The sequence below is a fragment of the Nycticebus coucang genome, chromosome 7 (assembly GCF_027406575.1).
Source record: "Nycticebus coucang isolate mNycCou1 chromosome 7, mNycCou1.pri, whole genome shotgun sequence".
Taxonomy (NCBI): domain Eukaryota; kingdom Metazoa; phylum Chordata; class Mammalia; order Primates; family Lorisidae; genus Nycticebus; species Nycticebus coucang.
The window spans coordinates 52,934,720-52,995,667 of record NC_069786.1 but is presented as its reverse complement, the minus strand read 5'-3'; the positions used below and the strand labels follow the sequence as shown (position 1 = coordinate 52,995,667).

The window sequence follows — 60,948 nt, the reverse complement described above, 5'->3', positions numbered from 1 at the left end:
AAATTTAAAGATAAGTGATGACTCTAGCTCTCAACTAAACAAGGAGAAATTAGATATCAGCAGAGGACTAGACTTGTAGACACTTAACTATAATTAAGTTAAATTTCAAAGAAAAGATGTGAAAAAAGTATGACATTTTTAAGAATGAATTCAGATAATAACATGGAATTCTTTTATTTTATTTTGCGGGCAGTGAGACACTCTTGAAACGTTTTGAGTATGTATGTAACGTGATCTGATTCATTTTCAGAATCACTTCTCTAAAATAAAGGGGAGGCTGAAGGGGAAGAAAGTCTAGCCTTTTATTATTAGAATAGTAGAATATCTTTGTAAGTCAAGAGTTTGATGTTTGAAAGTAATGTTTCCATTAAAAGTTAAGTTTCTTAAAAGCAATCACAAAAGCTTAGCAATGCTTAACACATGCATTCTCCAGGTGCCGGGAGACACATATGTGGTGAAGCGTCATCTCTGCCCTCAAGAAACTCATGAACTTGGCAGGGAGACAGAGAAAATTGCTCTAATACAGAGAGGTGGGGAACCTTTTCATATTAGAAGGCTGCATTAGTTTAGCTAAAATCAAATAAGACCACATTCAAGAAACTTTAATTAGATATTCTAAAAAATACACATTGTTTTGTAAAAATCTAACCACTATATGCTTAATAATTTCAAAAAATGAAAACTACTTGTTATTTTAAAGCTAACTAGCCTTTTAATGACTTTGTTGTGTCTTCCTTTTGTTGGAGAGCATTTGAATATTTGGTTGCATCACAGAGGTGTGTGGTTTCAGCTGATCCTACAGATCAGTGTTTTTCAATCTCACGGGACATTGGAACCTACAGTTAAACTTCTGTGGCACACTTTTGGTTAAAATAAAGAGTAAATATAAACAAAGTTATGTTCCTTGCATTTTATCACAAGGGACACTTTTGAGGATATTAAAAATATTTAATAACTGGTATGACACAGGTCCAGACAATCAGAACATAGAAAGCGTAAAACTGACCAATAAAAACAGACTAAGCCATAAATACATAATTAACAGCGTGATCACAAAGATGTGTGTTGACCGAATGTCAGACCTGCCTTTGACTCTGATTTTATAACACTGGGTTGCATGCTGAGAAAGAGCTTACACATTAAAGACATGTTATAAATTAAAAAATGAATATTTGTTTTCCAATTTCTTAATTTAATGATAGAGTTCTGTAATTTATATCACTTTAAAATCCGTGTAACAATGAATTGATATTATTTTCATACTCATCTATAAAGTAGGCATGTTAGCTGGCCTAGGGGGCTTTATATTAGGCAAATGTATAATTTCCATCTAGTACTTTATAATATTAAAAACATTTACCTAATTTTATTAGCTTTCTAGGGGACAGTGGACTGTTATCTCCATTAATAGTGTTAATTTAAGTTACATTCTTCATACCCTAGAAAGGTATAAAAAAAAAAATCTATCTCTCTCGGCTATAATATACCGCATATATATATAAAACAGAATATATAGATGTATATATATATATATATATATATATTCTGCTTGAGTTGAATTCACCTTGACTTGTAGTATACACACATTCCACTTAAGTTCAAAGATTTTCTGACTCTTAAATTCTAGTATTGACCTTCAAATTTTAAAGATTTTAAAAAGCACACTTAACTTTGTTTGGGGCCATAGGAAACTTCTCTTTTTGACTTTTGTTTTGATTCTTTCTTTTACTTTCCTTTCTTATTCCTCCCCTGAAACCAGTGCCCTTGAAACTACAGGTTCTCAACTCTGTTCCCACCCCACAAAAAGTGCATCAGTGATGTTGAGTGCTTTGCGGTGGGGTCCTCTGATCCACACGCACACGCAAGCACCCACTGGCAACATTCCTGTGCCACCTTGGTTTGCCGGCTATGTCCCCGCCCACTCCATTCCTCTCCAGGCACCTTTTCTTGGTGGCTGGAGCAAATGTTCTGTCTATGGCCAACATCACATCCTAAACGTGCCGGCTGTTCCTTCTCATTACCTTGTAACGATGATGGGTAATTTCAGCAAGGACAAAGTAGTATAAAGGCGAGCAGAGGAATGCTGGATGGTTACAACCCAAGTGGCAGCTGTAATGTCTTTTTGATGAACATTAATGAGGTAGGGCCTACTTCGGGGAAAGTACGTTACAAGGACTTCGTGAAAGAATGTTATGACCGCACCTGTAATTCTCGGTTATATTCACAAGAACTGGATGTCCTCATATCCTGACTTTCGCATTGCACTGCCAGTATTCAGCAAGAGAATGAATGGGAAACAAATGACAGAACTTGTGGAAATTTTTCTTTCTTCTTAAAAAAAAAATGGCAGATGGTGTTTTGAACACAACTTACCATAGAGCATGAAAGCGTAAAGTTTTGGCTGTGTGAGGGGAAAAGTTGATTTCTTAAACTGCAAAAATGAGCTTGAGGTTCTCCCAAGAACATACAGAAAAAAAAGGCACCGAGAAATGGGAGTGAACTGTAAGATAGGGTTTGTGTAACAAGTACCTCAAACCACAGAAGTCACATGGGCTCTTTCTCCTTTGCTACTTTTGATTACTTGTCAGAAGGTTGTACTTTTAGCTTCTCTCAGCCTTGCAAGGGCACTCAACCATGTGCTAACGGAAGTAATCTTTGTTCACAATGTCTTTGCAAAGGCTACTGCAGCAGAGCAGCAATGGCAATTTGCTGGACTATGGTCCCGGTCCAGTGTATAGCTCCTACTCCACCACACTCCCCGGCAGCCTGACAATGGACGATAACAGAAGAATTCAAATGCTGGCAGACACAGTGGCCACTCTGCCTCGGGGGAGGAAGCAGGTATGATTGCGGTTCTGTAACTCTTAGCGTGTTCATGTTCTCTCCAGAGTAGAGTGACAGGTTTTTCTGATCATACTAAAAACATTATTTTAAAGGCTTTGGAATTAGTGACAAAGTGTAGGTAAAGGATGCAAGATGCCGGGGGAGCTAGTGGACCAGTCCAAAGGTGTGCACTCAAAAGCAAACATCTTTTTTTTTTTTTTGTAAGGGAAAAATTAAATTGTTTTTGTCATTTGGAGAGGTGCTCAGATAAAATGAGAATCATTAATCATAACAAACTCAGAGATGGTTTATATAGACACCATTGGTGTGAGAATTATTGATTTCTCTTTTTCTTCTCCATTGATTTTGACCCTTCCATCCACATTCCCAGCCCTTGATAGTCATTTCAGTTCATAATCAAATGAGAAATACTTTTTCTTGAGGACAAATTTTGTTGATGAAGTTAATTATCTTCAGCTCTGGTACATTGGCATGTACCTCGCGCAATTGGGAAATAAGGTATTTTTGCATAGGTTGGTCCTGTCAGCTCAGCATTTAGGGGCTGTGGGATCTTGAGCAAGTCACTTGCCTCTCTCAGCTTCAGTTTTCTTTTTACGGAGATGAATATATTAATAAAACTAGCCTCTATGCTGCTTAAGTAAGGAAATGTGCAATTCCCAACACAGTGACTTGTCACATAGTATGTGTTCATTTAAGGCTGGATTACGCTATTTAAAATTATTTTTTTTAAATATTTCTTTAGGGATAAAATCTCATTTGGAAAACTCCATGTCCAACTGAATTTATTTTATCATTTTTGGTTTTTCAATTTCTAGTATGTCGAAAAAATTAACAATAACAACATTTCAGGTTTTGCTTATATAACTAGCTATAAAACCCCAAGTACATATTTGAATTAAGATTTAGCACTTGTCCAGAAAATATTTAGAATTGCTTTTGAGTATGAAATTTTGCCCTTAAAGTTTGCGCACACATCAGGTGCTCCCTGTCAGCCTTCTGTTTTCAGGATTAGCGAGTTACAGCATAGTGGAAGAATCATCATCTTTTTTCAGTGATATGTTATATATGCTCTGGTTCCTTGGTATTTTTCACAATGAACATAAGTGCTTAAATCTACACAACCTGTCTGAAAATAAGGCAACATGAGAAATACCAACTTGTTTAGCTTTTAGATTTACAGCAGTTTTTCTATTTACAGTGAAGCTATGGCACTAATGATGGTTCACTTTTATTGGGCTGTGATTTCGTTCTTTTGGAAGAGTACTTCCTGCTAAAGAGAATTGGTAAAATTTTGAATCAAAGTGGGAAATTCCATTCTTGTGCCCTCCATACCTGCACCCTTGCTCATTTCATCTATTCTTCAGCCCAGGCATTTCAATACATCAGATAGAAGCTTCAAGCCAAGTGTAGGAGGCACAAAAACTACAAGAGCGCGTTTCCTGCCTGTCTAGGGTCTGTATTTCAGTAGGTGGAATGAATGGGTGTTATGCAAAGTAAAACGTCATGAGTACGCTTATCCAAGTGGAATGAACGTCTTTGAATATGACCTTGAAGAATACACATATTCCACATACTGAAGAGTATTCCAGAGCAAGGGAACAATAAATGCTGAGGCAGGTCTCGGTGTCTTGGGAACACGTTTGTGTAATAGCACAGTGTTAAGCGTGTCAGGAGGACGCGGTGAGTAGGTGGGAACTGAGAAGAGACCTCAGAGGTGGGCTGCTTTGCAGAACACTTGAACAACTTCCCCTGAAAAGCAGTAATTTGAGCAGCACAGAGAGCCGCTGAAAGGTTTGACTAGTAGAGGATTTCAGGAACCTTATTGCAGAAATCTGGTGCAGTGGGAAGTCAACTGACCCTAGTGGGAAGGAAGGAACTTTTGCAGGAGTGGGAGAAAGGGAAGATAGGGGAACAGACAGGGGACTGAAAGATATTCATATGAAAGGTGTATATTCGCGGGAGTCACATCTGGTTTTAAGCCAGAGTGAAGGCTGCATGAACTGGAAGGAGGTAGTCAGTTGGGGAGGCTGATTAGTGGAGGAAAACAATGAAAGGGATTTGAGCATATGAAATGGACGTGTGTGTGCGCCTGTGTGCACATACACACATACCTGCCCTGCCCATTAATTCGTGCAGATGTTCATATCGTTTCTCCATCTTCTCTTATTTCCTCCCTTCTCTCACGCTCTTTCCCATGGCGGACTCCTCCTATTCAAATAGCTTTTTTGTACTGTTTTGAGAACTGCTTAAGAAAAAAAGAGCAAAACAAAACTTCTTGTGCATGATACTTCTGATTCTGTACAATTATCGTCAATGAGACTTGATGCAAGTTTATCCCAACATTTCAGAATCTTCCAAATGGATGTTCATTTCCTTTAACTGTTTTTTAGAGAATAACCGCCCATTTGGTACTGAGTGAATTGCAGGCAACAAGATCCCAGAGAGGCAATCACATGAGCAGGTGTTTCCCTGCCTACTGTTATTTTCAACACTTGCAGGCCTGACGTCCACAATTCATGCTTCTCGTTATTGTTGGCCTTGGTTTCTGCGAAGCTGTATCTGGTTAGCCTGCAGTTTCAAATTAATCTTCAGAGTCAATTGGGTCTTCGTACTTACAAGTTTTAAAAATAGATTTCTGTGTGTACATATATGTATTATCACAATACCTGCATTTGTAGGACGTGTGGTTTCTATTTTTGAACGTAGTTTTAGGGAAAAAAAGAATCCCTGTATTGGAACTCTCCATAGGAAGGAGACAGGAGGAATTAAGAGCAGTCTTTGTAAATGACGCCCAAGGAGTAGTGACTGTGCCTGGCCACCTCTGTAACAAGGGTACCACATTGCCTTTGGAAAGCAGATTTACTGGATGCCACAGTGAAGACCTGGGACCAGAACTGGGGAAAAAGCTTGATCGTGTGTTAGTGGTGCCATAAACTATCATTGCCCAAGTTTGTTTTAGTTTTCAAACTATTACTACATAGGCAACTACTGGAAGGATGTTTTTACTTACAAGTTTGGTAGAGAATTTGTGAATTCTGTGATGTGTGCATTGGGGGGATGGGCTCTGCCCTAAAGGGGCTTTTGTAGGGTTTTTTCAGGTGCACTTGTCAGGAGCCTTAGCTTTCAAGTGCTCCTGACAACAGCACCAGGAAATTTTAATCATCTAATGATAATTTTAGGTTAAGAAACCCCCCCAAAAACTGTGTTCGTATCACAACATAAGCATGTGAGAAGTATTCTGTAATCCATTTTGTGGCATGCTTAAAGTCAATATCCAAAAAAAAAAAAAAAAATGGTCCCTGAGTCCACAATTCCTCCAAAATCGCCAGATTCTATTTAGATTCTTTAGGGGGGCACTTAACGATCAGGAAGTCGAGTTGAGCTCCATTATTCTGGTGTATCTTTGGACAATATATGGAACTTTCCTATCCTCATTTCTTTACTTCAAGGGTAGGGGCTGAGGAGTGAGGCAGGGGACTGGAAAGCAAGGGCGTAATTTGGGGACTTTTGACACAAACAACAAAAACAAACCCTTTACTTGTGAATCAGTCCCCTCCCTTCCCCCTGCCCCCCAGCACTTTCAGGAAATGAGTTCTCAGAGTGGGGACCAGGAAGTAACCGTCTATAATTTAGCAGAAGTGGCTGCAGTGTTGAGCTCTGAGCTTCTCTGAGGAAGGCTGGCTATCTAGCTTGCTGCCCATGATGCCTATCCCAGATTTTGCCTATCCCACAAATGAATGGCTAAGGGATTTGGTCTTGATTTTCCACTAACAAGGGATATGAAGAAATTTCTCCTGAATAGCAGGAGAAATTACATTTTGAATATTAATGCTTGAACTTTTGAGTCATCTGACTCAAAACGGAATAAGAGCAATTGTAAATCTAACCCAGATGTCATCATCTTATGGCTAGCGAGGAGTTAAGGAGCTGTGTCTATTCAGCAGTCATAATTGAATGTGTAGTTTGCAAGCCTGCCAAATTGCTAAACCTAGATTTCTCATATTAGATAATGTGTAATAAAAGACAGCTGTTGCCAGCATATGCTGTGCATTGCACACCAGTTCTCCATTCACGATTCTTGGTGCTGTCACAGCAACCCTGAGCAAAGGGTCTGGCAGGGAGGGCAGTGTGGGAAACTCTACTGGTCAGATCCTCAAACAGGCCAATTTATCCTAGAGAAAGGGGTGCAGAGAAAACTTTTTCCAAAATGTAAAACCCTTGATAAGACTTTAGACACACTTCATTTCACTTAGGCAGATAGTTTGGTGTGCAAGCCGGGTTGAACGCTGAGAATATTCCTTTGCATATCACCTGAGTGTGACAGCCCAGGTCAAAAACAAGTAGGCTTTGTGTCAAGATTGGGCATGTGTCAGAAAATTCGATGCTGCCTAATTTGTTGAAATTGTTTTTTATTAAAATGTTAGGTGCCTAAAACAGCCTCTTTGCTAATTCACAATGGAAACGAATTTATAATTTGACTTACTCTGATTTTTTGTGTGTGTCACTGATAACCCAAATCAGTCCACAAGGAATTGAAAGTCTGCTGTGCTTTCCGTGTTGTGCTAGGCAAATATTTTCATTTTTAACTAGTCAATTAGCTAGACAGAAAGGTCAGAAAAAAAGAAGTGAGGATATTTCCTCCTCTACAGAAACCTCAAATCTGTCTTATGGACCTAAAACACTTTAGATTTGAATCTATCCCAAATGATTTTTGATTTAGATGGCAGATTGAATGGAATCTCGAGATTCCTATCAATGCTATGTTTATTGGCCTCAAGAAAGAGCATTTAAAATTTCCAAGGCTCAGAATTTTTTTTTTGTAGAGACAGAGTCTCACTTTATGGCCCTCGGTAGAGTGCCGTGGCCTCACACAGCTCACAGCAATCTCCAACTCCTGGGCTTAAGCCATTCTCTTGCCTCAGCCTCCCGAGTAGCTGGGACTACAGGCGCCCGCCACAACGCCCGGCTATTTTTTGGTTGCAGTTTGGCCAGGGCCGGGCCTGAACCCGCCACCCTCGGTATATGGGGCCGGTGCCCCACTCACTGAGCCACAGGCGCCGCCCCAAGGCTCAGAATTTTAATAATGAATTCTTGCCACCATTCATTCGTTTAGCAGTTATGGATAAAGTGCATGTCTTCACTGTCTGGTAGTTCCTTTTCTATGTTTCTTAATGTTTTTGGATTGAGATTTTTTTCATTCTTGTCTGTTTGCTTTCACTTTTAAATCTTGCTATGTATTTGGGATTTTAAATTTACTTTTATATTTTTTAGTGATTATCCTTGAGCTTTTCCTATACATATTTAATTTAACGAAGTACAAGGTTCAAGAATATCTTAACGTATTCCCCCTGAACATGAGCACTCGAACTTCAATCTCCTACCACTCCTCTGTTGTTTTTATTGTCACCTAGTAGTTTATTTCTGTTTGTCTGTTCCTCTGTTTTCAAGCTTCCGTGCTATCTCAGGCTCTGTGGTAGGCACTGAGGCAGAAAGTCAAGAAGCTCAAAGCACACAGATGGCTACATATAGAAGTGAGGTGTTTGATCACAAAGCACACAGATGACTACAGATAGAAGTGAGGTGTCTGATCCCAATGCCTGTCACATCCGTATGTTCGTCTATAGCTCCACATATAGGAATATCTGAGCAATATAATCAATACCAATAGCAGGACTAATACTTTAAAAATGTAAGCCCTAGTTGTGATTGTAGATGCCCTACTCACATCCCTTACAATCTGAATTAAGAGAGGAATAACGAAGCTTAAGAAAATGTGAGTACAATGTTAGAGAGAGATCGAGAATGCTTGGAAATGTTAAATTGATTGCTCTCTTCTGCAAGAAGGAAGCCTGCTAACTTAGCTGAATGGTCTCCATCTTTGTTAATGGCACATAGGAGGTAGACAACCAGGCTACAACAAACCATACAGATTGTTGTAGGCCTTCCACAGTCAGTCCTCCTAAATTTAAAAGCGATACTTTTTGGTAAGTCTAGGGGATCTTTTTGAGTTTGACCTATTCTATTTCAGTCTTCAGGGTGTCCAGAACTGACAAAAAGTGAAATGTAATTAATTTACATCAAATCAGTGGGAAGAGATCACGTCTCCATTATATTAACTTTACTGACTGGTGACTCAATTTTTAACACTGGGCCATTCCAGAAATTTGTGAAAATTCTGGCACTGGTAATTCAAATTTCCTATAGAAGTGTAGACTTCTCCCATAATGAATGCCTTAATGAGTATTTAATTTGTGTAACTTACCAATACAGATGATTTTCTTCTATGTATTTTTCTTTATTTGATTTTTATTTGTCTATGCTGACTTTGCACTGATCTACTAATATTTTATGTATTCACTCATATATGATGATCATTGGGGGTTGACAATTAAACACCATGGGTTAGCTAGAAGAGTAAAGCTTGTATTTTGGGCCCTTGGACTAACATTTGAGAATAGGACTAATTAACATTACCTAAACAAACAAAACAAGACAAAACAAAGCAAAAATCAGGTAAAATCCTACGGGCAGTCCCCTAAAAAATAAGGTGGCACCTTTTGTTGACTCTTCCTATGGCAGAATGTATCCTGCAAGTGTATGTTTGTATGATCTTTTCTAAAATGTACAGAGGAGTGAAAGTGATATCACTTATACCATTTATACCATTCTGAGGTTCCTTTCCTTTCTTGGATAGACATTTCATTGCATCTTCCAAAACTATTGCAAAAATAAATTATAAGCAGAATTGAGGTTTTGAGTCCATAATCTTACCTGAATTGTGTTTCCATATATGAGTTGGTTCTTTTAAAGATGATTTTATTCTGCTTAAAACAGTAACATATTGATGATCTTTTGTTTGAGATGCTGATGAAATGATGTGTGACTGTGTACAGCCACTTCATCAGCACCCCCCAAAACTACCTCGTATTTGGGTTTTTATGTCATTCTATAGGTGTTATTTTTCTTTGGGTTTCAGTGTGATTACAAATTGTTATAGTTACTCTTTCAGAGATTATTTTAAGTACAGATCAGAGCTGAAGTTCTCTTTGAAAGCTTTGGAGTTTTTCCCCATAACACAGTATTAACTCTTTTGCTACACGGTATTACTATTCAAACCCTTTTTGATCTTCTGAAAGGAATGCCTCACTGGAGAATGGAAATTACTGTTTTTCAGTAACAATTTATCAGTAGCTGGGCCGAGAAAGATGATAAAGAACACAGTCCTTTGCTATGTAGAACATTTTGTAGATGTATCTTAAAGACCTTGAGGTAACTGTGTGCTTTTTGTATTTTCTAGCTTGCTTTGACCAGATCAAGTTCTTTAGGTGACTTTTCCTGGTCTCAAAGGTAAGATAATTTCATTATTTTGGGGTCTGTCACCAAGATATTTAGGAACATAGCTCTCTAGACTGTTGATAACACATCCTCCCAACACCCATATGCCCCCCCATACAGAGTCATACATATTATAATTTACATAAATGTCTGTGATTTTTAATTGTGACAGTTATTTTGAATGATAACTATGTGCCAAATGTGTTACTTTCATTTTCACACAGTGCTTTTTCAAAAATTTTTTATTGCAGAAAGCTTGTTACTGTGGAAAAGCAGGACAACGGAACCTTTGGATTTGAAATTCAGGTGGGCAATTTTCAAATTTTCTAGATTTCCAAGGAAGAAAGTGGTACTGGTAATGGGGTCATGATATGTATTTAAAAAAAAAAAAAAAGAATAAAGAAGAATGAAGCTGGGATTAGAGAATGATGGAGACTGTGACTCTGATCCCCAGTGTTGTTGTTTTGGGTAGTTTTTCAGTGTGTTGAGTATTCTCAAAGAAAGAAAACAGCGAAGCTGATAAAATAAAGTTCCTGAGATACACTCAGTATTTTAGGCGTAGATGCTTCAGCCTTCCCTTAAGTCTGAGACTGATTAGAAATGCTTGATATCAGCCAGGTCTTAGAGAAGAGAGTGAAATGCTTTTTACAGATGTGCATTTTATGCATTTGCATTTTGGATGTGTTTTCCATAAACATTGTGATACTGTAGATCAGATTTTAAATATTTACTTTGGTATTCAAGAAACCCTTGAAAGACTATACATCTGTATATATGGAATGCATATATTCATATATAGTTCCTGTTATATTTTGATACTAAATATTTCATATTGGATAAATGAGAAATTTTAGTGCCTCTTCCCCCACCCGTGTGGGCAACACTTTATAATTATCATTTGAAACACTAAGAACATTTGGCTCTACTTGGAGATTGCCTCATGCTGTAAGAAATTTTTTAACAATCTTTATAGGTTTTAATGTAACTACCTGGGAATTTCATTGCTTATTTGCTGTCTGCTTTATCACAACCATATTTGTTAAGAGGTTGGGTTAGGTCAAATGAAGTCTCATCCAATTAAGTGCAACAGTAGTCGCTTAAATATTCTTGTTTTATTTCCATAGTACTTTTGCATTTCTTGTGGATATGTTTTACATAATCATATTCTTACACTATACATCAGATTTTAGATCTTAGCTTTAGTGCTACTTTCAGAAAACTTTGGTGTGATATCAGCCTCACAAATGGAAAGTCAGTGTGTATTTTAAGATTAGGAACAGGAAGCTGCTATGTAAAACATGTCTTATGAGTAAAGAAACAAAATGGAACTCTAGCTGCAATGAAGAGAGAGACAGCTTTTAAAAGAAAAAAGATACCTTCTACTTTCTGAACTCTTTAATTTTAAATTTGGTGGAATCTATAATTCACCACAATTGGTGAAATCCATCAAGTTTTAGAAGCATGATATTCTCTCTTCTTCCGCGTTTATGTGAAACACTTTCTATCACTCCCTTTTCTGTTGTGGAGATGCCATTTTTTGTGACTGCTTCTTTTTAAAGGAAAATTATTCTCAAGGATATGCAGCAGTTGATACAGAAAACAGGATACATGATTACTCATTTATCTTAATTTATCTCACTCTGCATGATATACGTTACTGCTTCCTTACATTTTTCTCCTACACATACTGTAGACACTTATTCCACATGGATCAAGAATTAAAATTATCATCAGTAGACTACATGTCCCAGCACCACTGAACCTTTGTAGATCAACATGAACTCATGGCTACATCTCTAATTGGCAGCGTGCTTGCGGTGCAGAAACCCACACCCCTGTAAATTCCCTCTGGTATATTCTTCTCACTACCAGCTCCAGGCCATGATCTAGTCTCTTGTACTAACAAGATTTGCAGCAATCAATAAATAGGGGAAATGCTTCTGGAAACTTTTTGAAGACCAAACAGAACCGCCTGTACCCATATTGAACACCCAGGGTGACTACATATTTAGAGTCAGAAGACTGACACTTTGAAAGAGACCAGATCTGCCCGCCTTTCTGGTTCTTTGTGGATGTAAATTTGATGCTGTTCCTGGGAATCGTGCAGCATGATAAAAACACAGACTTTATCCTCATGCACACCTGAGGTCATGGTCTCTCAATTCCTGCCTTATAGAGAGTCCCCAGGAGTTGTAAACAAAATGCCGTGCTTGGTAATGTGACTGGTACCAACAAGAAGCGCAGTAGACGGCAGGTGATAGAATGTGGTCATCAGGGATGATAAAGGGCAACGCAATCTTTGTATCTCTAAGAAATCATTCTATCACTGATCATTCTGTCACTGGTCCCTGTAAGGGAAGCTAAAAGACTAAGTAACAGAAAGCTATTAATTATTTATTTCTGTAATCTTGTCTTTTTCTCTGACCCTCAAACTTGACACCTACTGCAACAAACACATAACGCAGGCGCCAGCTACCTAAATCAACACTTTTCCATTGCCCTGTCCTCCCTTTGATCTTTGGGGATGCAGGGTGGGGTCTCAGTGGTGATGAGAATTGCTACAACAAAGGTTTCCGAAAGGAGAGTCAGTTATATCTTTTGTTCATGTACTACATGAACTAGACCAGACTTCCATCTCTAGAAAGGTCTAGGCCAGGCGTCCACGAACTGCGGCCCGCGGGCCACATGAAATGGTGTGTATTTGTTCCCGTTTTGTTATTTTACTTCAAAATAAGATCTGTGCAGTGTGCATAGGAATTTGTTCATAGTTTTTTTTTTTAAACTATAGTCCGGCCCTCCAACGGTCTGAGGGACAGTGAATTGGCCCCCTGTTTGAAAAGTTTGAGGATGCCTGGTTCTAGGCTGTAGTGAGAAAATTCCTGACAGGAAAACTATTAAAGATGTTTGTGGCATAGGTAGGACATATATTGCATGAACCTTTAAAGGCCTTTCTACGTTTAGATGTGGGAGTTCTAGATGCCTTATAGATAGGATAGAAATTTCTCAGTGGGTTAACAGACCCTAGATTCTAGAAGTTGCTCGCACACGACTGACTTGTGGTTTCTCAGGGATTATCGAATAAGAAGGAATGAACATCAGACATTAATTTATTCACAAGGAAACAGTACAGTAATGTGGCTTAATTTTAGGAATGAGATGTTTAAAAGACTCAACTTAGAATTCTAAATGGAACTAGACTTCATAACTTAAATGTGTAAAAGAAAAATATATTTGTTATAGATCATTGGGATACTATATCTAGTAAACATTTATTCAGTGTTTTGCTACAATTAAAAAAAAAAAACTCCCCACCACCAAACTACTTGTGCCAAATTGAGGCAAGAGGCAAAGATTAACTTTTTCTAATTTAGTTGTGTGACTAATGAACTGGTGAGAATTCAGGACAGGCATACCAGAGTGTGCTCAGAAATGAAGGTAATTGAGTCAATTATAGTGCTTTTGAATAAATGCAGGGCAGATTGTCATTATGTGCAGAACTCTGATTTAAAATAATCTCAGTTGGCATGACTCCCTTGCTGGATGTGAACTGTTTCATACTCTTCTGTAATGCGCGTTTTCGCTTAGAAGAACCACTTAGGGAGTTTTCTCTTTGCTCGTGGCCACCATAGATTTTTCCCACTGGGAAAGGAGAACCTACATTTTTAAAAGTAAATATGTAATGATAGCATCAGGTGATCTCTTAGGCTTGGAAATAGAAAATCTTGAGCTACTCTCATCTCCCTTTCTTTCTCATGGCAGATGTTCTTTATGAATGGAGCTGGCTAGAAATTGGTAGAATTGCAAAATTGGTACCTTCGAGTCACTTTAGAGTCAGAAAAGCCTTTCTAAATTGTCCTTTGCACTTACTATTATACTTTTAATGGTAATTGACATAATTTTCTTCTTCAACAAATAGATGTTGAGTTTTCTGTATAGTAACTATGAATCACTTTAATGCTTTACAGACATACAGGCTCCCAAATCAGACCGCCTGCTCCTTGGACATGTGCACTTTGATATGCAAAATACAGGAGGACAGCCCCGCTCACTGTGCAGGCTTGCAAGCTGGTAACTTACAAGTTTACTTTGCTCATGTTAGGAACCATTTAAATGGCAAGAACAGAAAACTCTTTGATAGTGAAGGTCAGGACATGATCGTTGCTTTGATTTTCGGAGCTCCTTTATGTTTCTCAAATTTGAGGATTGCTTGTTTTGCTTCATTTGCAAATCAGGAGGAATTATTTCATGAATTGATATGACATCCACTTTTCTTGGCATCTCCCAGGTGATGTCCTTGCAAATATCAATGGCGTGAGCACAGAAGGCTTTACTCACAAACAAGTGGTTGACCTGATCAGATCGTCGGGAAACCTGCTAACGTAACTATTTGTCTTGTTCCCATGGGGCTTCAACAATGTTATGCTTTCTCATAATACGTGCTGAGTGAATGAATAGGCTTTTTTGTTCAGGGATCACAAGAAAGGGGAAGGCAGGGTGCCACAGACTTTGGGACTGAGTACAAACGTTATCAGTTTTGTTTGTTTCTCAAGGTTCCTCAGACTTGAACATACTGTCCACAAAGTCTGAGGGTATCAAAAGCTCAAACGTCTGTGTGGGAGGGATAGCTTTTAAAAAATGTATCTTTTATGTCAAATTCAATTAAACTGGCACACATTCTTTTTAAACCGAGAGGAACTGATCCAATTTCCATAGTTGATATAGTGCTGTAGCTGAAACAAATAAAAGGTCCTAAGGGCTGAGTTTTTCCCTTCTTTGACATAAGCCACTTTTTTTCTCTTCTAGAGTTCCACAGGGAAGAAAGAATAAAGTCTGTTCAACATTCTTACCCAGAAATACAAATGCTTCCATTACACATTCCAAATATTCCTAATTTATTAATAAGATAGCAGTCTTCTCAAGTAGAGATTTGACTGACTTTTCTACCATAACCTTCTGAGCACCTAATAAGACCTTAATAAGTAGTAAAAGTAGTAATTAAGTTTAAGACCTTAATAAGTAGTTAAAAGATAAAATCCTCTCATTCATTAAAATTTATTGAGCAAATACTATGTTTCCATCTCTGTGAGGGGCTTGGGAAAGACAAAGGTAAAGAAAGACTCTCTTAATACTTTAATAACTATGGAAAGAAATGGCTCAGAAAATCCTCGAACATAAGTAATTTTTATGTTTCAGTTTTGATAACTGCTATTAGGAAGGTAAGTAGGATGATGAAATAGAACACTGGGAGATGGCCAGAGTAGATGCTTAAAGTGCTCCTCTTTGGCTGGGTGGTTGGATCATGCCTATATAATCTTAGCACCCTGGGAGGCCCAGATGGGTGGATTCCTTGAGTTCAGGCATTTGAAATTAGCCTGAGCAAGAGTGAGACTGTCTGTACTAAGAATAGCAAAATTAGCTGGGCATTGTGGCAGGCACCTATAATCCTAGGGAGGTACCTATTATCCTACTTGGGAGGCTGAGACAAGAGGATCACTTGAGCTCAAGAGTTTGAGGCTGCTATATACCATGATGCCATGGCTCTCTACCAGGGTGACAGAATGGGACTCTGTCTCAAAAAAAAAAGTGCTCCTCTTCGAGGAGGTGAAATTTGAGTTGAGAAATGAAAAGAAGGGATGATCATATAAACTCCTGGTAGGAGCATCTGAGAGGATAAAAGGTCTCGGGGTTCTCAAAATGGTATTGGCACATCCAGGCAGCCGAGAGAGAGGGAGCCAGTGCAATTGGTAGTTGCGGATTAGGGAGCGTATACTAACAGATGAGGGCAGAGAATCTGGTGGGGGCAGAGTAGGGCTGCATCTATCGTGCCAGCGAGCTCGGGTTTTATTCTGATTGTGGTGGGTCCTGAAGTATCCCATTCCTTCTTCAGAGCCATGTGTGGTGTTAATTGTATTTCCATTTATAGATGAAGTGTCTGAGGTTTAAAGAGGGCTAAGTTAAGGTCACACAACTAGTACGTGACAGGGCTGGGCTCTGACCACCTGCTTGGGATGCCAGGATCAGTTCTCTTCAGATGCAGCTGCTCATTGTAAGCTGCCAATAGAAAATCTGCTGGATGCTTTTCCATGATTCTAGTCTAAGACGTCAAAGGATGCTCTGGGTGTGCGTGTTAGTAGCTTTGAAAGATGGTGGTGGTAAAGGATTGAGTCCAGATCTATGGGTCCTTTGAATTCAGGGTAAAAGAAGGGTACACTCTTACTCCAGAGAAAACTGGATTCAGAAGGTAGGAACCATATAAAGTCCAACAGGAAATGCTGATCTTTTAGAATCAGAAAGTAGGTTCTGCACAACATGAATTGTTAGAAATTCAGAGATCACAAAAATGGGAGACAGTCTGTACAAATTCTGAAGAGAATGACCAATCCGTGCTTGCAGTTTTGCCCATACACATCTACTGCTTGGGTAGGTCAACTGACATTAAGAGTGCCAATGAAACAGATTCACACCAATACCACTATTGCCCAGAGAGTCGAGACGGCCTTAATGAGAAAGCAGATAGGGTTTGTGTGCTAGCTTCTCCTTATCTCAGGCACGATGCTGTTAGAAATAGAGAAAGATTGGTGTCCACATTTAATGCTTTTACCAGGCCTTGAAACATTTCTTACATTCTTTATGAACAGAGGGATAGCTCAGTTACAAGAAAGAATTTGAACCAATGCTTTAAAAGTTGATGTGTGATTCACAAATGAATTTTTTCCATAATTTTCAGACTGATAGTTTAGTAGTCAAAATATAGGCCATTAACTTGAACACACAAAACACATCAAATCATTCAGGGTAGAGCAAATCTTTTATTTTTAGAAAGGTGTTTGGTGAAGGAAGAAAAGAACACTGTTAATTTGCTAATTGTAGGATTAAAATTTGCAAACTAAAGATTCTGAGATGCAAGAGAATTTTGAAGGGTACTATCTAATAGTAGTTCTGATTCTTTTGGGTCTAGTTCCAAAATTGTAAGACAATTGAAAGAGGTGAAAGCTTCCAGAACTCTAGAGAGGAAAGTATTTCTCTTTGTTTCAGGAGTCTTGTTCTATGGGTTTTTGAGAATATTGATTCCACTATTGTGAAAATCCCTAGTACCTATTGTTTTTGTTATTTTACCCCTCATGTTTACCCTGGTGCCTGGAATCTGGAACATAGTAGATGCCCAATAAATACTTAACAAATGAATGAGGTGATTCATCCTGCCCCCCACCCCCACCCCCGAGATTCTACTAGAGAGTGAGCATCATTTTCATACAGTAGCTTCTATAAGCTGCAGTTTACAAATTGACCAGGGTCTTTTCCTTCAGCCATCCTTTCAAGAGGAGTTTTTCATTTACCCATTTTCTTCTCTGGATGTTATCAGAGGATTTGGCCTAGGTCCAGATACTTGAATTGCCACAAGGACTGTAACATTTATTTTGCATTTTTTAGGATAGCCTGTGCTCAAAGTGTAGTACTCTTTAAGTATGGTTCTTGTTTAAATGAATCATTCATGTTATCCTCTCTCCCCACTTTCTTTTTTAATTTAAACAGGATAGAGACTCTTAATGGAACAATGATTCTCAAAAGAACAGAACTTGAAGCAAAACTGCAGGTTTTAAAGGTAATTTAATTTAATGCAATGAGACACACTTTTCATTCTTGAATATGTGAGTGGTAGAATAAAGATCTATTTGAAGAATTGAGATAACCCTCGAAGATGAAATATCATGATGAATCTAAATGCTGACTTGCCAAGAGCCATACAATTACCTTTGGAGGAAAATCAAATGACTGCTTCCTTCCTCCTCCCGTGTGTCTAGGAGGCTTAGAAAGGCAACAGGAAGGCATGCCACTTGAAGAACTCTTCATTAGTGCACCTGTGATCTCTCTTGATTAAATTTTGTTTTGGAAAAAAAAAAAAAGAAATCAAATGGTAATCATTTCCCCAAGTGTTGCTTAAGGATGCTGGAGGGCTTGGGATTTTTGCTTTTTCATTGTCCTCTTTTTGTGCTTTCTCTGCATCCTCATTCTTAAAACAAAGACCACCCCCTCCTCCTGTGGCTGTCCTTGAATCTGCTTTTATAGGCAAACAGTCAACTTTAAAGGGGAAAAAAATTAGTTTCCAGGAGACAGTGGATAATGAAGAATGTTTAGTGAAAATTCTCTAGATAGCTCTTTGAGGCTTTAAGAAGTCTCTGTTTTCTGGGGTGGTGAGCCACGCGGTCCAGACCCTTCCTCATGTGCATCTGAGTCATAGCTCTGTAGACCCTTCTCCTTGTCCCAGGTGAGCTCTTCATCCCAATGCTCCCCTCTGCACGGCAATGAAGTAGCAGCGATTATAGCAGAGATGAAATAATTTGCATAGGCAGGTTACTTACTTGGATTTTGTGTAGAAATAGCTGCCATTTATTAGTTTTCATCATGAATATGTACTTATTAATTATTGAGCCCAAGAGGGTAGATTTTTATCTTGTGTTCTTCTCCTATATATTTACATTTTATCTTGATCCTTTTCTTCTGCCACATCCAATTCATCAACAAAGTACTCCTTTCTTCCTCATCAACATTGGTTTTGATACTCTTGCCACTTTGGTTATCCTGGTAATTTTTTTTGAATCAATTCATTAAATTCCTTTGAAAAAAACCTCTGCTCAAATTTTGATAGGAATTGAATTGTATTTATAAAATAAATGAGAGTAATTGAAGTCTTTATGTCTTTCATTTTTCTCACTTTGAACACAGGATCTCAATCTTTTTATTCAAGTCTTTTACGTACGTCAAAAATATTTTTTTAGTTTTCTTCCTACATTTTTACATATCTTTTATTATACATATGTTTAAGTATTTCCTAGTTCTTTTACTGTAATAGACATAATCTTTTATATTTTCATATGGTTATTGCTATTGATCATGTATAAATATTTCAGTCTAGTGTTGCTGAGCTCCCTTTTTTCTAATAATAATTTTACAGATTCCCTTAGACTTTGTATATAGTCATGTCATCTGCAGACAATAACATTTTGTCCCTTTAATCCAATTATTCAGCCAATTTATTTTTCTTCTCTTATAGCATTGGCTAGGATTGTCAGTATATTACAAATAGTGATAGTCTTATTTTTGACTTTAAAGGGAACATTTCTAAGATTTTTGTCATTACTTATTTTCATAAGGAATATATAATGATTCATATCAGATTTTTTAAATGGTCAAATTAATTTGTATTTCCAAAGTGAGATACTTTTGATGAACATCTTTTTAAAAAGTTATAATAATGTTTTAAGTGTTCCATAGAAAAAACAAATATTGACAATAACCTAGTCATGTCACTTAAAATGAGTGAAAAATAGTCTTATATTTCATGGAATAAAGTACTGACACAAAGTATTATTGTGTGCTTCTACGCAATTTTTATCTTTATGTATTTTCTCTGTCTTTGAATGTTTTCTCAAGTTTCAATTTATATACTTAACTATATTACTAGCAATCACTGCATTCATTTTTCAATATCTCTGTCTTTTTTCCAGAATCTCATCAGTACCATAACCTGCTTTAAATGTCCTCTTAAGACATATTCCTTATTATCACCTACTTTAGAGAATTTAATCAATTTAAAAAGTTATATAATATAGGTGTTCATTCTAAATACCTGGTAGTGCTCTAATAAAACAACTTGTTAAGGTGGTTTGCTTGCTGTTGTTTCTTGCACTCTACTCCTTACCCCTGGGTTTACTTTCTCTTTTGCTATAGTACTTCCTTCAGGTAGAGTAAGTAGGTCTTTGTTGAAAAATATCTTTTGATGAGAGTGTTTTCTTGCTCTCTTCTTTTTTTTTATTTTTGTAATTTTTGGTGGCCAGGGCTGGGTTTGAACCTGCTGCTTCCAGCATATGGGGCCAGTGCCCTACTCCTTTGAGCCACAGGTGCCACCCCTTGATGAGAGTATTCTGATGGGTAATTGAATTATTCTAAGTTGACTTTTTCCCCCTTAGCAGGTTGAATATATTATTCCTTTAATATATTTGTTTATGAGAGAACTCTTAACTGTTTATATTGGTTAGGTTATCTATACTTTCCGGTAAAAGTTTTAAAGTTTTTCTTTTTCACATTTAGGTTCTTAACTCATCCAAAATTAATTTTTATACATAGTATGAGTATGGGAAAAATTCCAGTTTTATTTTTTCCATATGTATCCCTAATTCTCCCACTACCATTTATTTTGTATCTCCTTTTTCCCCTTAACTGACCTTCATTGAAATCTCTATTTTTAAAGACGTTCCACATGGATTTGATGACAGGCTACTTGTTATGATCCATTGGTCCATTTGCTTATCTCAAACTCATATTATAATAAATCTTAATATCTGATTGGGAAAGGTTACTCTTGGTCCTCTTGATCCTTTGATCATCTATATACATTTTAAATTCAGATTATCAAGTTCCATATATAAATTTTGGAGTTTTGATTGATGCCTCATTTTATATATAATGATCAATTGGAGAAGACTTGACATCCATATGGTGTTGAGGTTTCTTTAATGGTAGATGATCATGCAATTTTTACTTGTTTTCTTTAAAGTCTTTCAATAAAGTCTTATAATTTTATGTACATAGGCCATATTTGTCTTTTGTTAGACTTGGTCTTTATACCTTATCTTATTGTTCTTATAGTTTCTTTAGGAAAATAAAGGTTTTGAATGATGTTAACAGATATGTGAAATTAATATTTCTTTGCTGTTACTATATTGAAACACCTTGCTAAACTACTCATATATAATTTCTAATAAATTATCTATAGATTATTCCAAGTTTTCTGTAGAGATAATGACTATCTGTTAAAAATGACTTTTGCTTCTTTTCCTTACATTACTACACTGGTCAAGACCTACCATACAGTGATGGACATAAAGTATAACTGCAGGCATCCTTGTATTTTTGTTTTTGTTTTTAGAGACAGAGTCTCATTTTGTCGACCTCGGTAGAGTGCTATGGCATCACAGCTCACAGCAAACTCCAGCTCTTGGGCTTAGGTGATTCTTTTGCCTCAGCCTCCCGAGCAGCTGGGACCACAGACACCCGCCATGACACCCAGCTATTTTTTTTTTTTTTTGGTTGTTGTTGTTGCAGTTTGGCCAGGGTGGGTTTGAACCACCACTCCCGGTACATGGGGCCAGTGTCCTACTCATTGAGCCACAGGCACCACCCCAGGCATCCCTATTTTATTCTTGAGTTTAAAGGGAATTCTTCTTAATCTCTTTCCCATTAGAAATGAGCTGTCTTTCAGCTCATTTCTGAAAGACAATAAGACTCCTGTTGATACTGAGTTTCTTGGTAGTTTTTATAGTGCTTGTGTGTTAAATTTTATCCAGTACTTTTTCCTGTACCTGTCAATATTGTCTTTTCATTTATTTAATTAAAATTTTTTCAATATGGTGAATGACATGTAAAGATTTTATAACGTAAAGCCACCCTTTCATTTTTGGGAAAAACCCAACCTTATTTATCCTTGAAATTTATAGTTATTTTTATATACTTAAAAGTTTAATTTGGTAATTTTTAAAATGATTTTTGAAGATAGTTTTATTTTATATGTAGACTAATCTATACTTTTCTTAGATTATCTTCTTAAGTTTTGGTATCAGGTATACTAGATTCAACAAGAACTGGAAATTGTCTTCCTCTTTTTGTTCTCTGGTAGAATTCTTATAATACCAACTGAATCATATGGACTTGGGGTTCTTTTTCAGTGGGAAAACATCTAAACTAGTTTCAATTTCTTTATTTGTTGTAATACTACTTAAGATCTTGTTTTTTTTTTTTCCTTTTGGGCCACTTTTATTTATAATTTAGAGCTACATTTTTGTTAATAAAGTTTTCAAATTTGTTGAATAAAGTTGATAATAAAAATTTTAGTCTTGGGTGGCATCTGTGACTCAGTGAGTAGGGCACTGGCCCCATATACCAAGGGTGGCAGGTTCAAACCTGGCTCTGGCCATACTGCAACAAAAAAATAGCTGGGTGTTGTGGCAGGTGCCTCTAGTCCCAGCTATTGGGGAGGTTGAGGCAAGAGAATCACCTAAGTCCAAGAGCTGGAGGTTGCTGTGAGCTGTGACACCACAGCACTCTACCTACCCAGGGTGACAAAGTGAGATTCCGTCTCTGAAACAAATAAATAAAAGTTTTATTCTGTTTTAAATCTTTATCATAACTATTATTATGCCCCATTACACCCACAGAAAGCTTTTTAAGTCTTCTTTCTTTTTTTCCTGACCATTTTTTAATAGGATTTTCTATTATATTTTTGAATCTTTAAAAAAAAACAGTATTTAGATTTGTGGCAATTTTCTGCCATTTTTGCTGATTGCTTTTGTGATGATGATTTTTCTTCATTGATCTCAGTTTCACCATGGTGTAATTAGTTCTGGATTCATTTCTATGTTTAGAACTTGTATCTAAAGACCCTTTCTTCAGTTTTGGAAAACTATCAGCTTGATCTCTTCCAATGTACCTTCCTCATCATTATCTTCTAGAATTCATTTAGAAATATTTTAGAGTTTCTTGATTTATCTTCTGTGGCTCCTAATCAGTCTTTCATATTTTATATTTCTTTTTTGTATTATTTACTCTTTGGGTTATTTAGTAATATCTTTAGCAATGCCCATATTACCTGTGTGCTGTATAGAATGTGTTCTTTTTATTTAGTTTTTTAAAATTAGCTTCCTTATTGCCTAGTAGTATTTTTTGTGTCTGTCTATTCTTATTTCTTCGGTTCAAATTTATTGTTCTTATAAATATTGATCTCATTCATCTCGTTCTTATAAATATTGATCTCATTCATCTCTGAGGATTATAAACATATTTATTTAAAAGTCTTCTTTGGACTTTTTAATTTCAATTTTGTTTGGGGAGGAGCCAAGTGCCAACAATCAATTTTATTGTCTTGCTTACTATTAAACATTTGTGGGTGTTTTTGTGTTTAGTTTGCTTACTTCCCTGGCATGACCTGTTAGCCTCTCCCTGTAGCTCAATGTGACCATTGCTTCCACTCACCACTTCAAGCTTCCCAATTCAGAGCCAGGTCTGGAGGCTTAGATGCCTTCCCTGGAGTGTCAGTGTGCTACTTGGCTCAGGTTGAGGGTCTGCATTAGGCACTCCTGCTCCCCCCGCCCCCCAGCTCCACCTGAGCTATGGCCAGCAGCAGCTTCTCTCAGGCTCCTTCCCCCAGGAGTGGAGCTTCACCCAAGGTTCTTTTCTCAAGTAGAAACCTTAGCTCCGTCCCATGCTGTAAATAGGTTCTTTTAAACTACCGCTATCAGAGCCGGAATCTGTCCCATTTCTACTCTCAGAATTATGAAATTTCCAGTTTATCTTTTGAGCCAAAAATGTCTGGGTCTGACATATAACCAAGGTCAGGCTGACTTCCCTTCTACACAGTGACATTTACATTGTGAGTGAGCATTGCATCAAAGACTTCACGGGGCCAAAAGCTTTTCTTAGAAACAGTTGTTCTTTTTGAGCCACATTTTCAGAGATTCCCTTTTCTTGACCTGTGATTCAAACGTTTAACATAAAAACAATACATCCAGTGGGCCAGCTGGGAGAGCTAGTTTTTAATCTAGTTCTGTTACTTACTGGATTTATAGCCCTTGGGAAATGATTTTCCACATTGAATCTTTATTTTCTAATCTGTAACTTTTTAGAGAAATTATGAAAATGAAATAGCATATCATCTGTGAAAGCATAATAGAAGTACTAATGTGCCATGGAAATGTTTCACTGTGTGTTTCATAGTGATTGAAAGCTTTGGAAATCTATTTAGAACAGACTCAATGCAAAATGGTTGCGGGTTGTCAGGAAGCCATCTTTCACGTATTCATTCATCCACCATTTATTGAGCAGGTGTGCACCAGACACAGAGCTAGGCACAGTGAGGTGACACAGCCCAGCATGGTGAGATGTCACATATGCTTTAATTTTCACCTGATGGTAAGAGCTTTTACATTTGTCCAAATAGATGATTGAAATGTCAGTAACAGAAATAGAAACAGAAGCTGAAGAAAATAGGGAAGTTTAGTTACAGACTAAAAATCACTAGTCATTAGGACACCTCTGCTCTTTACACTGGTGTTTTCTTGGTTTGAATGACGACATCCTTAAATGACTGGTCCATGTCTACAAATTAGATAATTTAAACTTTAATTTTTATAAAAATTAACTACTCAGAAAGCTCTGACTTTATATTTTTGAATGCAAATGCAGAAGTACAATGTCCTCTTCTTTCTATATTTATTTTTGATGGTCAACCTACCCTTAAGCTCTTTCATCTCACTCTGTTCTCTTGTTGGAGATAAATACCTGTAACAAAGATGAAGTGGGTTGGTGTATATGCCCGATCCTTGCCAGTCTATACTCTGTGGGCCCCTAATTTTGACTTTCACGGAGCCACAAGTTTACACAGATAACACGAGCTGCGAATAAGGAAGCAATGCAGTCTTATACCCACTCTAGACCATTACAGTACCAAAAGAGCAAGAGATTGATTGAGCCATGCATGGCATTGCTTTGATTTATTGCGTGTAACATTGGCAACCATAGGACTGCTATTAAATGTGACTATTATCAAGGTTTGGAAAATGCTGTCCAGTTGTTATTCAGTCTTTGAAGACTAAAGAATGAGCCATGTTTTCCTTAAACATCGAATGATGTTCTTATAATTTTATTATTTTCTTTCCCCAGGCCTTCCCCTCCCAAACATGTTTTCTTCCCCATTTGCTTTTTATCCATAATCTACTCCTTCCAGACTGATTTCTACAAAAGACTGCTTAGTTCCAGCTAGACTGTCTTTTCTTGAGCATGCATGGCAAACCTGAGCTGTGCCCGCTCACTAGGCTTGTTGTAGGGACCTGGGATGGCAAAGGAAAGGGTGGAGACGAGGACAAGAAGCAAGAGGGAGAATAAGCTAGTGATGGCTTCTTGCCAGATGTCTTCTGCCTGGTTTGCTTTCAGTTTCCATCGCCTCAGCCTCCTTTGAGGTTAGGCCAGGCTTTGCATGCTGTCTTTAACCAATACGGCCTCCACTCCTTTCCCACAGCAGGCCACAGCTCTCATGTGCCGTGAAGAAGCAGTTGCAACATCACTGTGCTTAACAGTATTCTAAATTCAGCCCTCTGAGGAAGCGCTTCAGATCAGATCTGTTCTTCTTTCTGGTTTGGTAAATAAATAGGTGTCCAGCAGCGGAAAAGGCCATCTTAGTGCTCCAGGCTTATATGTGCAGGTTGATAATATTTATAAAGCATTTACCAATTTCTAGTCACATTAACATTTAAAATATTAGCTGAAAACCATAAAAAGATAAGAAACTTATATATATGTTTCAAATACTTTTATTTAAAAAAAAATCAAAATAAAAACCATCTGCAACTCAAACCCTGAAGAGGCACCTTCACCTCTCCATCTAGAGCATCCTGAATGGCTCGGCGAGTGGAGCAAGTCCCAGGCTGCTGAACATTTTCCATCTATTAACTCATGTAATCCTCAGTACGTTTCCAGGGTTAGGTTCTATTATTGTCTTCATCCTGCAGATGGGAAATCCTAGAATGTAAATCCTTGCCTAAACAGCAAGTAAGTTTTTACGAACACAATCTGGTTGCAAACTGTTCTTTTAAAATACAAAATACATTTCATTGTTTCTCTTTACTTTTAAAAGAAACTTGGTGGTGGTGCTGCTAGATTATTTCTTCAGAAACTGGTATTCCCAATATATCCTTTTATACAGCAAAAGTCTTTTACATGAATGGGAGGAAGGGGTAGTGCTGGAAGGAAAGGGAAAAAAATGTAATGACAAATCTCAACACATAGAATTAAATTACCAGTTTTACTAGGGTTTCCTAATAATTAGTACTTTTCTTCTATCTCACAGCAAAGCTTGAAGAAAAAATGGGTGGAGTTCAGATCGCTGCAGTTACAGGAGCAGCGCCTACTTCATGGTAAGTGCAGTTTCCTGTTCAGAAACCGCACTAATGTTTCAGCCTTTCAGTATTTTTGGCTCTAAGTTACTTAAAATTGTCATCATTGCAAGAAACATTTTTCTATCACCAATCAGGGTTCCCATCTTATGTTTCCTTGCTGTGCATGTTGGAGTGACTGTGTATTTGGAGGAGGAGTAAGTCAAGTCAGATCCCCTTATTCATTCACACACATGTGTATGTGAAAATAAGCACACACACACACACACACACAGGCTTGCACATGCTCCTGAGAGGCTCCTGGAGACTTTAGAAGAGCATGAGAAAGACTGCCTGACTTTCCTACCCTATTCAGCAAATGAATTAAATTCCTGGAAATGAGAACAGCTCAGAGGTTCATTTCTAGAAGCTACTAGAAGATATTGAAGCTGGAATAGGTTGCAGGCTTCGAGGGTAGAGCTCTTATCATTTGTTCAAATTTTGTAAGTTACATTAAAGCAGAGAAATCCTTTTTAAGGGCCCTTCACAGCAAGATAGAGACGTGTAAGATTATGATAATAGTAAACGCGTAGTTTGAAAGAAAGGTTTGAGTTTAGATTTGTTGATTTGCTGTTGGCTGTGTGACCCCGGTGTAACCTGAGGAATAAACTTTCCTAGACAAATAATTCACTGTAACCTATATTGTGTGGGTGTGAAATATGGGTTGTATCTTCTTTAGATAACATTAAGCTTACGTCTCTATATATAACCTAGAATATCTGTTAAAAGTGATGCTCCATTTGTTTACAGAAAAAAATGCAATTTAATTCCTAATTAGGCATTAATTTATGGCTCAGAGGTTTGAACTGGTTTAGTTTTTTTAATAGAAATGTTTGAAACTTACGTACAAGTTGTCTTTGTCATGTTGTCTTTAGTTAATTTAAAAAAACGAATAATAGATTTTTGTTTTGAGGACTCGAGTTTGTTTGAGCCAGAGATACAAAAACTTTGTGGCTTTGTTAATTTGACCACCTCCTAGATTTCTGTAGATGGGGAGGGTTTCTGAGAAATCTTTGCCTCCGTTTTTGGAGCATGCTGAAAGGCTCAGTGAATGCAGTAAGTCTGAGGTTCTGTAAGAAAGGATTTTGTGCGGAGAGGATCCTTTGGGCAGGATCCTCATAAGTCCGTGTTATACACATTTTTGAGAGATTGTGGGAATTCTTCAGTCTCCTCTTTCCCGATTGAGAGCAAACATTCAATGCCTGAGATTATACAAAATGATTGCTCTCCAATCAAAAGAAATTCATCAGCTTTTTGCAAGATGAAATAAAGTAGGCTGTATTAGCAAAAAGGAAAGCATTAGAACTGGTCATTGCAGTGCTGGTCATACTAAACCTTGCAAATAAAATAGAAAAAAAACCAAACAAAGTCTCTTTTAATGTTTTTAACCAAGGACAAAGGGGAGCAACAGTAAAAGATAATCACCACAGAATAAAAGCATTTTCGAGTATGAAGTACTCTGCTATTTTTTCTGAAGTATAGTCACCTTCTAATTACGTTTTTCTCATGCTGAAATCATAAGTACTCTATTTTATTTAGCAACATACTAACCAACTCAAATAGTGAGTAATCAGGTGGAGAATGGGCAGGATATTAATGTGGCATTAACATTTGAGTTTGGAGAGCCAGGTGGAGGTTATGAAAATTTGATGAAAAAATTCAGTCAAGCGGATACCATTCAATTTCGTCAAATAAATTATTTCTCATTTGAGGATAGGAATGCTTTCTGGATACAATATCATTCTAAAACATTTAAGTATTACAAATTGAAACTTGGAAGAGTGAGACTGGAAGACATACTTGCCTTACTCAACACCTGCCATGAACCCCTTTAAATGATCTGTTTTATAAATATGTTTCCCACATACTTCAATTAACTTTATAATAATTTTACGATTATTGTAAAGACAGTAACCAAGAATCAGAGGAACTAAATGGAAAAATCCATCAGACAGTATTTCCACAGACGTGTATTCCTTGGCACCCCATCAGTGAGAATTTTAATGAAAGATTTCAAGGTCATTTAAGTTTCAGAAATGACTGTCTTGTAGATTTAGAAGTCACATGGGCATACTGTCAGTTGGTTTGAATGTACTCCTACAAAGTATCTTGTTTAAATTTAGTCAAACATCATAGTTTTCGTGACTGTGGAAACTTTCCCAAGAAAGCTAGTCCATGAACAAAAGTTTGGGAAGCCCTGCTATGAGGTTTACCAGATGGCCTCATAAATAGTCACTAATTCACACAAGTAAAAGCTCAGTGGAAAGTATTTTCCACCCCCATTCTTTCTTGTGCTTTTCAAAGAGCAATTTTGGTGCACTGCATTTATGCATAGAGGGCGATGCACGGGTTGACCTCACAGTAGACCTTGTGCTCTGTCCTCCAGGCGACACCGCCAACTGCCCGAGTCTGGACAGCGTGGACCTGGAGGACCTATCTCTGTTTGGAACTCTCCCTGGGCCGGGCCCGGTACTGGTGGACCGGAATCGGTTGTCCAGTGCGAGCAGCTGCAAGAGCTGGCTGAGCTCGGTGACAATGGACAGCGAGGACGGCTACCAGACGTGCGTGTCGGAGGACTCCAGCAGGGGCGCCTTCAGCAGGCAGACCAGCACGGACGACGAGTGCTTTGTCCTCAAGGACGGTGACGATTTTCCGAGGAGGTCTTCAGCAAGGAGAGACCGGAGCACCAGCACCGCCAGCAGCGGGTCCATGTCGCCCTTGTGGGAAGGCAACTTCGCCAGCCCGTTTGGGACCCTGCCTCGGAAGAACAGAAAAGGCAGCGTCCGGAAGCAGCTCTTGAAATTCATCCCTGGTCTTCACCGCGCTGTGGAAGAGGAAGAGAGTCGCTTTTGACCCTGTCGTGGTGCCCTTTTCAAATGAGCTTATTGCACAAGTATCTCAAGACTCCTCTAGATCAACTTCCACCCAGCTTGGTGGGAAAGTGCAGATGGATTGCTAAACTGGCATCCCATTTCACAGCAACGGTGAACTTTATTTAAATTGGTGTATCTTTTTTTTTTTTTTGCATCTTAAGTCGTCTTGTTTTAACTAGAATAGCTGTTCTAAGCAAACGTTAGAGAAATTAAGTAAGATAATGCAACAAATCAATGCATTTGGCTGTTCATTCTACTGCCTGTAAAAGAAGAGTGATATTTATTTTCTAGGTTATTCATGTAAAAAGTTGAGAACTTTTTGGAGTTAATTGTAAATAAAAGAGTGGCAAAATAAAATATCTGAACTACATTCCACAGGATAATTGGTAGGGCACAAATTCTAATGTTTGCTTAAGCTTAGTAGCTCCTGGGAAGGTGTAATAATAGGCAATTCGGAATGTTTCTGTTCAAATCTAAGAATGGGTTAGAAACAAAGGTGACCATCAGCCGTTTCTCATGTTCAGAGTAACAACAAAGCAGGAAGTAAAAAATTTACTATAAGGGGTTAAGCTTCATGAGAACCACAGAAAGATGTCTGAGATGGGTGCTGAGGAAGATTATGATAAGCTCTCTTTAATTGGCAGTCTAAACAAAACGTGTGGGAAGCTCAGTTTTCTTGCCTAATTTGACTTTTGTTCTATCTGACCGTTGATGATGCGTCTAGAGCTCTTAGGATCTTATAGCTTTGTGATGATGATGATGATGATGATGATTTTGCTACAAATGGCTAAAATCCAACAAGAAAATTAGGAAAGCATTCACCCCTCCCGTAGATTTTTTCACATTACTTCTCACTTTATGTTACATATTCGAAATATTTACTGCCTCAGCAGTATTTTGTATGTTGGTTATGAATATCACATTACTTCTGGGCTTTAAATCCCTCTATATTTTGTTCAATATCTATTAAAGTCCATGATCTCTCTGTTCTAGTGACACAGATGTTCATTAACTATATACCAGAATAGGCAATTTGGACTATGTTATGGTCTTTACTTATTTTAAGCTATGTGTGTATGTGTGTGTGTTTGGGAGAAATAGAAACAGTTGACTTTGAGTAGAAGTGCTACACTTCAGTACATTTTCGATTAATCTAAATAATGAGTTATTTTGAGAAAAAAAGAGGGTAGGATAAAGAAGCTTTTAAGATAAGAAATAATAAAGTATCAAAATATTTCTAGTTGAGACCTGATGTCAAGTTCTTTGAACTCAGAAACATCTGATAGACTCCACATATGGGTCATTGAGATGAAAGGCAGAGAGAGTATACCACTTTTCATAGATACAATAGAAATCCCCTATACCATTTACTGAATGCCTAACAAGCTAAAACATTTTACATGTGATTCCCACATTAACCCTATAGGAGTTGTTTGGTATACAGATGAGAAAGCAGGAATTTGTTTACATAGTGACAACACAGAAATTAAAAGCCAGGTCTTCCAAGCTCCAGCCTATTCTAGTCTCTCTGGATAATCATTTACTCTTTTGCTAGTTCTGTTTTATGACCACCACAGTACTTTTTATTCTGCCCAGTGGAATACTTAAAATGTACGATTGTAGATACTGTACTGTCTTTGATAAATAGGAAAATAAACATTTAGGATGACTCTCTTGGCCTCTACAAGCAAATTTTCAGATATGGGTACATTAATATCTGCCTGGCTAGCAACACACTTAGTTTCAAAAAGAGCTTGCAAAAAAGTTATGATTCAACTGGTATTGCGTGTTTCTCGTCATAGTCTAGAATTGTCATATTAAAGACCTGCTTGTGTGAATGCAGCGTTTCCTATTAATTCTATTTCACAAATCTCATAGGAAAGACATATTATATTTGACAAAAGATGACTTTTAAGTCTTTTACAAAGTGACCAAATGCTTTAAGAACTAGTACAGGTTCTATGGAAAAGCTGACCACAGATCATTTGCTTTTCTTGTGGCTTCAGTACAGAAGCGTGATACTTTTCGTATGATAGTAGATATCAAATGTAAAAAAGAAGCAGGGAAGGGACAGGGTAAGTATTACTTTAATTTGTGATGAGAATTAGTGTCAAGATTTAGATACGTTCTGAGAAAAAAGAAAAGCACTGGTTAACCAAGGTACAGGAAGGGAGGGTATGTCATATTTATATATTTACAAGCTGTAAGAAAGCCAGCATTTGTTTAGTGGCAATGTGGGTAAGTTTCTCACGGCATAGCTTTTCAGACTAAGCCTGAACCCACTGGGACGTCTGAAGAACATTATGATGTGTAGTGACTCATTTTGGTATAATTAACTGGGAAAAAATTGAAAAGTTTTTTTTTTTTACCCAAAGTGGCCAAGTATGTAATATTGGTGAATTATATTAATTGGCAAATTGTTATGAAAATTATTTTTATACAATGGCACTTGATAAACCAAATTTATATAAAACATATTGGGAATTAGTTTATTATGTGGCTGAAGGGATGACACCATGTGAAGCTTATTGGTAATATACTTTTTGAAATGAACTTTTATTCATTACTTTATACTTTGCAATTCTTCTATATTTTAGGTGCATGCAACAAACAGTATTTAAAATTTTAGTTTGGCTCGGTGCCTGTAGCATAGTGGTTATGGCGCCGGCCACATACACTGAGGCTGGGAGGTTTGAACCCAGCCCAGACCAGCTAAGCAACAATGACAACTGCAACAGAAAAATAGCCGGGCATTGTGCCGGGTGCCTATAGTCCCAGCTACTTGGGAGGCTGAAGCAAGAGAATTGCTTAAGCCCAAGAGTTTGAGGTTGCTGTGAGTTGTGATGCCACGGCACTCTACCTAGGGTGATATAGTGAGATTCTGTCTCAAAAAAAAAAAAAAAAGAAAGAAAGAAAGAAAGAATTAAAACAAAATTTTAGTTTGAACTGAAGAAATAAAACTTGAACACCATTTGCACATATTGAACATAAAATATAACTATTTATGAATGTATAGAGACTATATTAAATAATACATAACTATTGAGCCATTCACCTCATAAAAGTATTGTTACTTTATATCTGTCTCCTTACAGAACTATAGGCTATAAAAAAACCCTGATATCTTTCTGAAATAAAGAGTGCTATTCTTTAAGTTTCAAACTTTCTCTCTCTTTCTCTTTCTCCCTCTCTACCTTAAAAGAAAAGATTGTTTTAAAAGCAGACTTTTTAAATCCTGAGTGACCTCTTGACACTTACTTCTTTGAGGCCCTTAGAAGGCATTATCTGCTGAATTGAGGGTTTGCACTAGTATTAGTTTTCTATTGCTGTTTAAGAAATTCCTATAAAAATAGAAGCTTAAAACATATATATAATCTCAAAGTTTCTGTTGGCCAGGAGTCTTGGCACAGGTTAGTAGGGTCTGTTCAGGATCTCACAAAGTTGCAATCAAGATGTTTCCCAGGGTTGCATTTTTACCTAGAGGCTTGATTGGAAAAGGATCCACTTTTAAGCTCCCTTAAGTAGTTGTCATTTCTTTGTGGCCATACGATTCAGGGCAGCTTGCTTCTTCAAGGAAGAGAAAATTGGAGTGAAGCCACAAGGAAGACAGAGTCTTAAATAATGCAATGTACTCACTCGAATGACTCCATTGCCTTTCCATTGAAGTGACTTCCCTTTACATTTACCACATTCTGTTTGCTAGAAACAAGTCACACGTCCCACCCATAGTAAAGATGCAGGAAGTACATGAAGGCCTGGGCAATAGGAGGTGAGGGTCAGGAGACTGTCTTAGAGTCTGTTTGTAAGATCTTTCAAGGATTTCACAAACTGGATAATACATAAAAATACTGAATTTTTTCCTAAACCCCTTTGAGTAAACGTAAATGATGAATTTTATCTCCTTAATTTTTGTATAAAGACATGGTAGCATTAAAGAACTTTGGAGTTAGAGAACCTGACAAAGCTTGAATATCTAGCCAAAAAGCTGACTGATAAATTGAATCCAAGTCTATTATTGACCTCTCCATTTTGTCTTCTAGGTGCCTGGAATGATCAAGGGAGATTTTAAATGAAAATACTAGAGAATGAGCTAGTTATTTTCTTTTAAATTCTACTCAGGGAATCTGACAAGTATTCAAGTGAATTGGGTGATTGTTACATTGGACTTTTCCATTTCTAGGCACTTGCATTTTTAAGAGAGGAGAGCAGAAGGAATTCCACAGAAGAATAAGCAAAACATTGATTCTCAAATCTTAAAAAGCACAAAAGTAAATGATCAACCATGACCAAAAGGCAGGAAATATCACAACACACAAAATTATCAGACGTTTAAGAGAAAAAATATAAAACATATATCTCTTAGGAATAGAGGATAACTTCCTCAACTTCATAAAGATCATCTACCAAAAACCTACAGCTAGTATCATAACAGTGGGAAACTAGATGCTTTCCCCCTAATATCAGGCACAAAGCAAAGAGGTTTCCTCTCATTACTCCTATTCAACATTGTACTAAACAAGAGAATCTAAACCAGTGCAAGAAGACAAGGGGAAAAAAGTACACATACACAAATTGAGAAGGAAGAAATGAAACTGTGGATGATATATTTTTTATATGGAAAATCCTAAAGAATCAGTAACACAACAAAAATTTCTGGGATTCATAAGTGAGTACAGCAAGTCCACAACATGCAACATAAATATACAAAAATCAATTGCCTCCCTATTTATCAGCAAAAGAAAACTGGATTTTGAGGTTAAAAAATATGATAGCAAAAACATGAAATACCTAGGCATAAATATAATATATTGTAGGACCTCAATGTAGGAAACTATAAAACCCTAGGGGTGAGAAAAATCAAGGAAAATACATATAGAGAGATATTCTGTGTTCATGAATTGAAAGACTCAATAATTTTAAGATGTCAGTTCTTTCCAGCTTAAGCTATAGATTCAGGGCAATCCCAATTAAAATTCTGGCAAGGGCTATTTTATAGAAATTCACAATTGCTTCTGAAATTTATATGGAAATGCATAAGACTTAAAATAGTCAATATAGTACTGAAGAAGAACAAAGTAGGAGGAATCACAATACCTTATTTCCGTATTTACTATAAAGCTATAAATATGACATGGTATTGGCAAAAGAATAGATGTATAAATCAGTGGAACAGAATAAAGTACCTAGAAATAGACATATACAAATATAGTCAATTGATTTTTGACAAAGGAATAAATTCAATTAAATGGAAAAAGATTATTTTTTTCTGGAACATATGGAAGATCTTATATGTTTTGCAAAAATTAATTCAAAGTAGACAAAGATGTAAAAGACAAAATAATAAAACTTCTCTACAATTCGGGAGAATGCTTAGATTTCCTAGGGCTTGGTGATGAGTTATTAGATACACTACAGGGATGATCTATGAAGGAAAAAGTTTATAAAGTGGATTTTATTAGTATTAAAAGCATCTGCTTTTCAAAAGATGCTGTTAAGAGAATCAAAAGGTAAGACATAGGCTAAGAAAATAAAAATATTTTCTTCCAGACAAGCAAGAAAGGATGCATGCAATAATGGGTTGGCATTGGAGACATATGTATGCACTCAATATTTAAAAGTATCTATGATTACATATGTAAATCTACATGTGTACATACACGTGAGTTGGCTTATATGCATACATTTCCATGCTCTTTCAGCTGAAAGGTATGAGAAGTAATGACACCCTGGCAGCAGTGAGTGCACCTACAAGATCTTGATTTCTACTCCCAGTCTTTTTTTTTTTTTTTTTTTAATGTTTACCTGGATGGAGCTGGAACATATTCCTCTTAGTAAAATACCTCAGGAATGGAAAAAAAAAGTATCCAGTATACTCAATACTATTATGAAACCAATATATAAACACTTACACATTCTACCCCCATTCTTAATAACAGAAAGCATTGTTCTTTAGAGAAATGACTTGTTCTAAGACCAGGAAAGGAACTGTACATGAACAGTCTCCAGAAGCTCATAGTGCCAGAATGTAAGAAAACACTAAAAAGAGAAACCTCATAAAGATGGGAATATGTTAAAGGGACACAGAAATCAAACTGAAAGAGCTTACAATGGCCAAAGATGGAACACTGAACAATAAATAAATAGTATTAGGATATAAGTTCACATATAAAGTAAATATACACACATGAGTTCACACTGATACAAATGAGTGGGTAAGTAATAAATGGGAGTGAATTGGCAAATTTCCTGTGCAGGAAAGTTCCAAGTTATCTGTGTAAATACTGAACTCTCAAGGAGTTGGAACACAGCTCTCATGCCATACATGTGGGCTGGGCATGGTGACCTCTTTCCAAAGAGTACAATGCAATCTCTTTCAGAAGTTAGAAGCAGAGGAAATATTTCCTAACTTATTCTATGAGGTAAGTATTACTCTAATTCAAGAATCGGACAAAAATACCATAAGAAAACCACAGACTTATATTTCTCTTTAACATAATGAAAAAAGTGCTTAAAAAATTAGAAAATTGAATTGAACAATGTGTAAAAAAAATCACACACTACAATCAAGTGGGACGTATTCCAGGTATGCAAAGCAGGTTCAACATTTGAAAATAAAGTAATGTAATTTAGAAGAAAATGTGTGCAAAACTCTGAATCTTATCAGCCTAGAGAAAGAATTTATGAAGAAGAGCCTATTAGCAGTTGCAGAAACAACAAAAATAAATAAATGGCATCTGATCAAGTTAAAATGTTTCTGCACATTTAAGGACATAATCAACAAAACAAAAAGACAACCTTCAGAATGGGAAAAGATATTTGCAAGCTTTGAGTCTGAAAAAGGGCTAATTACAAGAATCTACACAGAACTCAAGTAATCAACAAAAAAAGAACAAACAACTTCATTAAAAACTGGGCATGAGCCATGAAGAGAATCTTTTCTCATGAGGACAGATGATTGGCCAACAAACACATGAAAAAATACACATCATCCCTAATCATCAGAGAAATGCCAATCAAAACCACTTTAGGGGGGACTGGGCAAGATGGCCAACTGCAAGCAGCTTCTGAAAGAGGCTTCGCTCCAAAAGGGAAGATAACATCCAAAAACGGCCCAATTAAGCTGAAGACTGGGAGCCCAGCCGAGAGAGAAATGATAACTGCAGGTCACCTCTGCTGAGGCAAGCTGCGACTTCAAGAAACCAAGCTTCAAGTACAAAATTCATCTGAAAGGAAAAGGGTCCATCCCCTCCCCCAAGAAAGCTGTGGTCTTTTTGTTCTTCTGTCTCCTTTCTTTTTTCTCTTCGTTTGCTCCTGTGGGTTTTCTATAGACAAATGGTGAACTGTGGACTTCTTGTCTCACCCCACAGGTGAGTGCTGTGGGAAGTGGGGACTACTTCCTCAGAAGGACCCTGCTGTAACTCTGAACACCCTCTCACTAGGCAGAAAAACTGAACTAAAGTCTTCCTTGCCATTCTGAACTTCTAGTACACACTTCCCTCCTTACCCGATGAACCAGAAGCCTAACCTCAGCTGAGACTGAAGGAAGAGGTTCTTGAGCAGTGCTCCCCTTCCTGTCTGCTGGACCAAGTGCTCCCCTAGCAAGAAACTCCAGGGGCCACACAGAGCCCCCCTTACCCACCTCCTCCCCAGACCCCCAACCAAGGACTCTACCTGCGCCCGCAAGAGCCAGCGTCCATGTGACCCAGTGACCCACGCCCACCCAGGCCAGGGGACTCCGCTGGTGCCTGAGTGAGCCAGTGACCAGTGCCCGCCACGACCAGGGGACTCTGCCAGCGCCCATGCGATCCAGCGACGCCTGCCCAAGCCAGGGGACTCCGCCAGTGCCTGTGGGAGCCTGCGACCTGTGCCTGCGCCCGGCGCTTACCAGGTCTCTGCCTGACACAGCCAGGGACTCCGGGAGACACGCAACCTGCGACCTCCCTCCCATACCCTCCGTGACTCCACACCAGCCCACCCAGCTAGCCAGGGACTCTGTTAGCAGCATGACATGCGCCTTCCCTCCAGAGACCTCCCTGCCTATGTGCAGAGCCCTCCTCCTGGCCAGAGACTGCTGGAATCTTGTGCTTTCTGTGCCAAAGTCATCTGGCACCAGACACTCCCAGAACCGTGTGCACCATCCCCTGCCCTGTTGCTGGATCAAGGTGTGCCACACTCTGGAACTGCACCCACAGCTAAAACTCCCTGGTGGGGGCAGTTCCAGAGGAGCTATGCAGGGTCACTCCCTACAAAGATCCAGCAATAATAGAGTGATCCCGCCGGAGTCTAATCTCCGACAGACACCACCCCAGAGGCAACGGTGAAAAACAATCATAAGACAGAATCAACAGAAAAACTCTGGCAATATGAATGATCAGTGTAGATCAACTCCCCCAAGGAACAACAAGGCAGACACGGTACAAGATCCCATGCATAAACAAATGGCTGAGATGTCAGAAACTGAATTCAGAATCTGGATAGCAAATAAGATCGAATTAGAATTCCAAGCAGCAATCCAAAAGATGTCCCAAGAATTCAACGAATTCAAAGACCAAATGACCAAAGATTTTGACACATTGAGACAAGAAGTTGCAGCCCTCAAAGATTTGAGAAATACAGTAGAATTTCTCAGTAACAGAATGGAGCAAGTAGAAGAAAGGATTTCTGACATTGAAGATAAAGCTTTTGAATGCTCCCAAACTTTCAAAGAGGAAGAGAAATTGAGGGCAAAAACAGATCATTCTCTCAGAGAACTCTGGGATAATTTGGAGAAAAGCAATATTTGCCTTATAGGGATCCCCAAAAACAACGAAGTACCTTCATAAGGCACAGAGTCTCTTCTTCATGAGATTATGAAAGAGAACTTTCCAGACATGCCAAGAGATTCTGAAATTCAGATAGCAGTTTCAGAACTCCAGCACAACTCAACTCAAATAAGACATCCCCCAGACACATCAGAATCAATTTCACTAAAGTTAATATGAAGGAGAAAATTCTGAAAGCAGCCAGACATAAGAAAACCATAACCTACAAGGGGAAGAGTACCAGAATAACTGCAGATCTTTCTGCTGAAAACTTTCAAGTTAGAAGAGGATGGTCATTGACTTTTAACCTCCTAAAACAAAATAACTTGAAACCCAGGATCCTGTATCCAGCTAAACTGAGTTTCATTTATGATGGAGAAATTAAATACTTCAATGACATTCACATTTTGAAGAAATTTGCCTTAACTAAACTAAACAAGCTCTCCAGGATATTCTCAGACCTATCCTCCATAAAGACCAGCATAATCCCCCACCACAAAAGTAAACTCAACCAGAAACTTTTGATCAAATTCCAACCTCCGCAGTCACAAAGGGATTAAAAATGTCCACCGGACTTTTGAAAAGCTTATTAATATTCTCAATTAATGTGAATGGTTTAAATTGTTCTCCTAAGAGACACAGGTTGGCTGACTGGATACAAAAACTCAGGCCAGATAACTGCTGCATATAAGAATCTCATCTTACCTTAAAAGATAAATATAGGCTCAAGGTGAAGGGATGGTCATCTATATTCCAGCTAAATGGAAAGCAGGAAAAAGCAGGCATTACAATCCTATTCGCAGATACAATAGGCTTTAAAGCAACCAAAATAAGGAAGGATAAGGATGGACACTTCATATTTGTTAAAAGTAATACTCAATAAGATGAGATTTCAATTATTAATATTTATGCACCCAACCAGAATGCACCTCAATTTATAAGAGAAACTAACAAACATGAGCAATTTGATTTCCTCCAGTTCCATTGTAGTTGGAGATTTTAACACCCCTTTAGCAGTGTTGGATAGATCCTCCAAAAAGAAGCTTAGCAACAAAATTTTAGATTTAAACTTAACCATTCAACATCTGGATTTAACAGACATCTATAGAACATTTCATCCCAATAAAACTGAATAAACATTCTTCTCATCAGCCCACAGAACATACTCCAAAATCGATCACATCCTAGGTCACAAGTCTAACCTCAGAAAATTTAAAAAAATAGAAATTATTCCTTGCATCTTCTCAGACCACCATGGAATAAAAGTTGAACTCAAAAACAACAGGAATCTGCATACTCATACAAAAATATGGAAGCTAAATAACCTTGTGCTGAAGGACTGATGGGTCATAGATGAGATTATGAAGGAAATTGCCAAATTTCTGGAACAAAATGACAATGAAGACACAAATTATCAGAACCTCTGGAATACTGCAAAGGCTGTCCTAAGAGGGAAATTTATAGCACTGCAAGCCTTCCTCAAGAAAATGGAAAGAGAGGAAGTTAACAACTTAATGGGACATCTCAAGCAACTGGAGAAGGAAGAACATTTCAACCTCAAACCCAGCAGAAGAAAAGAAATAACCAAAATTAGAGCAGAATTAAATGAAATTGAAAACAAAAGAATTATATAACAGATCAATAAATCCAAAAGTTGGTTTTTTTGAAAAGGTCAATAAAATAGATAAACCTTTGGCTAACCCAACCAAGAAAAAAAGAGTAAAATCTCTAATTTCATCAATCAGAAATGGTAAAGATGAAATAACTATAGACCCCTCAGAAATTCAAATAATCCTTAACAAATATTACAAGAAACTTTACTCTCAGAAATGCGAAAATCTGAAGGAAATTGATCAATACTAGGAAGCACACCATCTACCAAGACTTAACAGAATGAAATGGAAATGTTGAACACTCCTATATCAAGTTGATCAATAGCATCAACTATACAAAATGTCCCTAAAAAGAAAAGCCCGGGACTAGATGGCTTCATGACAGAATTCTATCAAACCTTTAAAGAAGAACTAGTACCTATATTACTAAACCTCCTCCAAAATATAGAAAAAGAAGGAACATTTTATGAAGCAAACATCACCTTGATCCCTAAACCAGGGAAAGACCCAACAAAAAAAGAAAACTATAGACTAATATCACTAATGAATGTTGATGCAAAAATATTCAATAAGATCCTAACAAACAGAATCCAACAACACATCAAATTATACACCATGACCAAGTGGGCTTTATCCCAGGGTCTCAAGGCTGGCTCAATATACGTAAATCTATAAATGTAATTCAGCACATAAACAAATTAAAAAATAAAGACCATATGATTCTCTCAATTGATGCAGAAAAAGCTTTTGATAATATCCATCATTCCTTCGTGATCAGAAAACTTAAGAAAATTGGTATAGAAGGGACGTTTCTTAAACTGTAGAGGCCATCTACAGCAAACCACAGCCAATATCGTATTGAATGAAGTTAAATTTAGATCATTTCCATTTAGATCAGGAACCAGGTAAGGTTGCCCATTGTCTCCATTGCTCTTTAACATTGTAATGGAAGTTTTAGCCATTGCAATTGGGGAAGAAAAGGCGATCAAGGGTATCCATATAGGGTCAGAAGAGATCAAACTTTCACTCTTGGCAGATGATACGATTGTATATCTGGAAAACACCAGGGTTTCTACTACAAAACTTTTAGAAGTGATCAAGGAATACAGCAATGTCTCAGGCTACAAAATCAACACCCATAAATCTGTAGCCTTTATATATACCAACAAGAGCCAAGCTGAAACAACAGTCAAGGACTCTATTCCATTCACAGTATTGCCAAAGAAGATGAAATATTTGGGAGTTTACCTAACAAAGGACGTGAAAGATCTCTACAAAGAGAACTATGAAACTTTAAGAAAAGAAATAGCTGAAGATGTTAAAAAATGGAAAAATATACCATGCTCATGGCTGGGAAGAATCAAGATTGTTACAATGTCTATACTGCCCAAGGCAACATATAATTTTTTTTGTAGAGACAGAGTCTCACTTTATGGCCCTTGGTAGAGTGCCATGGCATCACACAGCTCACAGCAACCTCCAACTCCTGGGCTTAAGTGATTCTCTTGCCTCAGCCTCCCGAGTAGCTGGGACTACAGGCGCCCGCCACAACGCCCAGCTATTTTTTGTTTGCAGTTCAGGCGGGGCCGGGTTTGAACCCACCACCCTCGGTATATGGAGCCAGTGCCTTACTGACTGAGCCACAGGCGCCGCCCGGCAATATATAATTTTAATGCAATTCCCATTAAAGCTCCACTGTCATATTTTAAAGATCTCGAAAAAATAATACTTTGTTTTCAATGGAATCAGAAAAAAACTCAAATAGCCAAGACATTACTCAGAAACAAAAACAAAGCAGGAGGAATCATGCTACAAGACCTGAGACTGTTGTATAAACCGATAGTGATCAAAACAGCATGGTACTGGCACAAAAGCAGAGAGATAGATGTCTGGAACAGAATAGAGAACCAAGAGATGAATCCAGCTACCTACCATTATTTGATCTTTGACAAGCCAATTAAAAACATTCAGTGGGGAAAAGATTCCCTGTTTAACAAATGGTGCTGGGTGAACTGGCTGACAACTTGCAGAAGACTGAAACTGGACCCACAGCTTTCACTGTTAACTAAGATAGACTCTCACTGGATAAAAGATTTAAACTTGAGACATGAAACTATAAAAATACTAGGAGAAAGTGCAGGGAAAACTCTTGAAGGTATCGGCCTGGGTGAATATTTTATGAGGAGGACTCCCCAGGCAATTGAAGCAGTATCAAAAATACTGATCAAATGAAAAAGCTTCTGCACAGCCAAGAACATAGTAAGTAAAGTAAGCAGACAGCCCTCAGAATGGGAGATAACATTTGCAAGTTATACCTCCGACAAAGGTTTAATAACCAGTATCCAAACGTATTAGCAAGAAAAGAACAAGTGATCCCATGTCAGTTTGGGCAAAGGACTTGATGAGAAACTTCTCTAAAGAAGACAGGTGCACGTCCTACAGACACATGAAAAAATGCTCATTATCTTTAATCATCAGAGAAATGCAAATCAAAACTACTTTGAGATATCACCTAACTCCATTAAGATTAGCCTATGTAACAAAATCCCAAAACCAGAGATGTTGGCGTGGATGTGGAGAAAAGGGAACACTTCTACACTGCTGGTGGGAATGCACACTAATACATTCCTTTTGGAAGGATGTTTGGAGAACAGTTAGAGATCTAAAAATAGACCTGCCATTTGATCCTATAATTCCTTTATTAGGTATATACCCAGAAGACCAAAAATCACAATATAACAAAGACATCTGTACCAGAATGTTTATTGCAGCCCAATTCATAATTGCTAAGTCATGGAAGAAGCCCAAGTGCCCATCGACCCATGAAGGAATAATTAAATTGTGGTACATGTATACCACGGAATATTATGTAGTCTTAAAGAAAGATGGAGACTTTACCTCTTTCATGTTTACATGGATGGAGCTGGAACATATTCTTCTTAGCAAGGTATCTCAAGAATGGAAGAAAAAGTATCCAATGTACTCAGCCTTACTCTGAAGCTAATTTACAGCTTTCATATGAAGGCTATAACCCAACTATAGCACAAGAATATGGGGAAAGGGCCAAGGGAGGGGAGGGAAGAGGGGAAGGTGGAGTGGAGGGAGGGTAATTGGTGGGGCCACACCTACGGTGCATCTTAGAATCGGTACAGGCGAAACTTACTAAATGCAGAATACAAATGTCTTCATACAATAACTAAGAAAATGCCATGAAGGCTATGTTAAACAGTTTGATGAAAATATTTCAGATTGTATATGAAACCAGCACATTGTACCCCTTGATTGCACAAATGTACACAGCTATGGTTTAATAAAAAAAATTAAAAAGAAAAAAAAAACACTTTAGGCTATCATCTAACTCCTGTGAGAATAGCCCACATCACAAGATCCCAAAGAAGCAAATGCTGGCATGGATGCACAGAGAAGGGAATACTCATGTATTGCTGGTGGGACTGCAAATGAGTATAGCTTTTACAGAAAGAAATATGGAGACTCCTCAAAGAACTAAAAGTAGACCTTCCATTTGATCCTGCAATCCCATTATGAGTTATCTATACCAAAGGAAAAACCCTCATTCTACTATAAGGACATTTGCACTTGAATGTTTATAACAGCTCAATTCACAATTGCAAAGATGTAGAAACAACCTAAGTGCTCTTTAACTCATTAATGGATGAATAAACTGTGATGTATGTATACCATGGTATTCTATTCAGCCATAAAAAGATGGAGACTTTGCATCTTTTGTAACATCCTAGAAGTATTTGGGGAACATTCTCCTAATTAAAGTATCACAAGAATGGAAAAACAAGCCCATGTACTCAATGCTAAGTTGAAACTAGTAGATTAACAGCTACAGGACCAAATAAGAGTAAAAGCCAATTAAATTCAAAAAGGAGGGTGGAAAGCAGGGGTGGGGGGTTCAGTAAGTTCCCACCCACCAGATACAATGCATGGGTATAAGGCACATTTCCTGGGTGAAAGACACAACTACAACTTGGACTTAACCTTACAAATGTAAGCAATGTAATCTAATTGTATGTACCTTCATAGCAATGTGAAATAAAAAAATAATGGAATCTATCACATTGGCAGGCTAAAGAAGAAAAATCACAAGATCCTCTGAATATTTGCCAAAAAAGCATTTAACAAAATCCAGTGCTCATTTGTGATAAAAACTCTCAGCAGTGGCGGTGTCTGTGGCTCAAAGGAGTAGGGTGCCGGCCCCATATTCCGGAGGTGGCAGGTTCAAACCCAGCCCTGGCCAAAAACTGAAAAATAAATAAATAAATAAATAAAACCCCCCAAAACCAAAAAAACTAAAACTCTCAGCATACTAGAAATAGAGGGTAACGTCCTCAATTTGGTAAAGAATATCAAATGGTGAGAAACTGAAAGAGTTTCTGCTAAGATTAGGAACAAGGCAAGGGTGCCCCTCTCACTACTACTTTTCAATATTATACTGGAATTCCTAGCTAATGCAATAAGATATAAAAGGAAACAAAAGTTATAGAGAACTGTCTTTGTTCACAGATATAATTTTCATATCATCTAAAAGAACCAACTGAAAAAAAATCAAACCTCCTGGAATTAGAAAGTGGCAAGTTTACAAGATACACAGATAATACACAAGTCAGTCATTTTCATGTATATTATCATTGAACAAGTGGAATTTGAAATAAAAAAATTTACATAAGCATATTATAAAAGTGAAATATCTAGGTATAAGTCAACAAAGTATGCATAAGATTTATATGAGAAAAACTATAAACTCTTATGACAGAAATCAAAGAACTAAATAAATGCAGAGATAGTTCACATTCATAGATAGGAAAACTTGGTACTTTAAAAATGGCAGTTCTTCCCAACTTTATCTATAAATTCAATGCAATTCCAATTGAAACACCAATAAGTTATTGGTGAACTTTGACAAGTATATTAGAAAGTTTATATGGAGAGACCAAAGACCTAGGACAGCTGATACAATATTGAATGAGGACAAAGTCAGAGGAATTACACTACCTGACTTTGAGACTTACTCTACAGCTGCAGTAATCACACAGTGAAGATGAATAATATGATAATTCTATTATCTGAAGGATGCTAAATTTGGGCGGAAACTTATATATAAGTATATAGATATATAAGTATGTTGTAAAAAAATTAGTCTGTATTCCCAGTTGATATTAAAATAAATATATTTATGGTTACAGGGCCCAAATATAATTTCATCACTGGATCACTTTCACCTTTTGGTGGCCATTGTTTTGTTTACATGTCACCTTCCAAATCATACTGGTAAAGTCATGTTTCATCTCCTGCTATAATTTTTGGAAGAAATGCTTCATAATTTGACACCATTTGTTTAAAATTTTCACTGAACACTCTGTTCTTGTGTACAGCTGATCTGAGTGCATTGGTTTTGGCACCCACCAAATGGAAAGCTTGCACATCTTTTAATGTTTTAGTCAAACTTGTATAAGCTGAAGCAATCACGATGTCTATGGTGTTGGCTACTGTTTCTGCTGTTAGTCCTCTTCGATTAGGGCATTTTTCCTTACAAATTGATGTGGATGGTCTGCCACTTTGGGTTTCATCTTCAACACAATTTTGTCCCTTTCTCCCTTCTTTCCTTCCCCTTTCTTCCTTCCTTTCCTCTTGTTTTCTTTCTTTCTGACAGGGTCTTACTTTGTCACCCAGGTTGAAATGCAATGGTGTGATCACAGCTCACCGTAACCTCCATCTCTCAGGTTCAAGTCATTCTCCTGGCTTAGCCACCCAATCAGAGTGTCTGTGTATTACAGATACATGCCACCACACAGGATTTCATATATATATATATATATATATATATATATACATACACACACATATATCAGGCTGGTCTCAAATTCCTGGGTTCACATGATCCTCCTGCTTTGGCCTCCCAAAGTGGTGGGACTACAGGCATATAAAGTGATTGAGAGAGTTGAGGTAGCAAAGGTAAGTTAAAGATAGGGAGGAGAGAATGAAAAATTCCAACATATCCCCAGTAGAAATTCTGTAAGGATAAAGTAGAGAAAACAGGAGGGAGGCTATCATCTTTGATGAGTTGGTAATCGAGAATTTAGTAGAATTAATTAAAAAAAAAAAAAGAAACCCATGAATTATTAGAGTCAGAAGAGGCTAATTCTTGAGCCAGGTACATTAGAACAACCCACATATAGACATTGGAGTGGCATGGAACACCAAGGTCAATCTTGGAGAAAATCTTAAAAACAACCAAAGAAAAAATAACAGATTATAAAGAACAATAGCTGTGGTCAAGTGTCTAAAGCTATGGCTTTGAAGGGGAGACCTTGGCACTCTAACTTCTCCATCATGAAGAATGCCATTTTATGATACTTTTTTTGGTGATATCTGGAGCCTTTCTATGAGCACAATTTAACTCACTGTTGGCAGCATGTAAAATTTTCCTGTTTTCTTACATTTCTGTACTTAATAGAAGAAGAAAATATTTTTCAAAAGGATAATATTTCTTGATAGCAGAATTACACATAATTTCAATTTTCATTTGTTTATTAAATCATCCAAAAAGTCAATGAACAATTTCCAGGCCTTTTCTAATTAGTGAAATATATGTTAGAAACTTCAGAGAAATAAAAGTCCTATGTGATAGAACTTGAAGTAATGTCAAAAGAAAAATATTTATATTATAGTATGATAAATTCTAAGGTGAAGATATGCCACATATTAAGAGCCTAAACAGGACCACCTAACTCATACTAGAGTTAAAATGTGATCATTCTCTTACAGAAACTCTTCTGATGAAGAGTGCAAACAATCTTATATAATAAATCAGACTATGATAGGGAAATTACAAAACTGTTAATATAAACTAAGCACCTGGATTTGAACTGAGCTTTTCTTTCTTTTACAGCAAAGCTGATTTAGTGATTGTGGTCTGAGAACATTATGGTCACATGACAACCTCCTTAGTGAAGAGAGTGAACATGGCTAGATTAAAGAGCAGAGAAGACTGGATGGTACCCTTCTTCCTGTCCAATAGCTTTTTGAAGAAAGGTCTTCTCTTTTTTTTCATTTATTTCAAATGAAATACTAAATCAAATACTAATGGACAGAGAAGAAATGAAAAGAGGAATGGTATTTGTACTATTCAAGGAGTGAAGTTCTATGATTACTTTGGCTTCAAATGTCCAGAATTGAGTTAATGGATCAATATGTCTCTAAACCTTGTCATTGTTTCATATAAATAATAGAGAAAATGGGAAAGAAACAAATGTATTAGACATGCAATATACTATTATAAAAACTGCTTAATTATAGTAACTCTAACATTTTTGGTCATCGATAAATGATATATAAGTGAATTTTTAAAGTATTTTACAAATAAAAACAGGAAAAAGCATAGAAGATGATAATGGGTAAGGATCTGATTCCAGCTAGCTATGTCTGAAGACACAGTTGTTATTTCCTCACCCTAGTATGTGACACTTTTATTATGAGTTTTAAAACTGTAGACAGAACCGCTGATAAAAACAGGATGTGGGTGAATAGTTATGAATAAGACTCTCTGGGCGAGACATGAGCTAAGTTAGTGGCTGTGAAACAGCAGTCCTCTGTCATGTCCTGGCTTGCTGCCTGCCAATCACTTGAGGAAGTGATGAAAGTGACGGTTCCCAGACATCAGGCCCCAGGGATTCTGACCAATAGGCCTAGATGGGGTCCAGAAATCTTGGTTTTAAATGGATCCCTGGAGGATTCTCATATAGATAATGATGAAACCAAGTTTTGGGAAACCCTGCCCTAGAAGTTTGTAATTTCTCTGTTAGCTCATGTATTGGTAAAATATTGGAGCTGTGAGTAATTATGGAAATGAGTATAAGAAAAATGATGAAAAGCACTAACACTATTAGAAATGTTTTTAGAAGAAAGCTGCTTTCTAACAACTTCCTGATTTTTTATTGTGACTGTGAGAAACCTCTACTCTTTCCAACTTTAGTCATTCCCATTTCTGCATGTACTTCTGACTCCAGTCCATTAAAGTGGAAGCCATTTGAAAGGAATTCCTATTGTTCCCTTACCCACAGTGATGTAGTTGTCTTTCCCTGGGCCACTGTTTCTGAGAAAAAATACTGACTGAAGTGAATACTTTTTTTTCCCCATTTCTTCTGCCTTCTTCACTTATCCATAGATTTCTTTCTTCAGGCTTACAAACTTTTTTCATTTTCCCCCCTATTCCTAATTTAATCAGTAAGACCTGCTTTACCAGCATAAACAGATCATTTCTCTTCAATATTTAAATTAATTTCATAAATCCCTGATTTGTTTAACTTAGCAGTTAGAGACCAGCATTCATTGATCCTGGCCTCTTCTGTCCTAAATTTCCTGAAAATTCTGGGGCCTTGTTTGGTTATACTTCCAAACCTCTGAAAAGTGAGATGGAGAATTTGCAAAGCCACTTGTGAGTCCAAGTTCATCTGCTGTTGTCATAAAGTGTCATTAGTAAAATCCGGCCCTGCAGCGTTCAAGCCACTGACACCATTCTTAATCTAGAGCCTTCCATACAAATTATATTTCTTGGGGAAAAAATCTGCTTGGGTTATCTGGTATTTAATTTAGTCAGGAGAATGTGAGTTCACAAGACAGCAGTTCTTTTAGTTTTCATGCACATGCTTAGACTTTGTCTTCAAGGCGCCTTCCATATAGCATGGCTGAACTGTGGTTTTGGGGTGATTCTTCCCTTAATCATGAAATTATACTCCAAGATAACTTGCTATTTTCAATTGTAGACTTAGAGAAACTTGTTCTAATTTTGCTGTAAGTATGTGCATATATACCCTGATGCACATATATACATTCATGTATGTATGTGTATGCACATGTGTGCATACGTGCATCTTCTCTTGAGGATTTTATCTCTAATATGTTGCTGTATCCTTTTCCTTCTCCACAAAGCCAGTCTTCTTGGGAAAGTGGTCTGTTCACCCTGTCTCCACTTTCTTCTGCTGAAATTGCTCCTTGGTTTATCTTCTGTGATCTAGTTTTGGGCTCATCACTCAGTCATAAAACAATTTTCTAATTAAAATCCTTCTAAAGAACACTGCTGTGGCTATTTATAACCCTTGTCCTCTCCAGCCTCCTTGATATCTATGATTACACTCTTCTTTATGAGATACTCTACTGCTGCATTCTTATGTTTTATTTTTTAATTCTCTATATGCCACCTAAATGGAGCTGTTCTTTAAGTTTTATCCTCTGCTCTCTACTTTTCCCTCTTTCTATGCCTTTCCTTATGATTTTTAACTGTAGTCACAACTTCAAATATCAATTCTGAGTTTCTCAACCATTTTCCCAGGATTCCATGCTCCTAATCTAACTTCCTGACCCTATATCCCGCTGTGTCTACTACCAATCCTATGTTTCAGTTGAACAAACACATTGTTCATTGTTCATTGTGTTGAACAAACACGTTGTTTCTGTCTCCATTCTCTCTAATTACAGAAATTAGACAGAATGATAAGGGCCAGGTAAAGACAAATGCTTTTGTAATAAACCCTCAGCCTCAGTGTCAGCACCACAGGGAGAGGTGGAGACTTTGGGAAACTGATTTGCTCATGTCCAAATAATGGGTGGCTGCCATGTCTACTCATGAGGGGGATTTGGATTCCTCCCACACCAGATTGGTAGTCAAAGAGGCCTCCATTTCCCAATCGGTAGGCCAATCTTTGTTGGAAACAATAGTGATATCAGCACCTGTGTCAATGATACTGGTAAAATGTTTGTCATTAATAGTAATAGAGCGTAAAGGCTGTTCAGAATTAATTTTAGTAGTAAAAAACAAAAAGAAGAAAACAGATTCAAAAGGAAGCTAAGGGTTGGTTGGAGGCATTATAGAGGGTGTCAGCCACATTGGGGCCAGGGGCAGTTAGTGGGGCCTCCAAAAGCCCGTGTGGGAACTGAGGGTGGTCCTGGCTGTGGGCTGCAGGAGGGGCCTGACTCCATTGACCTTGCAGGGCTCTGGAGCCCGAATCCCTCTTCCAGTTTCCCAGCAGGGGGTTGCCTTTGTCATCAAATTTAGAATGACATTGATTAGCCCACTGAAAGCCTTTGTGCAACTGGGGCATTTTTTGGGGGGTGGGGAGGGATTTTTGTGGCCTGTTGTTAATTTGTAGAGATAGGATTTGTGAAAATGTCTTTTTTTACCACATTTAAAGCATTTTTTGTTAGTAAAGTCGCTGCTAGGGCCTGAGTTTGGGATTGAGCCCTAGTCTCATGTTTGAACTGCTCTGAACTGACTACCAGACAAGCTTTGATAAAATCAGCTATGGAGGCATCAGGCTTGCTCATAAAAGTGGGCATAATAACTTGCTGGCAATCAGGGATGGCATTGGTGTATGTCAATTATTTTAAAAGGGCTTTGCCAGCATTAGGGAGATCAATTCCGTGATAGATAATTTGCTGAAGGCGATTGATAAAAATCTAAATAGAGCTACTTAGGTCTTTGCATGATGTTAGCAAATGTGCCTACAGAGGAACTAGAGTCAGGCACTTTGAATCAGGCTTTTAAGGCGGCAGTGGGGTAAAGCTGGAAAATCTTATGGTCTAGGTTACTTGTTGTTCTATCCTGGAAAATTTGTCTCTGCCAGCAAGCATATCCAAAGTAATATCATAATCTCTGGTTCCATTGTTCTTTCCAACAATATGGAGACAATTTTCTTCAAATTCATGTAACCGAATGCTATATTGAGCAGAGGCAGTAACAGTTTTAAATAGAAGTCTCCAATCAGAAGAGGTCATGATATTGCTGTTAGAGATACTATCTGAGAGGCCCCTGATATAGCTATTCTGAATGCCATTCTAACTGATGCCCTGAGGTCTTTCCTATGTTTAAAGGGGGAGGACTACATATTTTGGGGGTCTTCTGCCCTCAGAAATTTGAACAGGAAAAGCCTATAAAATATTTTCAGGTTCAGAGTCTTCCTGCAAGGCTTGAGTGAGCATGGTCTCAGGACAGAATTCATGAGGCCTGGGCAGGGAAGGAGCTGGGCGCTAGGCTGGATGAATTGGGTGACTGCTTTTCCTCCTTCATCTGGGGGACTCCTCCTTTACAGAGGGGTTAGGGGAAGGGTCACTAGCGGGAATATTTAGGGGGATTTGACCTGCCACAGGTTGAGTTGGCCCCAAAGCTACTGGGCACATACTCTAGGTGGTCAAATATCGGACGTTAACCTGGCCTAAAGATTGATGTAGCCAGGTTTCAATTCTCTGTCAGTCACTTAATTTCAAACTACTTCCTTTCAGGTACCATGGACACTGGTGGTGGAGGATAGTAAGTTAGGAAGTCTACCAGGTCCTGGTTAGGAACTTGACATCTGGAGGCGGACAGGAGTCCCTGGAGTTATAACTTGTGTGCCTTTCGTTCTTCAGTAAGAACAAAGACCCGTAACTGAACTAGTGCAGTAGCAACTACAGGTAAAAACAAAAAACAAACAAGAAATATAAAAGCAGCTCTCGGCTCATGGGAAACCTTGATAAGATTTGTGGAAATGAAGCTCCTGAATAAAATAGAAAAAGTCCCCAAATAGAATGGAATGGAGTTGGGGTGGGGAGACCACCGCAATTCTCTGGCCAAAACAAATAAACAATATTTAAACTGGGGCATAGAACACGGGAAAGAAGATAAAAGTGCCTCAGAAGTGTAAAGAGTATTTGAAGTTCACAAAATGGAGTGGGTGAGGGGTAATACACCCCCTTTTAAAAACAGGATGAGTGACGAAAGTGGGCAAAGGGTGAAAAAGAAGTAAAGCAAATGGTCGACCCCCTTACAGGCAGTCTGTCACCTTCCTTCTGGAGAGCCTCCCGAAGGCCAGAATTGTCACTTGAGACAATCCATCCCCACTGAAACAGGACAACCAGCAGGAGAGCAGCCAGGGGAAAGAAAACTTTCTCCGCACTCTTGGCTACTGGCAGGTTGGTTTGAGCCCCCAGCCAGGTTCTGATCTTCAGGTGGAGTCCTCCTCAAAGAAGGGCAACTTGGAGCAGACTGCCTTATGCCCAACGAGTTTCCAGGGAGACAGGGAAATGGAAAACAAGAAAGTGGCACCGTGGGAGAAATGTGCTTGGTGCGAAACTTCCACAATGGATACTATAAAATGAGGCAAAAGGAAGAGAAAAAATAGGGTTCCATAAGCAAAAACAGAAAAAGTGAAAATGAAAGGAAAAGGAAAAGAGGTCTCACGGGCAAAAAGACATGAAACGTAATCCCATGGTCAGGCCACTGCCCTTAGGAACAGTGTTCTTTTCCCTCTTCCCATGTCACGTGGGCTTGTGTGGCATCTAGGGGTCTCCTCTAGTCAGCCTTCTTCTTAGCCCCACGTCTGGGCACCAGACGGCAATTAGTTTGCAACTTGTGACCAAAACCCAGATTACTGAAGAAACTCCTTACACAATCCATTTTCCAACTCAAGACACAACCTTTTCCTGCTCATTCTACATAATTGCTAGATTAATCTTTTTAAGGTTAAGGTGAACCACAGATCATGTCATTTTCCATGTAAAATATTTTGTTGTTGATCAAATTAAGCAAAAAAACCAAAGTACGATACTTTCTTCACTATAGTCATATTTTTTTTCTGAACCCTTATCTCTGCTGCTCCTACATGTATTTTATGCCTCTGGACCACAGTACTGACTTTATTCTTAGACCTCTGCTTACCTGTCATTGAGGCTAACTACCATCCCCACTTCCTTGTTAATTTCCATTCCATGCCATCATGCTTCTGTTCCCTCTAGTTGAGTTGTATATTATTCAAGGTTTGGTTGATTTTGTTCCCAATTGTACTTGTGATTTAAAAATTGCTTCTGAAGTTGGGTAGGAAAACATAAAAAAACTAAAAGAAAATAGCAAAAATACAAAATTCTATACTTACATTGTTTCATAAGGGTCTTTGAATTCCCCCTTCACTTGAAGAAAACTGGGACTGGATGTTCTCGATAATGCTTTATACAAGACAATGAATTTGGAATTCTAATTAGTGGACCCATACTCAAAGAAGAAAAGTTAGTTCTAGGAGAAAATGTTGGTAAATGAATCTACACCTATATATATTTTAGATTAAAATATTTTCAGGTATGCACACTATTTTATGATTGCCTGCTTTAGCAGACTTTGCAGATTGGTCAACCGTGTGTCAAAATGATCTTAGATTGTATTTGATATTTTGCACCCTCACTTCACATCCAAGCTTGCTTCACGTAGGGTTTTATTTATGGTGTTCTATCAGTCTTCAGGTCCCCTTTTCTTCATTTTTAATTTTTTGAAATCCAACCCACCATTTTCAAATCGGTTCAAATGCCACCCTCCTCAACATCACATATGCAAATTTATATACGCTTACGTTCTCATACCAACACTCACAATTTTCCCCTTGATAATTCCACTTCAGCATGAGCTCGCTATCCTTTACACATCCTTGTTCTTTATGCTTCTTTTTCCTAATAAAGCTGATTATATTCCTCTTTCTTATAATGTATATTATTAGTCTTTTTATCTTATGCTTCTGAAAATGCCACGTTCTTTGCAGGCAGATTTGTGTACTTACTCATATCCGTGCTTTCCACAGTACAGAGTATTGAACATGGCACATAGGAAATACTGAGAACAGCTTGATTTCTTGGACACCCAAATTCTTTTCTCTCCTCTTACTTGAAATCAAATGATGCTAACTGGCAAGCTCATCTAGGCCTCAGTGCTCAAATCTATCAGTAATCAGAAGGTTTTGAGTGGATTGTATTTAAATACTTCAAAGAGTTGGATTCTGTCTCAAAACTTGCAGGACAGTTATAATAAATGAGTTTCTCTTCTCTCTTTGTTATTGGACATAGTACATGAACCAGCCCTTGGTAAAAAGATACACTGAAATTGCCAGGCCCATGCAATGTGATGACGTCCAGGCTGATTCCATTGCCCTTAGCAAAATCTCTGGATTTAACATGTAATCATGTTTGCAGTATCCATGCTGATTTTACAATTCTAAGGGTTACAAGAAAATCCATTTACTTTATCTTTGTGTAATTGGAGATTCTTGATTGTTACTATTTTAGGGGGAAAAAATACCAAAGTCAGAATGGTCCACAAGATACATATTGACGTTTTTGCCCTAAACCCCCAGCATTTAAAAATGCTTGGTATGAATCACTAAGCGTGCAATAGACAAAAAATTGGCAGTCGTTGTAGAAAGCAATAGAAATATGTGTGCCCTTTGGGCTTATGTTGGAAAGAAAAAATAATTTGAAAATGTCAGGTTTATAAGAGCAAAATCCCCTTGTGAGGTGCCAGAACAGGGAACACGCTTAACAGGCATCAAGCGTGGATTACCGAATGTCCTTAGAGGAGAACGTCCATGGGTATCATGGCCTGGCAGTGACAAAACAATTTAGGTATTTATGAAATCTAATTGAAAATGCTCTCAGTTTACTCCTGCTCTCCTCCTCGGAAGTACTATGTTAACACTTTAGTGAGTTTTCGTGTTGGCATTTGTTTGTGCATATGAACCCATTATTTAGTACATATACCTAAACTGAATTATATATAATGCTTTAAATTTCATCACGATTATACTTTCTGAGTTTTTGACACATGAAAACATCTCTGCTTTATACTCGTGGCATAGTTCATTTCAGGATCACAGTCCTCTCTCAAGGTGGTAATAAATATTGGCTGTTGTTTTTTTGGCTTCTAGTTTTGCAGGTTAAACAATCTAAGTCCACTTTATTTTTCTTCTAAAGTGTTTCTTTTTTTTTTTAAGTATTTATTCCTAGAATCAAAAATTTTACCTATTAGACTAGAGTTGTGAGTTGTCCAGATTGATCTGAAAAATTAATCTTTTTTCCTCTTAATGATGGTTCATTTCTGATTTTTTTAGTGATTATTATTTTTACTCTGTCTCTTTTTTCTTAAAGTTCCACTTTTCATAGTTTAAGAATGTAGGTATTCTATTCTCTGAGTTTTTTGTTTTCTCCAGGGTTTTTAAAATTATTTTTTCCTCTTGATTTCCACTTTTTTCTTCCTTTTTACTTTGCTTATCATCTTTACAAATCAAGATCTGTTTTTCTATTCAATATATCTGCTTATTTTTATAAAATTCAGAATCAAATATCTAATATCTAGAGCCTTTTAAAATTTAAATTACTTATCACATTTTCACCTTACAGTACTTATTTCATTTTTAAAAACATCTTCTAAAATTAGCATATTAACTTCGCCTTCATAGGAGTCCCCTGTTCATGTGATCTCCTTTATTCACACTAACAATTTCCTGATTTCTTCTTCCTTGCCTAGGTTAGTTGCAGATATCAAATTTCACTTCCCCACAGAATGGGATATTCTCTATCCCATTTGAGGTTTAAGATTATTCTTATCTTTCTAGTACTGTTCATGGTTCTCATTCTTTTCTTATTTTCATCATTAACACTTTATCATTATAACCCAATAGGCTATCAAGATAATATCAGAAATATAAATAATACTGAAAATACTGAAGAGTATTTATTTGCTCTTTTTCTATTCTCTTGGAAAGTCTGTGAAACACTGAAATAATCTGTTCCTTGAAGGTTTGGTAGAACTCTGTTGCATGACGACTCAATAGAATTGTAAACTTATATAGGTTGAGTTTTTTTTTTTTTTTTTTTTTATTGTTGGGGATTCATTGAGGGTACAATAAGCCAGGTTACACTGATTGCAATTGTTAGGTAAAGTCCCTCTTGCAATCATGTCTTGCCCCCATAAAGTGTGACACACACCAAGGCCCCACCCACCTCCCTCCTTCCCTCTTTCTGTCCCCCCCCTTAACCATAATTGTCATTAATTGTCCTCATATCAAAATTGAGTACATAGGATTCATGCTTTTCCATTCTTGTGATGCTTTACTAAGAATAATGTCTTCCACGTCCATCCAGGTTAATACGAAGGATGTAAAGTCTCCATTTTTTTTAATGGCTGAATAGTATTCCATGGTATACATATACCACAGCTTGTTAATCCATTCCTGGGTTGGTGGGCATTTAGGCTGTTTCCACATTTTGGCGATTGTAAATTGAGCTGCAATAAACAGTCTAGTACAAGTGTCCTTATGATAAAAGGATTTCTTTCCTTCTGGGTAGATGCCCAGTAATGGGATTGCAGGATCAAATGGGAGGTCTAGCTTGAGTGCTTTGAGGTTTCTCCATACTTCCTTCCAGAAAGGTTGTACTAGTTTGCAGTCCCACCAGCAGTGTAAAAGTGTTCCCTTCTCTCCACATCCACGCCAGCATCTGCAGTTTTGAGATTTTGTGATGTGGGCCATTCTCACTGGGGTTAGATGATATCTCAGGGTTGTTTTGATTTGCGTTTCTCTAATATATAGAGATGATGAACATTTTTTCATGTGTTTGTTAGCCATTCGTCTGTCGTCTTTAGAGAAAGTTCTATTCATGTCTCTTGCCCATTGATATATGGGATTGTTGGCTTTCTTCATGTGGATTAATTTGAGTTCTCTATAGATCCTAGTTAATCAAGCTTTTGTCTGATTGAAAATTTGCAAATATCCTTTCCCATTGTGTAGGTTGTCTCTTTGCTTTGGTTATTGTCTCCTTAGCTGTACAGAAGCTTTTCAGTTTAATGAAGTCCCATTTGTTTATTTTTGTTGTTGTTGCAATTGCCATGGCAGTCTTCTTCATGAAGTCTTTCCCCAGGCCAATATCTTCCAGTGTTTTTCCTATGCTTTCTTGGAGGATTTTTATTGTTTCATGCCTTAAGTTTAAGTCCTTTATCCATCTTGAATCAATTTTTGTGAGTGTCCAGTTTCAGTCTTTTACATGTAGACATCCAGTTCTCCCAACACCATTTATTGAATAGGGAGTCTTTCCCCTAAGGTATGTTCTTGTTTGGTTTATCAAAGATTAGGTGGTTGTAAAATGTTGGTTTCATTTCTTGGTTTTCAATTCGATTCCAAGTGTCTATGTCTCTGTTTTTGTGCCAGTACCATGCTGTCTTGACCACTATGGATTTGTAGTACAGACTAAAATCTGGTATGCTGATGCCCCCAGCTTTATTTTTGTTACAGAGAACTGCTTTAGCTATACGGGGTTTTTTCCGGTTCCATACAAAACGCAGAATCATTTTTTCCAAATCTTGAAAGTACGATGTTGGTATTTTGATAGGAATGGCATTGAATAGGTAGATTGCTTTGGGAAGTATAGACATTTTAACAATGTTGATTCTTCCCATCCATGAGCATGGTATGTTCTTCCATTTGTTAATATCCTCTGCTATTTCCTTTCTGAGGATTTCATAGTTTTCTTTATAGAGGTCCTTCACCTCCTTCGTTAGGTATATTCCTAAGTATTTCATTTTCTTTGAGACTATGGTGAAGGGAGTTGTGTCCTTAATTAGCTTCTCATCTTGACTGTTATTGGTGTACACAAAGGCTACTGACTTGTGGACATTGATTTTATATCCTGAAACATTACTGTATTTTTTGATGACTTCTAGGAGTCTTGTGGTTGAGTCTTTGGGGTTCTCTAAGTATAAGATCATGTCGTCAGCAAAGAGGGAGAGTTTGACCTCCTCTGCTCCCATTTGGATTCCCTTTATTTCCTTGTCTTGCCTAATTGTATTGGCTAGAACTTCCAGCACTATGTTGAATAGTAAAGGTGACAGAGGACAACCTTGTCTGGTTCCAGTTCTAAGAGGAAAAGCTTTCAGTTTTACTCCATTCAGTAAAATATTGGCTGTGGGTTTGTCATAGATAGCTTCAATCAGTTTTAGAAATGTGCCACCTATGCCTATACTCTTCAGTGTTCTCATTAGAAAAGGATGCTGGATTTTATCAAATGCTTTTTCTGCATCTATTGAGAGGATCATGTGATCTTTATTTTTGCCTCTGTTAATATGGTGGATAACGTTTATAGACTTGCGTATGTTAAACCAGCCTTGCATCCCTGGGATGAAGCCTACTTGATCATGATGAATGACTTTTTTGATGATAAGCTGTAATCTATTGGCTAGGATTTTGTTGAGAATTTATGCGTCTATGTTCATGAGTGAGATTGGTCTGAAATTCTCCTTTTTGTTTGGGTCTTTTCCTGGTTTTGGTATCAGGGTGATGTTTGCTTCATAGAATGTGTTGGGGAAGATTCCTTCTTCCTCAGTTTTTTGGAATAATTTCTGCAGTACAGGAATAAGCTCTTCCTTGAAGGTTTGATAGACTTCTGGAGTGAAGCCATCTGGACCAGTGCATTTTTTGGTTGGAAGCTTTTTTATTGTTTCTTTGATCTCAGTGCTTGAAATTGGTCTGTTCAGGAGCTCTATTTCTTCCTGGCTGAGTCTAGGGAGAGGGTGTGATTGCAAATATTGATCCATTTCTTTCACATTGTCAAATTTCTGGGCATAGAGTTTCTGGTAGTATTCAGAGATGATCTCTTGTATCTCTGTGGGATCAGTTGTTATTTCCCCTTTATCATTTCTGATTGAGGTTACTAGAGATTTTACTTTTCTATTCCTCATTAGTCTGGCCAATGGTTTATCTATTTTATTTATTTTTTCAAAAAACAAACTCCTTGTTTCATTAATTTTCTGAATGATTCTTTTGTTTTCAATTTCATTGATCTCTGATTTGATTTTGGATATTTCTTTTCTTCTACTGAGTTTAGGCTTAGATTGTTCTTCTTTTTCCAATTCCATAAGATCTCTTGTGAGATTGTTGATGTGCTCTCTTTCTGTTTTTCGAATGTAGGCATCTAAAGCGATGAATTTTCCTCTCAAAACTGCTTTTGCAGTATCCCACAGGTTTTGGTAGCTAGTGTCTTCATTGTTGTTATATGCTGAAGGAAGTTAATGATTTCCTGTTTTATTTCTTCCTTCACCCATCTGTTATTCAACAGAAGATTGTTTACTTTCCATGCCTTTGGGTGGGGTCTAGCATTTTTGTTAGAGTTGAGTTCCACCTTTAGTGTCTTATGGTCTGAGAAGATACAAGGTAAAATTTCAATTCTTTTGATTCTGTTGATATTTGTTTTGTGTCCCAGGATATGATCAATTTTGGAGAATGTTCCATGGGGTGATGAGAAGAATGTACATTCTTTATCTTTGGGATGGAGTGTTCTATATGCGTCTATCAAGCACAGTTGTTCTAGGGTCTCATTTAAGTCTCTTATATCCTTGTTTAATTTCTGTTTAGAGGATCTGTCCAGCTCTGTAAGAGGAATGTTAAGGTCCCCTGTTATTATGGTATTATCAGATATCATATTGCTCAGACTGAGTAAGGTGTGTTTCAAGAATCTGGGAGCATTTAAATTGGGTGCATAGATATTTAGAATTGAAATGTCTTCTTGTTGTATTTTTCCCTTGACCAATATAAAGTGACCATCTTTGTCTTTTTTGACTTTAGTTGCTTTTAATCCACATGTATCTGAAAATAAGATTGCAACTCCTCTTTTCTTCTGAATTCCATTTGCCTGAAAAATTGTCTTCCAACCCTTGACTTGGAGCTTTAATTTGTCTTTTGAAGCTAGATGTGTTTCTTGCAGACAGCAAATGGATGGCTTGTGTTTTTTAATCCAGTCAACCAGGCTATGTCTCTTCAGTGGGGAATTCAAGCCATTAACATTTATTGAGATAATTGATAAGTGTGGTAGTATTCTATTCGTCTTATTTTGTGAGAGTCCATTGCTTAGTTTTATCTTTTGCATCAGTGTGGAGGTTTGGTTCTGTCCTTTAATTTCTGAGTTCTTACTTTGCTGCTGATCCATTGTGGTGGTCAGTGTGCAGAACAGGTTGAAGTATTTCCTGTAGAGCTGGTCTTGTTGTGGCGAATTTCCTCAATGTTTGTATATCCGTAAATGATTTGATTTCTCGGTCAATTTTGAAGCTTAGCTTAGCAGGGTGCAGAATTCTGGGCTGGAAATTGTTCTGTTTAAGTAGATTAAAGGTAGATGACCATTGTCTTCTTGCTTGAAAATTTCATTAGAGAAGTCTGTGGTCACTCTGATGGATTTGCCCCTGTAGGTCAACTGGCGCTTACTCCTGGCAGCTTGCAGAATCTTTTCTTTTGTCTTGACTTTGGACAGGTTCATCACAATGTGTCTTGGAGAAGCTCAGTTAGAGTTGAGGCGACCTGGGGTCCGATATCCCTCTGAAAGCAGTGTGTCAGAATCTTTGGTGATATTTGGGAAATTTTCTTTTATAATATTCTCTAGTATGGCTTCCATTCCTCTGGGGCATTCTTCTTCCCCTTCTGGAATTCCTATAACTCGTATGTTGGAACGCTTCATAAAGTCCCATAATTCTGCCAGTGAATGTTCTACTTTCTCTCTCTTCTTTTCTGCCTCTTTTACTATCTGAGTTATCTCAAGAACTTTGTCTTCTACCTCTGAAATTCTTTCTTCTGCATGGTCTAACCTGTTGCTGATACTTTCCATTGCATCTTTAAGTTCCCCGATTGACTGTTTCATTTCCTTCAGCTCTGCTATACCCTTTTTATATTCTTCATATCGTTCATTTCTGATTTGATTCTGTTTTTGGATTTCCTTTTGGTTATTTTCCACTTTATTAGCAGTTTCCTTCATTGTTTCCATCATTTCTTTCATTGTTTTCAACATGTGTATTCTAAATTCCCTTTCTGTCATTCCTAACATTTCTGTATAGGTGGAATCCTCTGTAGTAGCTACCTCATGGTCCCTTGGCGGGGTTGTTCTGGACTGGTTCTTCATGTTGCCTGGAGTTTTCTGCTGATTCTTCCTCATGAGTGATTTCTTTTATCTGTTTCCTTGCCCTAATTTTCCTTTCACTTCCTCTTGCTCTTTAAGTTCTCGTGCCTGTGGAAGTTGCGGGTGGGTTTAGACGGATTGAACACACGCGACCACTTGCCGGTTTTCCACTGTTTTATCCTCCTCTTGGGGTCCAGAAGTCTCTCGCTGACTCCCTGTATCCTCTCAGGGGTGATGATAGGCAGATCCCACCAGCCAGAGATGCCTGGAGTCCTACATCCCCCAGATGCAAGGAAGCTGTTACTCGGCTGCCATCTTGCTCCACCTCCCCCTTCGAGTGTTTTACCAGTATCCAGGTCCTGGGAGAGCACTGCAGTGTCACTTTCTTCTCGTGCAGTCCCGGTTCTCTACAGCTAGGCCTCCACTCCACGCTCCTGGAAGACCCTTTGTGGAAGGAAGCTTGGAGAAGGAGTTTTAAAATTTGATTTACTCTCTATCCTGATTATACAATTATTTAAGAATTCTTTTTCTTCCTGAGACAGTTTTAGTAATTTATATATTTCTAGGACTCTTCATGTTGTGTAAGTCTCTAAAATGTTTAGCATATCTGTCTTCATGTTAGCTTTCTATTTTTCAAGTTGGCTGAATATTTAGTTATGTTATCTATTTTTTTCTTTAAGGTGAATGTGAAACAACGTGTATCAAGAAGAGAAAGGTAAGTTTACAGAGTAATACACAGCGAATGCCTCCATTG

The 60,948-nt window shown here is 37.6% G+C and overlaps 1 protein-coding gene across 1 annotated transcript; it reads left to right on the top strand.

Annotated features, from left to right (window-relative positions):
* The first annotated feature begins 2,544 nt into the window (after nt 1-2,544).
* Nucleotides 2,545-32,203, top strand: CYTIP (cytohesin 1 interacting protein). Its single transcript, XM_053597849.1, has 8 exons — nt 2,545-2,841; nt 10,142-10,191; nt 10,431-10,485; nt 14,145-14,247; nt 14,465-14,558; nt 17,713-17,782; nt 26,075-26,141; nt 28,546-32,203. Exons 1-8 carry the CDS (start codon nt 2,665-2,667, stop codon nt 29,010-29,012), a joined length of 1,083 nt encoding a protein of 360 aa, XP_053453824.1. The 5' UTR covers nt 2,545-2,664; the 3' UTR covers nt 29,013-32,203.
* Nucleotides 32,204-60,948: the final 28,745 nt, after the last annotated feature.

Coding starts and splice junctions, on each gene's coding strand:
- CYTIP (XM_053597849.1), top strand. CDS start 2,665: ATGTCTTTGCAAAGGCTACTGCAGCAGAGCAGCAATGGCAATTTGCTG. Junction 10,486..14,144: donor CCTTTGGATTTGAAATTCAG/GTGGGCAATTTT, acceptor AATGCTTTACAG/ACATACAGGCTCCCAAATCA. Junction 14,248..14,464: donor CTGTGCAGGCTTGCAAGCTG/GTAACTTACAAG, acceptor GGCATCTCCCAG/GTGATGTCCTTGCAAATATC.